Raw genomic sequence first — 72,089 nt, forward strand, 5'->3', positions numbered from 1 at the left:
TAGCTCAAGTTTTTTGTTATTTGAAACCAACTGACTTGGTCTTAAATGTGATATCTAAACACAGATTAAGGACAATGGAGCAAGAGGATTAGCATTTCACCTGATGTCTGAGCCTAAAATGACATGCATGTTGACCACAACTAGTGCACGCAAGAGATGGACCTGCAGCGAGCGAGTATGTGCTTATTAGATGTATCATATCTTATCCTGTGCTTATTTCTGCTACATTCTGCTATCTGATCAATACATTGCATAATACATGTTTGAATAGTTCATTGTTGTAACTATGTTCGCAATATTACTAGAATGCAGTTGTAATCAAGCAGTCATCATTAGAAGATAGGCGCCAAAAAAGGATGTAGCGAGCATGTGCAACATTATGATCTAAGTCTGTGCTTAGTACAAGTTCCATACATTGTCTTGTGCTTATTTATGCAACTTGTTATTATCTTATATCTACATTGCATAATACATGTTTGAATAGGTCATTATTGTAACTATGTTTGCAATATTACTAGAATGCAGTTGTAATGAAGTAGTCCTTAGTAGAAGATAGAGGGAAAAAAGGTTCCATAGTGAGCCTATGCAACGATATAATGTAAGTCTGTGCTTAGTACTTGTGACTATCTCATATCGACAATGCTTAATACATGTTTGCATAGTTCATCGTTTAACTCTTTTTGCATTATTATCATAATGCAGTTGTAATGAAGCAATCTTCATCAGAAGAGAGGCTCACAAAAAGTTCTGACCTTTCTTCTAATGCATCCTCCCATAGCCGTCAACCTAGACCATTCCTTTCATCAAATAGTAAATATCTCAAGGCTGTACTGTATGAAAGACATGATGTTGCTGCTCTAAGATCTGTAGCTGATATGTTGAAAAATAGTACACAAGATTCAATCAACGCGATTGCCAAATATCAGTGTGTTATTGATGATGCTAATAAAAGCCCTCCATGACTATATGTAATTTTTTTTATTTGGGCACATAAATTGCCTTGTAATTTTCCTAATTATTTTATTTGTGTATGTAATTGTGTATATCATTGATATCATATTTTATGCCCATGAAATTTACTGGGCCTTCTCATAAGCCTAACTTGGCCGGCCCAGAATGCAAGTTGATTAGTCAAATGACCAGGGCCCTACTACTTAGTGGGCCGGCACACTTACTTTAGTGTGGGACCCACTTTTATTTTGGGCCGTCCCACTTACTTATTGGGCCAGCCCACTTGCTTTAAGGTGGACCCCACTTACTAACTGGGCCGGCCCGATAACAGGAAAGTGGGCCCCACGTGCTTATTGGGCTAGCCCATTTGCTTTAAGGTGGACCCCACTTACTAACTGGGTCGGCCCGATAACAAGAAAGAGGGGCTCACTTTTATTTTGGGTCGGCCCAGTGGCTTATTAGGCCAGCCCAGTTGCTTTAAGGTGGACCCCACTTACTAACTGGGCCGGCCTGATAACAGGAAAGTGGGCCCCACATGCTTATTGGGCCGGCCCGTTTGTCTGTTGGCGGGTCAAACAAAAACATTTGGCCCGACCCACATTCTTATTGGGCTGGCACGGTTTGCCTATTGACCGGTTAAACAAAGACATTCGGCCCCCACATGAAAATTGGGCCGGCCCATTTATCGTGTTGACCGGTCAAATAAAGACATTCAGCCCGGCCCACTTGTTCAGTGGACTGGCCCTGGCATCCTGTTGACCGGTCAAACAAAGACATTCGGCCCAGCCCACGTGCTTAGTGGGCCGACCCATTTAAATTTTGACCAGTCAACCTTAGATGTTAGGGCCGACCCACGTACCTAATAGACCAGCCCAATTATATATTTGACCGATCAAACTAAGTCAGCTGGCCCGGCCCGCAAACTAAATGGGCCGACCCGCTTAAGGCGTGGCAGGCCTTGTGTGGGCCTACCATCTACCACGGGGTTTCAGCCGGTTAACAGCGTTAATTGACAGTTAATCGCGTCTGCCACGTGGCAGTTTGCATGACGTCACCAGTCAACGGCCTCTCGAAAACACTTCTGCAACGGTCCAATTTTCCGTGGCTGAAGGGCGCCCAAACGCGACGCACCGAAAAATCTGTGGTAGGCCTTTGCCTGACACAGTTTGGACCACAGAACCCAAATCGTCGGCTTAGGTCCATAGGCAACGAAAAAGGGGCCATACCTGACGAAAATTTGACGTTGAGTATCAGAACTTTTCTTGTAGTGCACGAGGTCCAAACGGGACCAGGTGGCGCGCCCTACCTTACTAGGCATGCCACCAGGCCCGTTTTGGCCTCGAGTGTCGCTTGCTCCCCCTTTTTACAGATGACTCCGTCTCACCAGAAAACCTAAGCCATATGTTTCCGAGATTTATTGAGGTGGAGGCGGAGGCAAAAGTCCCCAATCTCCTACTCCGGGAGAGGGCAGATCATGCCGCACCGGAGCCTCCGATGAAGGGGAAATTGACGCCATCGTCATCACCACTCCTCGGCGTAGGGGAGGCTTCTCCATCAACATCTTCATCAGCACCATCATCACCACCATCGATCGCCATCTCCGAGATCGACTTCATTCCCCCTCATAGTTTGTGTTTGATTGAACTCTGGATATTGTTTTAAGGGTGATTTGCATGATTGTGATTAGAGTATTGTCTTTATTTGGTAGAGAGATTATAATTTCAGATTATGTTGTAATTCATATGTCTCTGATCCACACCATGTTTGGCACTTGTGAGTAGTTCCTGAGGGCATAGGATGATCTGGCTATGATTATATATGATGAACAATGAGTATTTGGTCTAGTTTTTATCTTTTATGTTGTTCTATGATGGTTTTATGCGAACGTTGATTGCATATTAATTCACCTATATGGGCTCATAGGTCTGCAATTTAATGTAATGATGAGGGTTGGAAGGGACGGCCGAGCAGAAACTGCCAATACTTTGAGTTGCATTAGTGGGGTTTATGTCGGGACCAGCGAACTAATTGCTATGGTGGGACATTTATGTCTTAATAATTCCTATTCTTGCTCATGAAAATGTCTCTAGGACCCATCATAAAGGGTGTACTTTCTCATATCTTGGGCCGCACCTAGTTTAGGCTCCGCTCCTAAGGGATTGAAACTTGACAAGATATCGACTATGTTGTGTAGATATCTAAATGCTAGTAAACCCGTGCCGCTCTCGGAAACACTTGTCACATATAAATTCACACACACTTGAGCTTGTCCTCTTTCTGCATAGAGGATTGGGCTTTATCTCATTGAGAGCATTTACTTATTGCTATTTACTTGTAATACTTTATTTTATTACAAAATATACACTCAAAACACCAAAACTACTGCATACTTTTTATTGTTTACTTGTCAAATCCGCTAACCAATACCTTCAGCTCCTCGTGGGTTCGACAACATTTCTTATTGAAAAGTACTACAATTGAGCTCCTGCACTTGGGAGCCATCAAACACATACATATATAATATAGAGACAAATAATCTTTATTTCAGCTCATAATATTGCTAGGGTTCATCCATATCCGCACAAGACATCATATGAATAAACATGGATGAATTAATCAAGTGATAACGTAGGGATCCATTTGGATTACAACGTGATGGATGGAGGAATCAATGACGAGCTCGTAGATGTTGATGACGTTGATGGAGATTGATGTCTTTGCCTCCTTGTCCCAAGCCTTCTTCTCCTCTTTCTTGGATGGTGGGAGGTGTTGGTGGAGATGGAGATCTGATGATGGAGTGGTGGCGGCGGCAGTGCTCCTCCCTAGAGGATTGTGATGTGTCTTAGTTCCCTCTTGGATCATCCCTCTCTAATATTGGCCCGCGAGGCGGTTCTAGAGAGACCTAGGGTGAATATGCCCTTTGGCCCTTCACAAAGGCAGTTATCACTACTAGGAAAAGGCCTATAGCCGCAAGGGTTACCGTCGGTGCGCTCCATTTTAGGTACGCCGGTGCTATTTACCACCGGCACGCCACTATATAGGGGCGCCGGTGCTGCTCCTCTTACTGCCAGCGCACAACCATATTGGTGCGTCGGGGGTGATGGTCGGCCAGGTTCGAGGCAGGGAAACATGGCAGCTCCTTTTACCGCCCGCGCACCACCATATTGGTGCGATGGGGGTAATTTGATTACCACCGGCGCACCAATATGGTGGTGCGCCGGTGGTAGGGAGGAGCTGACATTTTTCCTCCACAATCCTCCTCTTCCCCTTCCCCATTTTCCCCTCTTCTCCTCTCCTCCTCTTCCTCTCTTACTCTTCCTCTTCCTACTCTTCTCTTCCTCTTATCCTCTTCCTGACATGATGCTACGCCTCGAGCTTCGCCAACCACAACGCCTCGTCCTTGGCCTCGAGCTCCACTGACCAAGAGGCACCGCCGCCTCCTCCTCCCCCCTAGACCTCGAGCTCCTCCTCAGCCTCAAGCTCCAACGACCACGCCGCCTCGAGCTCCTCCTCGGCATAGAGCTCTGACGACCACGCTGCCGAAACGCCACCTCGAGCTCCTCCTCGGCCTCAAGATCCAGATTTGTTCAAAAAAATACTGGGACTCGATTTGTTTCCTATTTTGAACGTAGGGGGCTGCTTGTAAAAGCGTCCCGCAAGGCTTTTTTTGTTTCCTGGAATAACTTGCTGCCTACGCACTAGGCAGGTGCGTCGGGGATAACTCGTGTTATCGCCGGCGCACCAGCTGGTGCGCCGGTGGTAAGCCATTACCACCGGCAGGCGCTGGTGCACCAGCAGTAGCCATTTTTGGTGCGCCGACAATAAGGCTTTCCCTAGTACTATATGTTTGACATTCTTGAGTCAACGAAGGTCGGTACAGCGGCGCGGTACGACAGTTCCCACCGTACCGCTGCTCATTATGACTTTTGAACCCTTTACTATTTTGGGCGACATTTCCTCATACAAACTCCGATTAAAGTGATCTTGGACTCTTTGGATTCCTATGGATGAGAGCTAAAACACAATTGCCTTGGATCTTTATTTTTTGTTGATGGAAAACATATCACCTTTTGACTCTCAATATGGCTAAGTCAAGTGCGTGTAACTCTTCCATATTGCATCCACTTGGCTCCTTTCACCTTGCTTTGTTCATAAATCTTCAGTATATCTATGAACACATCAAAGACAAGGAAAAATAATAAAATCCTAATAGAAACTATAAAACTAATACTTGTACAACACTCATCTAAAAATGAGTGGAAACAAGTAATCATGTATAAAAGGCATAATAATAACTATATGGAGCATGAGACGAGTGGCTTTATAAACATAGAATATGCTTTTTTTTAATGTATAAAATTTCACTCATCAACATCCCGAAACATAAACCTTGGTCTTCCTCGAGCAAGAAGATAGTTGATAACTTCATGCTATCATCTAGTTTACCATTGCAAATCAATGTGTCGTATCCTTATTTTTTCTGCAAGCTCAAAGCAACATAGAACGTATTCATACAAGGCAATACAAGCTCACTTATGTGATTTTCAAACCAATAAAGATTCATCAAAACTTCTATGCTCATGTCAAAATTAAATATAGCTAGCAAGCAAAATTGTTTTTTTTTTTGCGCTTTTTGTATTTTTTGTATCCTTACATTTGTAAGATAAAAGATGAACAAGATGTCAAACACAAATAGGAATAAAACTTTTCAATGCTACCCAATCATGCCATCTAGTCAAGGCTCTCAAGTGCAAACTTTAGTTATTGAGCTTTCACAAAATCTATATTTTAGTAATGGGGATATTTTAAAAGAAAAAATATCTTTACATTTTTAATAGGTATATTTAGAGCTTCGCACATCCCCTTGGAATTCAAGACAATGACGTATGGACAAGCAAGAGCAATCATAATTACTACCTCTATCTATAAACATGTCTTATATTTGTTAAAATTTAAATGAATGTAAAACACTATTTTGTGTATAGGTGTCTAAATTTAAACAAATGCAAGACAATGACGTATGGGCAGAAGAGTATTACATGAGGAAAATGCAACATGGTTACAAATGTTAAGTTGACAGAAACATAACCAGATGAGATAATTCCAACATAGTTATATCAGCGCTATCACCCTCAATTTTCTAAACTGGGCGTACGATGTGACCATTTTTTTACAAAATATCGCCAAATGCCACAAAAGCCGGCATATAAATTAGCAACGTATGGCTACATCAGCGATTCCTATACAAAAGAAGTGTTTTTCTACTTCCTTAACTTAATGATTAGTAGTAGAAGGTTTCTTCATCAACTGCGAGGTACTTCCAGCTTCACGCTCGTTACTCAATGCGTCACATTCTCCTTTTCGCCATCAGAGGAGCTTAAGGAGGATGTCAATTGACTGTCAGGTACAGGAGCAACTTCCTGCTTCAAGCTCACCACTTCAGGAATTTCTTGCTCTGTCTCATCATCAGATGAAGAGCTACTTGAATCTGGAGCAACTTCCTGCTTCAAGCTCACCACTTCAGGAATTTCTTGCTCTGTCTCATCATCAGATGAAGAGCTACTTGAATCTGGAGCAACTTCCTGCTTCAAGCTCACCACTTCAGGAATTTCTTGCTCTGTCTCATCATCAGATGAAGAGCTACTTGAATCTGGAGCAACTTCCTGCTTCAAGCTCACCACTTCAGGAATTTCTTGCTCTGTCTCATCATCAGATGAAGAGCTACTTGAATCTGGAGCAACTTCCTGCTTCAAGCTCACCACTTCAGGAATTTCTTGTTCTGTCTCATCATCAGATGAAGAGCTACTTGAATCTGGGGAAACTTCCGGAGCATACATGTCATCGCTGTCTCCAATATCAAGCTCATCAGAGTATTTCACAGCCAACCGTTGCCTTCTCCCACGGCCAAGTAGTTCAACTTTGGGAGTAGCAGGCTTGAAAACTTTGAGATCCTCAACCTTGGGGGAGAGAGGTCCATCCTCCTCGCCGCCATGAGCAAAGCTCACAATGCTCCCAAGATAACCATTGTCATCTGAAGAGCACTTCTCCCCAATAGAAGGATCTAACTTGAGGAGATTCTCAATGGCCTCGTCATCATAATGGATTGATGTAGCATTGATCTTCTTCTTTTCCAGAATTGTCTTGGCTCCGTGTAGTAGGACAGACTTCAGCTCCTCTGCACTTGGCTTTTTGGAAGAGTTCATTAACATATTCTCAATGGCCAGCTTCTGCTTAGACTTTTGCAGTATCTTCTCTTCAACAGAGCATTTTGTGATTAGTTGGTAGACAACCACAGGTCGGGTCTGGCCAATCCGGTGAGCCCTTGACTGTGCTTGCAAGTCCATGAATGGGTTGAAATCAGGATCTGAACACATGGATGCAAGAATCAGTACCTAAAGGATTTAAGGGAAATGAGCAGCACACACATCAACAGAAAAGATATTTTAAAACCACTCACCATAGATAATTACTCGATCTGCACCAGGCTGCCATAATAAGCAATAGTATTAGTCCAGTGGCATAAAAGTAAAACATAAACGAATCTGCAAGGATTAGGATTAGGATTCATACCAGGTCAATGCCTAGACCACCAGCACGAGTAGACATCAAGAAGATAAATGTTTCACTTTCAACGTTGTTGTATTCTTTTATGCCCTCCTGCCTTGCAGAGAGTGATGTCTGTCCATCAATGCTGTGTACCAAAACAACTATTGAGTGAAAAAAATAAAAAGAATTACAGCTGTACTCACTGGAATGAGCTAAGAAATTATCAAGAGCATCATTGTAAGATAAGATCAATGGAGTCATCTATGCATCAGAAAAGCAAGACAAATGCAGGGCTGCTTAATGAACCATACCGTGCATATTTGTAGCCCAGGGAAAAAAGAAAGTCTTCGAGAATATCAAGCATCTTGGTCATCTGGGAGAAAATCAGTACACGGTTCCCCCTTTCTTTCAGTTTCGGAAGAAGCTGCAGATCAACAATAGTAAATTCTTAAGTCCAACAGCAAAGTGGGACAGAGAAAGAGAAGAAGTTATGAAACAAATTTAGAGTGCAGTCCCCAGATAGGATGTAATAGTAGGTGAAGGTACCTTGTGTAAGAGTTGAAGTTTCCCAGATGCAGAAACAAGTGATAGGAAAACATCTTCTCCTGCATGCTGGTGAACTTCCAGTCCTGGAAATAGATACTGGAAAGGGGGGAACAAATTAGCTTGAAGAGCAAGACTAATTTTTAGCATTGATTAGTTTGCATGAAAACATACTACAGAATGAAGCAATCAAATGGATAAGAAGTACTGCACAAAATACTGAAGTTAATTTTGGCTTGTCTTTAGTATTGACTATGCCATGCTGTCATCAGCAAACACAATTCATTGCCAAAATGTTTATTAACGTAAAATATCCAAATGCACTGAATTATGTATGGTTACAACTTACAAGGAGAAAGAGGTCTAGCTCAAGTGAACAAAATGTAGCAGAGTTCATGAACTAAAATGGAAGCAGAGGGTACCGGGTGATTGCAGCATTTTCTCAATTCCATAAGTACATTGTTCAAAGAAAGCTTTCTGCCTGCGAAAGTATAAACAAGCTCTGTCAGCCCAATGCAAAATATGAGTTGGTTAGCATAAGTACATAAGGACAATTATATAGACTTGGTATATCTCATTTTGGATATTGCATAGTGTTGTACTTTGTGCCTTCTGCACATTTTCTAATACAAACTGGCATGCATGTAGATGCGTGTCCAAGAGAAAAAATAGCACAAACCAGCTCAACCAAGAGAAAATGATTTGGATGAAGACAAGGTGGTAAAATGTATGGTAACGATAAATGCAAGAGAATGAATCTTGAACTGACCAGACTGAATAGCACTGTTCAGCTTCGAGTAGTTCTTCTCTAAAATATTAATGTAAAGGTCTCTTTGAGAGTCTGCAAGTGCACATGGAACTTCTATCCACTTCTTTATCGGCATAGAATCTTTTAGCACATCTGATTTCATCCTCCTCAACATCCTAGCAAATCAAACATGGAAGAAATAAGAGCAACATCCAAGTTATAAAGCAAATGAAGTAGATAGCGGTAATCACCTAGGCTTTAAAATTTCATGAATGCGAGCAACTTTTTCATCTATTGTCAAGTCCAGTCCAGATTCAATTGGTAAGAACAACCCATCGGCCTTTGCATCGGAGAACTCATCTGGATCAATATAATGAAGCAACGAAAACAATTCCAGGATATTGTTTTGCAACGGTGTTCCCTGTACAGTGAAGAGAAAAAGGGAGATTATTACAAAAAGAATTTGCACTTCCGTAAGAAATACTCCCTCCATTCACTAATATAAGATGTTTTAGGTTTTAGTGGATTCATCTATTTTGGTATGTATCTAGTCTACTCTTGCTCATTTTAAAATATCTAAAACGTCTTATATTTGTGAGCAGAGGGAGTGTATGCTACCAACCCATAGGTCACTTCCATAGTGAAAGCTACCATAAGGAGAAAATCTGTAAACCTCATTCTGATGAAATAACATTTTGGACAGAGATATCTTTCAAAGAAAATAAATTGATAATACCATTCTAGTATGGTTCCAAATCAACTGTATCACACATCCCATGAATGAACCTTTATGATAAACAATTTTTATAATGAGTTAAGCATAATTTTAAAGGATTTCGGCTATATATAGTTTTCAAAAGTATAACTTTGCAGTACATAAATGGAATGTCCAGAATCAGTACTGATCGTCTCCAAATCTACCTTGTTCAAAACCATTAATAACAACATATGCAACATTAATAACAACGCAAATGGAACAAAGAATTATCTTCTCAAAATCAGGAGGAATATGCCTAGGGTATGGAAGACTTACCGTAAGTAGAAGCCGGAACTCTGAGCTATATCGTTTTAGGACTGATGCAAGGTTGCAATCAACCTTCTTCAGTCTGTGTGCCTCGTCAACTGAAAGGAGATGAAGAGAAGTGTTAACTTGCACGCTAATAAAGGAGATGTTCAGAATCAGATATCTCCAATACAGCCATATCTCAGAAAAACTTACTGACAATCGTTGACCACTTAATTTTTTGTAGGACTGCTTTATCGAGTTGGACAAACTCGTAACTTGTGACAAGAGCGTCAAATAAAGTCCTCCCTTGAGAAGAGTACATTTCATGATCTTGAATACACTTCCTGGAGTCCTTATCTCCTTGGTAAACAACAATATTTAGATCACTTGCCCAGCGACCAAATTCCTAGCACAGAGCATGCATCCAGAAATTACATATTGTCCAGCTAACATAATAAAAAAATTGATACAGCAGGAAGATTTTATTCAATGAAGGCAAGAACTAAGGACAATTTTTTTAGTTCCCTTACTACAACATCCAGACTAATACAACAGAAGATCATGAGAAGTTATACAAACCTTTTTCCATTGGAGTAGGATGCTTTTGGGAGCTAGGACCAACGCAGGTGATGTTGTGAAACTTCCCTTGACAATATGGCTGAGAAAGGAAACAACTTGGACAGTCTTGCCAAGACCCATTTCATCTGGCAGTGGAAAAAGAAACAAGAGTTCTCATTGTTGTCTTTACACGATATAAATAAGAAGCTGCTACCATCTTTGTATAGATTACCAGTGCATGCATCACATAATTCAAAGGTAACACCCTACATCAGTGAGGAGTACCGTTTAAAGTATCCTTTAAAGCATGCATTTACTATTTCGGTACGAAAAAAATTATCAGCTTGATCACTAAAGTTGTAACAAATAGTCAATGAACACACAAAATTCCAACCTATCAATGAATCAAGTTAATGCTTTTTATTTTCTCAAAAGTAAAATTGTAGAAGATACTCCTGTTACAATACTAAGTGTTCTGAGATAACGTTCTCAAATGATAGAAAAAAATACAAGTGCATGAATTGTGTCTTTAGAGTTCATCAACATACCAGCAAGAATAACACTCCTCCTAATTTTGAAATTGTCAAATATCCATTGTAATCCTTGAAGCTGATAGTCATATAAAGCACCACTGTGTACATTTTCGGGTATCATTTCATCAGTGTACATTTGGCTGATACAATCAGCTATTTTTAATGTATTTCGATGCCTTTCGACAAGCATAGAAATAGCTGATTGCACGCCTTCGGTCGAATATGGCTCCCATGTAGCATCACAGTAATCAAGGCCTTTCCATTTCACAAGGAACTCATATCCCTCAAAGTCTTCATTATCTTCAAAACTAGCCAAGATGTCACATAAACCATGAGGATCAAACTTCCGACGACATGCAATGGCACGATCTACTTCAAACCATTCTGGTTTCCTTTCATCATCCGAGAAGACCTCCTTAGGCAAGCTGTTGCATAAGTTTGCAAGATCATTAACAACAGTAATCAAAAAGAGTCATACCAATTAAGAACACATCACATAAACTGAAAACAAAATGGCAATTATAAATTCATTATTGTTCATTTTCCCATTGGTGTATGCAAATATCATAGGAGTCTTATATATTAAAACTGCAAAAGAAAGACTGCTGAAAAGGGTGAGCATGTCACTCTATTCATAGGAGTTTCCTAAAGCATCTAATAAACACTTCAGATTGCCTAAAATAGTTTATATCACATCAACAAAGAAAATTTTACCAACACGGAAAAATGGTTTTACAAAAACCTACTTCAGATGTGACAACAAAATATAAATGAATAAAAACAGAGGGCGTACCTATTCTTCCTGATGTAGCTTTGTGCCCGTAGACGATCATGAACAAGAAGCCAGTCAAGTGGAACCTAGAGCATGTAAATTCAACTTCTCGGTAAAATAATTACAATCTTACATTGATAATGGTAAACACGTATTAAATCTTTTGCAAAATGCAGCAGAGCACCATTTAACAAAGGCAATCTCTACACAGCTATAGGCATGCATGAACTTATGGTAGGAAAGTCTAATAAACGGTGTCAAAATTGGCCCAGAAGTGTGATATTTCATTCAAGAGTGCAAGTTCCGCTTTTAGTCAAACTAGCTCAGGGTGTTGTTAGTGCAGGAAGCTATGAAGAATGTCCATAAATAAAACTCCCTCATTAACCTACCTAATTTCTAAAATACAAATATCATCTGTAGAGCTTGTGGCAATAGAGGGAAACTGCAATGCCAAGGCAGGCTAGCTTAAACAAGAGTGGGAAGGAGGAAAACATACCCAGCAGTCATGATGATGAGAAAGTAAATGCCATTTCACGAGGAACTGATACTGGAAATCTGACTCCTGAAGAATCACCCGTCTACAACCTACAAACCTTTGGATCTTTCTTGACGGATTTACTTCTGTCCTCTGAGCCAAAGAAGTTTGATTGCTATTGCACAGAGGACATTCCAAGGTGCCTCCACTGTTTTGCATAGGAGGATCGAGACAGAAACTATGGAAGCTATGAGAACAGCTAGAATTCTGACATTCGATTAGAAAAGAGCTGCCAGTTCCACTCTGCACGCAAATTAACCAAATAAGATAGTGCATAACTGCATATGCATAAGAGGCCATGAAAAACAAAAAGCCCGAGAAAACCTTACAAATTTCTCGCAAAATAATATACCTTACATATTGAGCACATTGGTCCATCAGAAGTGTTTTTGCAAGGGTTTACAGTATTGCGCAATAACTCATCATCTGATAGAAACAATATATGTACAACACAAAGGTCATGTTAGAAAATCAACCTCGAAACAAGGACCCAGGTATCCAACAGGTCATTAAAAGACAGTAGGCATGACTGAATCTGGACACTATCACAACAAGTACAACGAATGACGTATAGCTGCAACATCATCGACTGATAAGATGTCATTCAAGAACATTATTTCATGCATCATACATGCATATGCATGATACATACAGAATTGTTCTACAGGGGTTTTAGAATTTTCTATGCATAACATTGACACAGTAAACCATTGACCATGTGGGTGATTATTAAACTGAAGTTTCTCAACCAATGGGTTACTTATTACCTGATCCTGAAGATGAAGACACTGACAACATACACGAAGAAGCTTCAGTATAGCTCTCCTAAAAATGAACAGGAAACATTTATCACTTCATGAAAAGAAGGAATTAATGAACCATTTCTTTTTGAGAATTTATTTACATCTGAAATATGATCAGCCTTCCGTTTCTCTTGTAGGCGCTTTGACATTCTGCATGGAATTGCCTTCCTATGATCTGTGGTGATTTCAGAACACAGTTCAATTATGCGAACTCATTTGCATAGCATATCATCACCCAATTAGCACAAGATAAATATAAATTAGGGGGCTTAAGAGGTGTTCTGCTTAATCCACATACGGGAGGATTAACAAAATATGTATCTACTAATGAGGAGACATCTAATCAAATGATATTTGGAGCTTAAGAGAAGGTTGGAAGTTTGACATGGTATAAACACAAACCATGAAAGTGTGCAATGAAACAAAAAAAAAAATTCAGCACAGCTGTAAATATTATCTTAACAACATCTTTAGTTATTTGATCTAGTCATTTTAACAAAAATAAAAAAAGGCTGCTCAATTAACCTCAGAAAATGCATATGACAAGGTTATTAAGCAAGCATGGTGCACATAGAAGAGAATCATGGTATAAATGTGTAGATAAAAATATTCACTTCAAAGGATGCCCACTTACTATCAATAGTGTCACTATCAGCATCGTCGTCAGATTCGTGATTTCTGGTTCCCACCCTTTCCTGGAGGCGCTTTGATCTTCGTTGAGGGGGTAGATGATCATCATCTACACAATGCAAATTCTGAATTATTTCATGCTGATAAAAATTTAAATTAGAATTTTATATATTAGTAAAGAGTAAACACACAATAAATTGAACACCACAAGCATACCATCAGAGCTACCCCGCCAGGTGTCTTTATCTTCAGAAACTTCAACATTGTAATATTCAGACAGAAGTTTCTTTCTTAGTCGTTTTGGCCTTCTTTGCTGGACCAACTTCTGGGACTCTGAAACACCATTCAGAATTTACAAAGCAAGACATCTAATCAAATGATATTGAGAACTTAGAAGGTTGGAAGTCTGACATGGTATAAAAACAAACCATGAAATGCAGTGTGCAATGAAACAAAAAAACTCAGTGCAGCCGTAAATATTATTTTAACCACATATATAGTTATTTTATCTAGTCGTTTTAACAAAAATAAAAATAAAAGGCTTCCAAAAGGCTGCTCAAATAACCTCAGAAAATGCATATGACAAGTTTATTAAGCAAACATGGTGCGCATAGAAGAGAACCATGGCATAAATGTGTAGATAAAAATATTCACTTCAAAGGATGCCCACTTACTACCAATAGTGTCACTATCAGCTTCATCATCAGATTCATAATTTCTAGTTCCCACCCTATCCCGAAGGCGCTTCGATCTTCGTTGAGGGGGTAGATGGTCATCATCTACACAATGCAAATTCTGAATTATTTTCAATCATGCTGATAAAGTTATACTATTAGAATTTTATATGTTAGGAAAGATTAAACACACAATAAATTGAACACCACAAGCATACCATCAGGGCTACTCCGCCAGGTGTCTTTATTGTCAGTAACTTCACCACTGTAATATTCAGACAGAAGTTTCTTTCTTAGTCGTTTTGGCCTTCTTTGCTGGACCAACTTCCGGGACTCTGAAACACCATTCAGAATTTACAAAGCAAGACATGCACAAGAGCTTTACTCTAATGCTAACATCTTCAAGTAACAACAAATGTGAAACAGCTCGCTCTTACCATCTTCCCTGCTCACAGATACATCTTCACTTTCAGTGCCAATCAAATCATCCTTTCCAGTTAGTTTTCTCTGCAGGCGTTTGGACCTTCTGCTAGGAGGCAACATCTTGCCATCTGCTATAAAGACAAGTTCAAACTAATACTGTGGGTCCAAATTATTAAACAAGTCATAAATTTGTGTAACAATACTACATCTCTTATCTTAACAAAACAGGTTTAGAGAAAAGAAAGACTAGATGGTCACTCTAAGAGGCTAGAAAGTTGACATAGTAATTGGGGTAAAACATCTAGACTCGGATGTGGATGTGTACAAATAATAATACTGCAGAAGAGCAGATTAGTCATTGATCAATCATAGATAACAACTGTCCAGTTGCATAACAAACTTAACTCATTCACAAACGAAAAATGTATGCATTTTACTTTCTAGCCACAAACTTCGTGCACACAATTTGACTGATTACACACAGCACATCGAATATGGCACTTATTGTCATTGGAAATCAGATGGTCCCCTCCGCAGGCTCAATCCTACACTAAACCACAACATTTAGGCATCCTCTACTATATGGCAGCTATTCAATTTTCATCATCGGTTATATAAATTCTCTAGCATCTAGAAAAAAGTATCCAAACAAATGAGCATTATGGCATCAAACACCACAGCCAGTTAACAATGCAAGAAATGAGAAAGTTCAGAGCAGTCAGCAATCCTCCATCACACACACCTTCGTCCTCGCTCAGGCTGACATCAGGAACCTCCGCAGTTGCAGAAACGCTCGCCGCTGTTCGCGTCCTGAGACGCCCCAGGTTCCTTGTTGAAACTACCGTGCAGCCATCCACATGAACAGACAGGGAATTAGTTCAAGTGTAAAATGTGAATTCGTTTTCACATCTGACGGATGCATGCTGAAGACACCGAGGTTTCGAGCTCACCAACAGGTGAATCACACAGGCGCCCTTCGGAGGTATCTGCGGCACATCTCCCCGCACTGTTCTGCGGCTTCGCTTGACGAGTTGACTTCGCATCATCTGTGAAATAAATAAACTGCAAGGTCAGATTACTGTTTATACATTGCCTCGGACAAAATGGAGAAATATCCGTCGGCACGCGAAAATACAGGATGATTCGTTTCCGATCTCGTTTACACCGATCTGCGCACTGCGCGCTCGTTAAACAGCATCAATCGCTGTATGGCAGACGCAAGGGACGCAGTCGTTTCCACCAGCCCTGGCCGAAAAATCCAGAGTCGATCGGTGCGCACTCGTGGCAGATGCTGGTCATTTCCAGCCCCTGCCGAAGAAACTACCAAATCTGCCGGCGCGCACATATGGCAAATGCCTATAATTTCTAGCCCCGCGCGCTCGAACAAAATACCTCCGAAACTCGCAAAATCATCCAACCAACGTCTGCGCGACTGAAACAGCTCGCGAATCCAGCTAAACGCGCAGCGAAACTAATCGCCGAAACCCTCATCCATAGCGCAACCAGATGGCGAACGAAATCGACCAAGGAAACGCGCCTAAAAGCACCACCCAAACACTTGACTCACCGTCGCCGAGGTCGACCACGGCGCGCTCGTCCCGCGGCCGAGCGGCGGCGCCTCCCCGCCGTCCTCGCCCCCTCCCGCCTCTCCGCGCCATCGATGGAACCCGCGGCCGCGCGCTCGCGTGGGTGGGTGGGGCTAGGCGCGCGCTAGGGTTTTTCCCGACCTTCCCGGCAGCGAGGTGGGGAATGAATGGGGGTCTCACTTTCACACGGGAGGCGTGGGTTTTATGAGGAGCTCGCGCTCGCGGCTGGTTGGGTGGGGTGGAGGACGGGCGGGCGGGAACTTCCATGGGCGCTGTTTGCTCGGTGGGACTGGTCTACGCGGGCAGGAGACTGGCGTGTGGGTCCCGGGCCGAGGGATCTGCTCTGGCTTCCTGTGGGGCTGGTCCATGGGTGCTGGAGCTGGGCGGGAAGAGGAGGCGGCGCGGCGACGTCCGAGCGGGGCGGGGAGAGATCGGGAGATTTCGTATCTTTGGGGCGCGTGTTTGCTTGCGAGTAGCCTTTTTTTTTGGGAGCTCCTCCATGCCTGGAGAAGTGACAATTGTATGGGCTGTACGTGCTTTGGGCCCATATGTGCAATGTGACGATGCAATGCAAACCATTGATGTGTCCAAGTAAGTTGAGGCTTGATGAGTGGCACACCATTGACATGATGACTAATCTTACTGCCGAAAGGAGATAATTAGTAATTAAGTACATAGTAGGTTTTAATGTGATCATTCATGTATGCACTAAATATTCTGAGTACTAGTAAAAAAGAGAGTAACATAATACGACAACTTTATTAGAGTATTATATAGTATCATAATAAATGACTGGTTTTGTCTATATATAGATCTATCTACACACATTTTATACATCCAAACCTAGAAAATTTTGAGTCACTTGTTTTGGTAAGGACGGAGTACTTTATGAAGAATCTAATACAATAAACTTCATACCTTAGATATCAAGAAAATCGTACATATTTGATCATAGTTTATAAATTTTTACTTTGACTAAATCCAGTACGCCAAGTAGTTGCAAATGGAAACATGACTAGTCATTTTTTGCAAAAAAAAAAAAAAAGAAACAACGTCGACATTTACTACATGTTTAAAAGGAGTGATTTTGTGTTTTACTTGTATGTATCATAAATAAATGCATGCCTAGGAGTGGTCTACGACGACTCTGGGCTTCATCCACCCATTTGAAACAAAAGAAACAAGCTAATGAATGGAACGAGTACTAGATAGACCTAGCGCGCTTTGTTGTGCCCTTTTTTGATGTTGTCGTTCAAAATTACTTTTTAGGTGCAATATGCATATTGGTGGTCACGTGCTATAGGATTTTTCAGGTTCGAAATAGAGATCTCCCCATCACGAGGAACACCACGAAGTAGCTGGGTCTAGACCATTGTCCAGCTTCATGGATTTAATTTGTTGCCGAAGAGGTGGCCAAGCTCCGAAGTTGTACCCAGAGTGTAGAATCAGATTTGGGAGGCGGACTTGATGGTTTGGAGAGGACGGATGGTTGCAACACATGCCCTCATAACCTAAAAATTTATCAGGAGTTCACGACAAATACAACTGAAAGATAATTATAGTACTACATAGCAAATGTTGGGGATTTAGTTCAATTTTGAACTAAAACCCAGCAGTTATTTACTAATTTGAACTAAAAATTCCTACACTTATTATGGATCAAATGAAATACAATATTTTAAGCTTTTATATAAACTATTGATAGTTCATTGACGTCGTGCAAGTGACTCATTAGTGGCTCTGCTTCTTTCTCAAACTGCTATTTCATTTTGCTCCGGTCGGGCTCTCTGAAAGCAGGTTTGAAAAGTACGTTCATCTATCAAAATATATCAATGGTTGACAAATGCTAATATAAATTCCATCCAGTAAAAAAATTGTATAGTGTGAAAACGCTACTAGAGTATATGAGCTCATAAACACTATCATAGTTTGAGCTCACAACTAACAAGTTTACAAAAGAAGGTTCTATTTATAGGTTGGTAACATGACAAAGCCATATGATTATACGGGTTCTTCGGTCATGTTTTCTCGTTTTAAAAGATTGTATGAACCATTTCAAGTTCATAGAAACTTGCAAGTGTTACATAAAAACATAAGGAGGGCTAATCAAGTCGATTTACCAATTCTTCATTGGTTAGTAATCCACATAAAAACATGTCGCAGCTTTTCTAATTAGCATTAAGAGTAATGCAATAAAATCTATCTGCTCTTGCATAAAAAGTATAAAAAAAGCAAGTTCCCATTTATAAAGGGTACACCACTATTACAAAATCAATTAGTATTGATCATATCCCAACAAAAAATGAGCATGTCCTTAAGCAAAACAACAAGGGAAAAAATTGTTATTCATTTGCTACCAGCAAAAGATGCATCAAATCTGGAATACTACTGGCAAAATCAAAGAAGAGCGAAGATATCACCTGCGCATGTTCCCTCGCTACGAAAAACAGTGACAGGTCCGGATTAGTGCTTGATGTATAGTACAAAATCATCCATACTAGATGGCGACGACTTCATAAGCTACAAGAGGCCTTCGTGCTTGGTGCATGTATATCTATCAGGACAACCGACAACACACGCCGACCAAAGAGCACCTCGCACCCTTGGTGTTGACATGTATGAGGGGAAAACGCCTTTAGAGGGCTTGCATTAGTTGAACGCAATAGAGGCACATCTTCTAAGATGATCTCAGTTCTGAAAAACAAATCGAATTTAAATTTCTTTAATTTGGTTAGAAAAAACGGTATCAAGTATACATGGATTCGCAATGATATCACTAAAGGGTGCTTCAAACCACCACTACTTCCAATATATCTGAAACAAATTGTAGAAAAAATAGGAAAAAATAAAATTATAGGTTGTTGTATAAATAACTAATGTACAAGTACTTCAGTGAAATGCAATATGTGGCTGCAGTATGAGCTCAAAGTGGTTTTAACGCATAACTTAATTAGCTCACACATGCTATTCTAAAATAACTAAGAATACTTCACATGTTAATCTGAATCAACTAAGAACAGTTCACATGCTACTCTAAAACAACCAAGAGTATTTCACATTTTCCTCTGCTCTTGAAGAAACTATCAATAGATTAATAATAGATTACAATAAGGACAAATTAGGCCTGATTTCCCAAAAAAACTCGGTTCTAAAAACACCTTAGAAGGATTGCAAAAACAACAAGTAATGCTAAAACTATACCACGTTGTTTCCTGGACAACAAGTATATATTTCTTCCTACCACATCCACGAAGCACGGGGAAGAAACCAACAAAAGCTAAAACTACAGATGACATGTAGGCTCAATCGACATATTCGGGTCAACCACGCTATGTAAACAATATATTCAGATGACTCGTCAACAAACCAAATATGGGAGTGGCATCAAAACACATTCAACCAATGAAATCCTCGCCTTGCATCTGGAAATGGATGCAACGTGGGCTCTAAAACTAGATAGTATCACTATCATAAAATGAAACATTCTCGATACAAACTTTACCAAGCTTAACCACAACAAAAGCTTACGTTTAAATCTTTAAATGAACATAAATTTAAGTACATCATTGAGACCAGTGCATACAAATGCACATAGTATATGCAAAGTGTTTTTATCCGGCTTCAGACATTAATCAAAAAATTTAGCTATATTAGAACTCGTATAAGCCCAAAGGCCAAGCGATAAATATATATGGAGAACAAGAAACAAATATAGCTAAGCAAAGTATTTTGGGACACGCAGAAACGTATTATTTAATGAGTTCACACGAAAGTTGGTTATAACTTGCTTGCTCAAATGCACGACAATCATATAACACCAACATAAAAAAAATTCTACATAATCATATAATCATGTAACGCAATCGTATGAGTCTAGGAAGGACCCAAATCCGTTCTCCATGCCCTCTGCTTAGCCCTCTAGCGCTTGCCGTAAGAAATTGTGTACTTATATTTAAAGAGGACTCTTTTTTGGATGGCGCTAACCTCCATAGATGGGGTCTCCACAATCTCTGTGCACAGCAATCGAGCCATCGGAGTAGAAGTAAGGTTACGATGATCCTGCAGCATATTCCAAATGACAAAAGTGTGAGGCACGAAGTCGCTCACAATCCACTGTGTCCCACTTCGGACAGTACCCGTGCACCCTAGATGGACAACTGTCATCGATGCATACTGATGTCAAAATTTACGAGTTGAAATGTTTGTTCTGAAAACCCTCTATGTTGACATTTTCCGCTGAGTGATTGCTTCACGCAAATGTTTGTTGTCGGAGTATGTCGCCCCATTTGAGATGTTGTTCAGGTGATACTCCCATGGAGAATTTTGGCGGTCGTTCATAGTAATTGATGCTGAGAAGTCCCGATTCCATGAAGAAGGGATGGGACCTCTTCCTTAGTCTCTTCTTCGTTTGAATCATCGGATTTGTCGGAATCAAGATCATTCGCCAATCCATCCTAGTATTCTTCCTCCATCATGTTATGCATGTGCCATTCGATCTTCATCATCGTCATCAGCTTCGCCACTACCATCATGTCCTCATGTTGCATGACTACTATATCCCAATTCGAAACTGCTGCCTCCAGGATCACATGTTTGACTGCTCTGCCCTGGATGGAACTCACCCTAGCCTTGGTGGGAAGTGACCTCCTTCACCGGGAAGCATTAAGGAGATGGGGTGAGTTACCCTGTGCTCGCACGCTTCTAACCAGATGCCAGCATATTTTTACACTAGAGCTGCTCCACAAAGAATGCACACCGATCGTGTATGTTTCAATATTAAGCCCAAAATTTACTGTCAGCCACTCATTCAACTGAAAAACACGCCATGTTTTTCTAGTGGGCAAATTCAACTCAACATGTTGAAACACACTCGAATCATCTTCCACCAGAGTTGTTTAGAGTTCAGACAATGCCATGACCGTAGTAAACAACAAATTTCACTAAATCACACATATCTCCAAAAATCCAGATTTTTCAAAAAAGACCACCTAAATAAATAAAACTATAAACCGCGACCAACTAAATAAATATTTACTACCAGGCCAACTAAATAAATTTTTTCTACTGGGCAAACTAAATAATTATTTACTACCGGACCAACTAAACAAATAAGTAACTAAACTAACGGCGTCTCACCATTCCAGCTACCCCGCATAAACTAAGTCCACTAACATATAATTAGCGAGGGATTAGGGTTTAACCTTGCGAAGCAACTCCGTCTAGCAGTGAAGATTCACCAAACTAGTACTAGCATCATCAGCACCACAAGTGATGACCCACAAGTATAGGGGGTGTATCGTAGTACTTTTGATAAATAAGAGTGTCGAACCCAACGAGGAGCAGAAGGTGTTGACAAGCAGTTTCGATGAAGGATTCACTGTAAATGCTCACAGACAAGTTTTCAGGAGGTTTTGATATAGCAGATACATAAAATACAAGTAAGTAAAATGCGAGAATAGTAATTGCAGCAAGTGGCCCAATCCTTTTTAGCACAAAGGACAAGCCGGTTTGTTTACTTATGATGACCAAATGTTCTTGAGGACACACGGGAATTTAGTCTAGTGCTTTCGCTTCATATAGTTGATTAATCTTCATTGTTTTGATAAGTGTTGTGTGGGTGAACCTATGCTAATGCACCGCCCTTCCTAGGACTAATACATACTTGTGATTAAACCCCTTGCAAGCATCCGCAAATACAAGAAAGTAATTAAGATAAATCTAACCACAGCATTAAACTCTGAGATCCTGCTATCCCTCATGCATCAATATACCAACGGGGGTTCAGGTTGCTGTCACTCCGGCAACCCCACAATTAGCAAACGAATACAAGATGCATTCCCCTAGGCCCATAAAGGCCCACATGACACCACTAGAATAATAACACCACAACTTAAATATCAAACCATTAAATATTACTCAACATAGTTCACTACTAACATTTAGACTTCACCCATGTCCTCAAGAACTAAACGAACTACTCACAAGACATCATATGGAACATGATCAGAGGTAATATGATGATGGATAACAATCTAAACATAAACCTTGATTCAACGGTTTCACTCAATAGCATCAATAACAAGGAGTAATCAACACCGGGAGAGTTTCCCCTATGAAATACTCAAGATTCAACCCTAGATGTTAAAGCGGAGACGAGGTGCAGCGGTGGAGATGATGGTGTCGGTAGTGGAGATGATGATGATCCCAATGAAGTCCAGCTCGATGACGGTGACGATGGCGACGATTTCCCCCCTCCGGGAGAGAATTTCCCCGGCAGATTTCTGCCTGCCGGAGAGCTCTTTTCTCTCTGGTGTTTTCTGCCTCGAGGAGGCGGCGATGACTATCCTCGATGTTCCCCCGCACCTTAGGGTTTCTGGGAGATGAAGTACGCGAAAGGGCGATGGCCGAGGGGGTCGTGGGCCCCCTCCCCACGTGGCGGCGCGCCGGCATTGGTGGCTGCGCCGGCCCATGGGGAGGGCCCATGGCGGCCCTCCTCGGCCTTCCCTTTTGGCTGGCTCCGTCATCTGGAAAAATAGGAGCTTCGGTATATTTTCCGTCAATTGTTGATCTTTAGAAATATTGTATCCTGACGGTGCTTTTTCCAGTAGAATTCTGACTCCGGTGGGTAATTCTCCAATAATCATGAAACATGCAAAATAGGTGAAATAACATAAGTATCATCTCTAAATATGAAATATATCATTGAATAACAGTAAATTATGATATAAAATAGTGATGCAAAATGGACGTATCAACAAGCAGCAGCACCACCGCCACCAAAACCACCAGAACGACTCCACAAACTAATCCATCAACAAATCAAAGTTTGTACCGCTTTCTTATTGTTCTAGCTACTATAGTTGTTGGAGAATACCAAGAAATAGACAACAAATAGCTTGAATGTGAGGGAAATGAGAGTGCAAGAGAAAAACGAAACAGAACTGAGGAGAAGAGAAAGAAGGAGCCAGCGCCAGGCCGATTTAACGTGTGTGAAGAGGCTTCTCGGCGAGGGCTTGCCCGACACCCTCGCCTCGGGATTCTTCGGCCCGACACGACCCGTCTCCTCAACTTTTCGATGAAGCGTTCCTCAACCAGCAGCTTTCGAGAAAGCCGCGCCCGACCAACTCTATCCGCGTGCCAAGGCGCTAGGAATCCGACTTCTGGGAGAAGCCTAGCTCGACAAGTCTCTATCGGAAAAGCCTAGCGTAAAGTAGTGCTATTTCTGATAAATTTCAAAAACAACTATTATTCATGAAATTTTAAAAATATGATTCAAAAATTGCGAGATGGATTTTTTTTGCTTCGACGTGTTCGAAACTTGTGATTTCTCATACATTCTAAAGGAAAGGGCCTAATATACGTGCACGTTTCGAAAATACGTTGCCATTGAAATTCAGGCCTCTGCTGCGTCGCTTGTTGTACGGACTCTTGCGCCGTGGCCATTGACCCACTGGCCACTGTGTGCCGTCTGATCTAGCGTGCGCCGTCCAGATCGAGGCGGCCGAGAGGCCTCAGCCACTTTTGCGACAGCACCCCCGTTTCGCTGCAGATTCTCCAATCAAACCTTGGCATCCGCCCAAGCTCGCTTCCCCCGTCAGGTCAGCCGCGCCGCTCGTCTCCGGCCACCGCAAGCCCCACCGGCTCCATCTCCGACCAGAGGCGGAGGGACTGCAGGTAAACCCCCTCCTTCATGCGTTCCTCCCTGGCTCATCCATTAATTCGAAGGTTCTGAAATCCTGTGCTCTGTGACTCTAGGGTTCGTCTCCTCTCTACCTCGTGCTCCGGTACGCCCCGAGCCGATGGAGATTAGGGCGCCGCCGACGGGCCTCAGGCTCGTGACGCCTCCTTCCTCCGCCAGCTTCCGCCCGGCCGCCCTCAGGACCTCCTTCGTCACTGGCAGAGGTGCGTTTCTGGAGCTCGTATCCTGCTTCCCCTTGTTTCCTATGCTTTGTCGGAGAGATTGCGGCGATGTAGTCGTAGCTGTGGATTTGGTAAAGCTAGCGAGTGCACCTCTGTAACCACATGGATTTTTGCCATCGGTTTAAGGAGCTTCAGGCTCCCATTTTTCATTCATCGTGAAAACTGATAAACTAAACGTTGGTCTGGATTGGAAAGTCAGGTCATGCCCAGCAGAACACGCTCAGGCAGGTGTTAACATAGATATGAAAATTGAAAGGTTGAGAAGCAGAGAGTTTGGGAGACTTTTACCACTGTCTCCTTACTGCTTCTGCAGAGACCATATCTAGTATTCTAGTGGAACCTGTTTTGAAACGAACGTGGACTGGCATCAGATAACACGTTCATCATGTTCATGGCTGACTATGAATTCATTGCAATACTATTTTTTCTTTGTCTAAACCACGAACAATGGTTTGTGCTATCAGAGCATGACAGACTGTTTACGTTTTATCATTCTGTTATTCTTCCTGATGTACATTCTAAGACGGTCACTTATGCTGGTAACATCGTCAATGGTTTTGCAGTATAGAGCGTAGTGAAGCGCATACTGTAGTTATATGGTGATAGCTGATAGGCCAATGACCATGTTGATGACCTCTGATTTGTCACCTCATCTGCAGTTTCACTTCGAGCCGTGCAAGTGCGCCAATCAAATGTTAACAGATTTAAGTGCAATGCCATTCGGAGCAACCTATTTGATAGACTAACTAGGGTTGTCAGGGTGAGTAATGCCGTTTCAATCATTGCTTCACTATGCAGTTGTAGAATTATGTGTTTATTTAACTAAGAGCCTGTGGCTTTCTTGTTTGCATAGTCGTATGCCAATGCAATTTTGAGTTCATTTGAAGACCCTGAGAAGATCCTAGACCAGGCAGTTTTGGAGATGAACGATGATTTAACGAAGATGCGGCAAGCAACTGCACAGGTTTGTGTTTATCGTTAAATCATATTCTTTTATCATAACTGTTTCTTCTCTCCAAAAGTACTTGATTAGTTGCCTCTTTTATAGCGTGCAAATTCATCGTTGTTAATTGGTAATACTTTATGGTGTTGATGCTAGTTGTGATTAGCTACCTCTTGTATTACCAGATTCTTGTTTGTTTGGATCGCTATGTATAATAAGTAAATGGAAATACGAGCCTATTGTACATATATATTCCATTGCATTCTACATGCTAACTTAGATTTTGGTTTTGGAAGGTCTTGGCATCTCAGAAGCGGCTGGAGAACAAGTACAAAGCTGCAGAACAAGCTGATGCTGATTGGTAATCTTATGGTTAACTGTAATCTTACATTGACCCCAGCGATCTGTTTGGTTTACACTCAGTGTCATTTTTGTTAAAAGTGTAGGTATCGGCGAGCTCAACTTGCTCTGCAAAAGGGTGATGAGGATCTTGCTCGTGAAGCTCTTAAACGGCGTAAATCATATGCTGTAGGTATCATGTAGATCTAGTGTTGTGGATAAAATGTCTGCCCATTCACACTGTTTAACTACAGTGTTAACTGCAACTTTGCTATTAGATTCTCTAATGGATTACACATTTGTGTCTTCTTATTTCTTCGATTGGCAATAATATGCGTGTGATATATGTGTCTTACATAGTTACATGTAACTTATGTTAATTCAATACTCTAATTGAGTATGTAAAACTTCTGTCACAACTTCGGTATATGTTTGTGTGCTTAGGATAATGCGAGCTCCTTGAGGGCCCAGCTTGATCAGCAGAAGAGTGTCGTTGAAAATCTTGTTTCAAATACAAGGGTGAGCTTATTACTTTCAAGTGTTGGAATGCCTTTTTCCCTTATCTGCATTATACTTGTCAATGCAAATTTATATTTTTCTCTGTGACCATGTGCATCACAGGGTGAACGCACCTATCCATAGAATTCTGGCTATTTTTTCAGCTTCATTAACATGTATATTTGTCATTCTGTAGCTTCTTGAGAGCAAAATAGCAGAGGCCAAGCAGAAAAAGGATACACTGAAAGCCCGTGCTCAATCAGCCAAGTATGCATAACCCTTTTGTTGGTTATGTTCAGGTGATTATTGCTTTTATTGTCTGTATAATGTGATAACGTACCTTACTTTTCTTCAGGACCGCAACAAAAGTGAGTGAAATGCTGGGGAATGTAAATACAAGTAGTGCCCTGTCAGCTTTTGAGAAGATGGAGGAAAAAGGTACTTCCTCATTACAGATTCTCTCCTACTAGTGTTATTCATTTTGTTAGGTGAAGTACCTTCATATGTTGCACAATTAGTATGACACTGATATGTCCGTAGGGCAGTGGCATGCTCTATTTCAAAAGCATATAACTTTCCTTTTGTTGTGAGGACAACATTTATAGATTCAACCTTGCTGTAAAGTAATGTAAGTAACCCTGCTATGGTTTAAGTTAAAGCGTGCGCAATTTACAGCTATAAGCTGTTGTAGTTTAAGCAATCAAAAGATGCTAGAGTACTTGATCAGTTACCTTAATGACCCAGTAGAGGCTTGAACCTCAAAACTGTCTTGAATTATGAGTGGCTATTTTTCAAAATGAAGCAGATAGCAACTATATCTAGGCGGTGGTGTTTTTCTTTCCTTCCATAATTTGTTAAAGTTGCTGGCCTTGTAATATCAGTCTGCATCTGGATATGTGTTCTGTTGTTACCAAACATTTGAAAGAGTCACATATCTAATATTTAAGCAGTGAATAGTTTGGCCACGTGCGAAAAACACCTGTAGCTCCTGAGCTCCAGTGATCTCGTTTTTTTGAATGAAAAGTTCATTTTTAGGTCTAGAAATTCTGAAAAAAACATAAAGTACATATACATGTCTAGTATGTATGATCAAATTTGCATCGAAATATCTTTCCATATGTGATCTGCACAAATAAAACAAATGTTGGAAGAAAAATCGAGTTCTTTTGAGCCATGATTTTGTGTTTTTTGTGTAGCCTACAATACGATGTATTATCTAGCAAAATTCTGCAGATATCTATACTACTGTATTAAATTGGAGTTGGTGGTTTTCGTCCATCCTAGTTTCGTCGTTCATTTTTTTTCCAATTTTACCCCTGTGTTGCTAGGCTAAGTAAGGAAATATTACATCTTTTGCCACCGTTAAATGATACTACCGGTTCAGTGTTCCCCCAGTGTTTCCATAGAAATAGAAAATATCCCCAATCATTGCCATCCCCGAGCCCTCCATTGACTCAAACCTACCAGCGGTGCGCTGCTGCTGCCCTTCCAGTCTCAGTCCCTGCCACCAACAATCCCCGTGGACGTTTCCCGCGAGCTGACTCCATCCTGCCGTACACCTTCTCCTGATCACAGGCCTCCTCGGTTCCCTAGACGGCAGCGGTAGTCGGCAGGCATCCGACGCCTGCCTCGGTGTCCACGCGTGGGAGGCACTCCCTTTATCCCGTAGCCAGCGATGTGCAACAGCCATCAGGCCAGAAGCAGGCCGGCAGCACTGCAGCAGGCGCAGACAACTCCAATCTGGTAGCAGCTTTCTGCGGTGGTTTGCATCATGCCTTGGGTGAAGGAGCTGAAGGAGGTGGGTTAAATTATCCGGCGGGTTGATACTGTACTGCAACCCGATGGATTCCCCTAGCGTTTTCTTCTGGTAATCTCTACATGTATTCTGAAATCACTTTCTCCTGAGATTACATCTTCTGAAATTTTGCTGGGTGTGTGTGTGGTCAAGCAGAACCTTTCCATTTATTTATTTTTGGTAAAACATGTATTGTACATGAAAGAAAATAGTCTGTGGTCTCACAATGCCAGAGCTACCGTGAGAGAAATACAGGCACCTCAATCAAGTTTGTCAACAACAACAACAACAACAAAGCCTTTATTCCCGAACAAGTTGGGGTAGGCTAGATGTGAAACCCATAAGATCTCGTAACCAACTCATGGTTCTGGCACATGGATAGCAAGCTTCCACGCGGCTCTTTCTATGGCTAGTTCTTTGGTGATACTCCAGTCCTTCAGATCTCTCTTTACGGACTCCTTCCATGTCAAGTTTGGTCTACCCCGTCCTCTCTTGACATTATCATCATACTTTAGCTGTCTACTATGCACCGGAGCTTCTGGAGGCTTGCGCTGAATATGCCCAAACCATCTTAGACGATGTTGGACAAGCTTCTCTTCAATCGGTGCTACCCCAACTCTATCTCGTATATCATCATTCCAGACTCGGTCCTTCCTCGTGTGGCCACACATCCATCTCAACATGCGCATCTCCGCCACACCTAACTGTTGAACATGCCGCCTTTTAGTCGGCCAACACTCAGCGCCATACAACATTGCCGGTCAAACCGCCGTCCTATAGAACTTGCCTTTTAGCTTTTGTGGCACTCTCTTATCACAAAGAATGCCAGAAGCTTGGCGCCACTTCATCCATCCGGTTTTGATCCGGTGGTTCACATCTTCATCAATATCCCCATCCTTGTGTAGGATTGACCCCAAGTATCGAAAGGTGTCCTTGTGAGGCACCACCTGCCCATCCAGGCTAACCTCCTACTCCTCGTGCCTAGTAGTACTAAAACCGCACATCATGTACTCAGTTTTAGTCTACTAAGTCTAAAACCTTTCAATTTCAAGGTTTGTCTCCATAGTTCTAACTTCCTATTGACCCCGTTCGACTATCATCGATTAGGACCACATCATCCGCAAAGAGCATACACCATGGGATATCTCCTTGTATATCCCTTGTGACCTCATCCATCACCAAATCAAATAGATAAGAGCTCAAAGTTGACCCTTGGTGTAGTCCTATTTTAATCGGGAAGTCATCGGTATCGCCATCTCTTGTTCGAACACTTGTCACAACATTATCGTACATGTCCTTGACGAGGGTAATGTACTTTGCTGGGACTTTGTGTTTCTCCAAGGCCCACCACATGACGTGTCGCGGTATCTTATCGTAGGCCTTCTCCAAGTCTATGAACACCATATGCAGGTCCTTCTTTTGCTCCTTGTATCTCTCCATGAGTTGTCGTACCAAGAAGATGGCTTCCATGGTCGACCTCCCAGGCATGAAACCAAACTGATTTTTGGTCACGCTTGTCATTCGTCTTAAACAGTGCTCAATGACTGTCTCCCATAGCTTCATTGTATGGCTCATAAGCTTAATTCCACGGTAGTTAGTACAACTCTGAACATCCCCTTTGTTCTTGAAGATTGGTACTAATATACTGCGTCTCCATTCTTCTGGCATCTTGTTTGTCCGAAAAATGGAGTTGAAGAGCTTAGTTAGCCATACTATTGCGATTCGTACTTATGACCATGCGGATTTAAACATATGAAAAGCTGTTCATTTGATTTAAGATGGTGCTGTAGAAATGCATGGGCCATTGTGCTAGTGTAGATAGCATGTGTATGTATCCACGTAGACATGTAGTAGCTTGTTTTTGGATTTCTTTGAAACTTCAACACACCATTTTCGTTTTTTTTTACCGAGCTCACTGGAGTCAGGAGCCAAAAAACACCTCTCTTGGGCACTTGCACAAAGGCTGATAACTTCAAACGGAACCTCCCACCTCTGTTGTTATCAGTATGAAATTGATATGTTATGTTTCCATCTTGCTTGTCCAGTGAAGATTATGTGTCTTCTGTTGGTGAGAAATGGCATGTGCTACTAGCCTTTGTTGCTGGCTGTGTTCATGAGCGGCCTGTTATATCTGGTGTCAAATTATTTAAACACTTTATTCTTACAAATAGCTTATGCTTTGTGCTGTCAGTTATGACGATGGAATCCCAAGCTGAGGCACTTGGTCAGTTAGGAGCTGATGATCTAGAAGGAAAGGTAAAACTGTACAGTGCATACTAATTTCTAATGATACTCATCATTGTGGTAATGTGATCTGACCAGCAGTACTTATTTGTGCACAGTTTGCAATGCTCGAGACTACATCAGTTGACGACGATCTTGCACAAATGAGAAAGGAACTGTCCGGGAGCTCTATGGTATGTTCAACTTAGAAACCCTGCCTATTCCGATCATTTTCCTTCTCATGTTGGGACGTGCACCAAGATGGTACTTTGGCATGCACATATTGGATTCGAGAAGTTAAGCTGAATATGCAAAAATGCATCACACTGTCCATCCAACTTTAAATACAAAAGTGAAAAATGTCTTTTCTTATTCCGTGATTTCCATATACATGGCTCTAATTTCATGTCACTTACAGAAAGGCGAGCTTCCTCCAGGTAGAACCATGGCCAGCAAACCAGGTAGCCCTTTCCGAGACAGAGAGATTGAGAATGAGTTAAATGAGCTGCGGAAGAAGGCCAAAGAGTACTAGATTTCACAGGCCATGGCCGTGTGCCAGGCTTGGCCGTATTTTTACATATAGGATGGGCCATTGCATCAATAGACTTACTCTGATGCAACTATTACATTGAGACTTACCCCAGAAGTATAGCCTTTCAGATTTGTTCGATGTGCATTTGAACCTCCGGTGCACCTTCTTTTGTGGGGTAAAGGTCGGGTGAGAAGTTGTCCCTGCATTTTTGCTGCGAATGGATTGTACAGTTAACTAGTATTACCATAATGTAAATCATTACACCTAGCCCGAGTTTACCGTTTGTGAGTGCCAAAATGTTTGAAGATGGCCGAGGTATCTCGCATTGCTTATTGTCGAGGGATACTCAGGGAGTCAGGGTGTGTCTGTTCTCTGTAACTACAATTTGTGGACCAGACTCTTCCAGAAGGAAGAGTAACTTATCCAACGAGAATGGGCCGTGGCTCTGAATCTGCACGCAACGTTTTGATACTGGTTTCTGCGCAGCTATGGTGTATGCTACGTCCATTATCTGTTCTCCTGAAAATGTGAAAAGGAGCCTGAAGTGTACCACAACGTCAAATTTCAAGTTGCAGCTTGGTATTGGCCCTGACACAGAATAGCAGGTTGCCGAGGCAACAAACCAAGAACCAGCTTAAGATGAAGAATAGAAGTTGGCTTCATCTGCTGATGTCGCGATCAGACTGCCCAATGGTGACCTAAAGACAGGGCGAAACGGCGGAGCATGATGTATGATAATCCGCTGTAGATCTCAAACAAAAAAAGACACGCCGCTGTCACCGATGTTGCGCCGACGGTACATGATCCGGCGCATACTGTATGATCCATTGCGATGACGCCACACAAGCATTTTTTTTTTTTGAAATGGAGGCAAAAAGCTTTGCCTCATCTATTAATTAAGTAGAAAGTGCATCGTTTTTAGGAGAAAACTGCGCGAAAACCATACAACAAGACATAATGGGGCCAAGCCCACACTCGCCACGCCACAAGGACAAACTCACTCAAACCCACCGCTGATACAAGCAGACTCAAACCCACCGCTGATACAAGCAGACGACACACTCGCCAAGAACAGCTTGCCATCCAACCAAGCCGGAGAGAAGACGCCGTGCCTACTATGGGAGGAGCAGACACGGGATCCTCCAACATAGCTGAAGAAGACGAAACTCTCAGAGAACTGCGCCAAAACGACCTTGTCGCCCTCGCGACACAAAGTCGATGTCCTCAACACTGTCAAGATGACGAACATTCGGAGCCGCCGCTCCGACATACCGCTGCTCCGTCGCGCCCTGCGCGTCCACCAAGACCACCACCTTCCGAGGCCGCCGCCCCGACGTACCACCGCTCGCTCTCGAGCTGCAACGCTGCACGAACCGTCCACCCGCAACCCAAGCTGCACAGGGCAAACGGCCGCAGACCACGGACATCACACAAACTCATCCGGGGCCGCCGTCCCGACATAACGTCCGACCGTCCCTACCAGGACGCGTCCGACCGAGCCGACCACCCTGCCGCCCACACGGCCAGTGTCGCCACCCAAGCCGTGGCAAGCCACATCCCCGCACCATAGAGATGTTGCTGCACCGCCTTCCGGGGCCGCCGCCCCGGCTCACAGCCACCTACCCGAGGCCGCCGCCTCGGCATCCTCCAAAGCAGACGACAAGGCAACGCAGCCCGGCAACCAAGCCACCCTCAGTGAAGCAACAAGCCGGTGACATTTGTGGCAACAACTTGCGCTGGATATTTAGAATCTGAATCCTGAATTCCCAGCGCCGATATGATAGCCTGTCGTTTCAGGGAACGTTTTATTTTCCAGTAGGCTTGTTATCTTTGTCATAGCCACATCTCGCAAAAGAGGCAAGTAGAGATGCATATGCAATGGACCGATCACAGACACACAGCCACGTGACAGCATCAAGGTCATCTGCAATGGTCACGGACTGGCCAGATGTGGTCAAACTCTTACTGTATTTTTTTTCTATCCTTGGCGTGTCCCTAAAATATACAAAATAAAAAAGCATATACTGGACTATATACTCACGTTGTCACCAAAAATAAATTGGTACATCTACACGCTCACCAGCTAGCTAGACAGTACTAACTAACCGGTTAACTAGAAAACCAATACATGTATCCATCAATAAAAAAATATCCAAACACTAAAGAGCATCTAGATACATACTAGTATAATATAGCGAACTTCAAGTTCCATATGGGCCAAGGGATATTTTTTCTCGGCTGGAATTTACGAAATCTCATTCTACCGGACAAAATTACTGGAATTTACAAAAACAAACCAAATTTTAAGATTTGTGTCAAATATTCAACAAATTTATAAATTCATTAAAAAAATCTTGGGCAGTATTTTGGCTGTTATTTTTGAAAACTATAAATACCGTTGCTCACAGAGAGAAAATTCTACATGATAAAATTACTGGAATTTACAAAGAGAATTCAAATTTGGATATTTGTGTCAAATTTTCGACAAATCTATAAATTCGTTTGAAAATATTGAGCAATATTTTGGCCTGAATTTTCAAAAACCGTAAATACATTGTCCACCGAGAGAAAATTCTACCGGACGAAATTGCGGAATTTGCAAAGAAAAAATAAATTTGGAGACGTGTGTCAATTTTTTTGACAAATTTATAAATTTGTTTGAAAATTCTCGAGCAATATTTTGGCCAGTATTTCGACGTAAATACCGTTGCTCGCCGAGAGAAAATTCTACCGAACTGAATTACTAGAATTTACAAAAAAAATCAAAATTTGCAGATTTGTGTCAATTTTTCGACAAATTTATATTTTTTTTGAAAAATCTTGAGCAGTATTTTGGCTGGTCTTTTCGAAAACTGTAAATGCCGTTGCCCACCAGTAAATTTTCTCCACCGAGAAAAAAAACCTTGATAATGACACGTGACGTAGGTCGTCGGTACTCATACCCCTGCCTCTCTGCACATATAAAGTTTTGGAAGGCATAGTACATGTTCAACTTACGCCCACAACGGCGGCATATTGTGGCACACAAGAAAGAATAAAGGAATCTATTTTTGCAAAAGAAAAAGAATAAATGAACCTATTGCGACGAGAGACATCTCGTGAAGATCAGGTACTATTAAGTTTTGAAAGACACTATTCTAGGACACATCCTTTTCCATAGAGCATGTACGTGCATACAAAATGCCAAATCGAAATGACCCTAGAGTAGCTATAGTCTCAAACTGGTCCAGGCCTCCAGGCTCCAGCTCCAGGGTGATGATCAATCCGGCGGTCACATCGATCAGCACATGATAATTGTGCAACGTAACCTCATCATTTCAGAATAAATTGTGCAACAGAATCAATCAAAGGCTGTACGCCCACAGCCGCAACATTGATGGACACAAGAGAAGAAACACAGCACGAGGGGTCCGGCCCTCCCTCACGGAGTCACGGACACGGGGGCGTATGAGATTTTGGAAGACATAGTACTATGTGCATAGTGCAGTATATTGTTGCACCCTAGAAATGAAAGAAGAACCTATTACGACGAGAGGCATCTCGTACGTGGAGATGATGCATAAAGCTCTGACATACATTGCTCCCAGCGACACATCCAAAGTTTGTCTTGATCGGCTCTTGGAGCTACGCATGTCGATCATGTGAAGGAGGATAGTCATAGGCTAGGCATGTCATGTCGGACCATTGGCCTGGCCAGTTGGGCACACCCTGACCCTGCGGCCGCTACTCCATGCACTCACACCACTAACTTGCCCTCCTAGAAACACTCGATCATGTGAAGGAGGATAGCATATGCACGCACATAGCCTGAGCAACTCTACGCTAGCATGCACAAAGACCTATTCTAATGCTACTACTCCTTCTATTCCTACTCAATGCTTGCCACACACCCCATGCATGTACTACTAGATATCCAAACTACATGCAAATACTCTATGGTGCATACGCCTAGCCAGTAGCCACTGACTTAAAACTACGTACCAACTTGACAAGATTACATATCTAACACCGTAGAGTAAATTCCAGTTTTTACCTCTTAGTTTGAATTTTTTGACACTGTATTACCCCATTTAACAAAAAAATTGCCAATTTTCACCTTCTGTAAGATTTTTCAAATGATTTTTTATGTGGGCCAGTCGGCACTCTTCCTTGAGTTTTTTTCCCGCGATCAAAGAAAGCCTCAACCTGTACGGAGTACATAATCACCATTTTGCTGGAGTAGGTAATCACCATTTTGCTGGAAATAATGACGACACCAGTGTGTGTCTGAGTTGAGCTAGATTATATCACTGAGTAACATGCGCCTTGACTTTGCCGTGTAACTATATAATCACGTGTACAACTCATGTAATATAATCTTAATGCCTCGCAAGAAACACGAAGAAGCACACATGGTTCCGTGTATGTGGCTAATCAATTCTCAGCATCACCTGTGCATTGCTTGCTATCTACGAGATATTAATACAACCAACAGCTTGTCATCGGCCAAATACTCCACTCTAACATTCAGAAAAGGAATTCACCTAGTTTGGCTCTCAGATAGCCAGCGATCACCTCGATGAGTTCCCATGCCGTCATCGATTGCTGCCTCAAAGTAGTGTGTATGTATGTCTAACAACCTTGCTGACTTGGGCGCGGGAACTGAGCGATGTTGCATGCCATCGGCCAAACGCTTCACTCAAAAATTTAGAAAAGGAACTCCTTTGATTGGCTCTCTGATTTTTAAAAAGGGTAAAAACTGACAAAACTTTTGTTAAATGGGGTAATATGGATGAAAAAAAAATTAAATGGGGTAATTGGTGTAAAAATGTGAAACTAAGGGGTAAAAACTGGAATTTACTCAACACTGTAAAACCTCGTGCCAGCAAGAAGCAGGCCCCCTTGTGCTGGATAATTGTAAGATCATCGTGTCGAGCTATTTTGTTTCAGCAGGCTCCCAGGGAACATTATATCGTCTTCCGGCCGTAGGCGCTAGCTATCTTTGTCATAGTCACATCTCGCAAAGAGGCAAATGTAGACGCATACGCAAATGGATTGGTCAAAGATTCACAGGCACGTGAAAGCATCAAGGTCATTTGCAACGAATATATATCATTACGGCTGTCTTTCAACGAATAACTGCAGGCTGCAGCTTTATCTCCGTTTTTTGTTCTCAGTAAATTGACATGCACAGTTCCTCCTCAAGCTGAGCATTGTCACGTGTAAGCAGTGAGCCGCAGATAGCAAAATGGCACATATGATCCTTTGCCAGCTCCCCTCTTCCTGAAATCGTCATCGAGTCATCACATCCGTGCACCGAGCAGTTTTGCCACACAGCCGCGTACGTATTCACCTGCCAGCAGACAAGGAGTGAGGTCAGGGAAACAACGGCAGGAATGAAAGGAACCGGCACGAGGAGGACTGTTGAGCTCACGCCAAGCTCCATCGGCCGGCCAGCTCTATCAGACAAGATTACAGACAGCACTATGTAGTACTATAGTAACAGTATGTAAAATGATCTTCAAAAAAACAGAAACGCTTTCTTAGTAGTATGATTTACTACTACTACGGTACTACTAAATTTGTCCCATATTGTAAGACGTTTTGGGTAGGAAAACAGTACGGGACAGAGGTAGTACCAGTGTACCACACACACACTACTGTACCAATTCAGTTCAAGCTGTTCAGTGTTAAGCTTCATGCACTAGCCACTTGAACCAAAAGTCCGAACTGATGGAAATGGCTAGGCAATCCACATATACACTTCACAACATTCAGGACATCAGGCGGCACAAATGATAGGCATGCTTATATGACTTGATCTTGATTCTTGGTTCGCTTAAGGAGGAGTCTGGCTGGCTGATAGATGGCACGGTCAGGCAAAAACTCTTGTTTTTCTTGTCCTCCTCATGTGTATGTGTCCGTAGGATAGAAAATATAGGGGGGAAACCCCCTATACCGGTGTACATACTCACGGTTGTCACTGGTCCAATTCTCGTTGACCGAGAATTAACTTACTTCTCAGTTAGATAGTGTTATCAAAATTTAGTTGCAAGACTACCACGAATCACAAAACAATTCAAATGATTTGAATTTTTTTATTTGCATCATCACTTGCACTTGAGAAAATCTTAACTGCAACCCCAATTGCAACTGAAGAAACTCAATTGTAATTTAACTTGCAACTTATATATGCCATCGGTCAATACCATTGCCAGCTCCATTCTCCCCCTCGCCCACACAAACCTCAACAACCATGGGCAAATGCTAGCCATTCTGGAAGACGAAGAACAATCACGAGGCCGTTTCATCGCGGGGAGGCCGGAAGAAGGAGAGGGACTACATTTATGTTTGAGTTGACGGAACCCACCGGCTACGCGAGGAGGAGCGCCTGGTGTCCTGGCCAAACATCAACTTGCCCGCGGTTGTCTACTTAACATCTGTGTGTCTCATAAAGGCGGAATATTCATTCAGTGGGAGGCGACGTTCCCGTCGACAGCGAGGCGCCTGTGGTGATTTCGTCAATTTCAAGATCCAATCCGCCGGCTCGGTCTTCCGGAGGTGCTCATAGGGGTAGGGTGTGCGTGTGTGCGTTCATAGGGGGTGAGTGTATGCGCGCGTGTGTGAACGCCTACGTTTGTACTGTGTTTCTCAAAAAAAAAAAAAACTAGCGTCGAATGTCGATGGCTCTTGTGCCATGCCAGGGCCGAGCGCAATGCGATTAGATCTGCCATCGCCGGTTCATCCTCTTGTACGCGCTAGATAGTTCCAATTGGAACTCTTTCAATAGGTGGAACTTCGACCCGCGGCGACAACGGAGTACCTGGCGGCGCGACCAGGGACGGATCTGCTTAGGCTAGCATCTGGGTAAAAGGAAAATATTTTACTGCACCCGTGAGCTAAATGAGGGGCAGTACATTAGGTTGGGCAGAAAAATGTGCATCAGGGATGCAAAAAATTCAACTAGCAAAGGCTGCAAACTTGGCCACATGTTTCAGCTTGCACGTAAAGAATGCATGCCGTTTAGGTCAAAGAAACCGTGGCGGAGCTACAAACAAATGGATAGGCGGGCCATTCTAACTGTTGATTTTTATAAGTAAATGAACATACGGAGTTCGTCATCAATTCAAGCACAGAGCAGTTTGCCACCCACGTCGCTGTCCACTCCACTGTCGCGTATGAGTACTACGTAAACGCTGGTGTGTATTCACCGCCAGCAGACAAGTGATGAGCTGGAAACAACACGCCAAACTAGTATATATGTAGTATCACGTGTTCCGTAATGTATGTGTACGTTTCGGTAAGTTAAAACAGTTTACCAAAATATACAAGCAGTACAGTACAATCGCGGAAACCGGAGGGAATGGTATATACTCCGTACTACTCCTACCTGATCTTCAAAAATGTCGAAACACTTTCTTATGATTTAGGACACGGTACTGTACCAATTCAGGACACGGCACGGCACAAATGGTACCCATGTTTATTGCTTGATCTACTCCCTCCGTTTTCTGATACTTCCCCCATCCATAAAAGAATATTAAAGGTTTATATAAGTTTGGATGTTTGTATATATACTAAAAAGTGTCCAGATTTATTGACAGAGGTAGTAAAATTGATTCTAATTTACTACTTTACCCATCTATAAGTAGACATCTTAGATTTATCAAAGTTTAGATATATCTATGTACATCTAAATTTAAATAAATCTATTGGCATGAACAATAGTTGATAATACCAAAACTTGATGTACAATGGGTTATTTTTAGTATTACCTCTTGTAATAAGATATCTTCAAATATATGATGAGAAAGATTGTTGCTGAGGGATCATCTCTTAGCTAAGAGAAGTTTTTTTTGTTGTATTTTTCTCTCCTCCACATCAACCATTGTATTAGGTGGCATTACTAAAATATAATCATTGTACATGTCTAAAACATTTATTTATGAACAAAAATAGTATTACCCTCATCCTACAAGGATTGTCACAGATTTATCAAAATTTAAATATTCAAAGTACTGTTGTAATTAATAGGAAACGAAGGGAGTGGATTCTTGGGTCGCTCAAAGCCTGATGGATGGCACGGCACGCCAAGGCAAAAACTCCTCGCTAGCTAGTCCTCCTCGCTGTGGCACGATCGATCAAAGCTCGGTCGACGCTAATATAATGCATGTATGATACGGCCGACTCCAACGACTCTACGCACATACAGGGTCTGTAATGTACTCCCGGCTCTGTGGTACTATGTATATCTTCAGGACCTTCGAGGTATACGTAGATGTACGTGCCTACAAGTAGTACATAACTACATATGCGCTGGTCTGTTCTGAAACCGTATCCCGCTTCAGTCCGCCGGATCGAGACGTGTGACTCCTGAGTCGCAACTCTGATTGCGACGTCGGGTCGATCGGATCGGCGCGCGTGCATGGGTCTGACTCTGACTATGCATGTTTGACCACGCCAGGCCAGGACTTGTTTCCGGTGGTTATTTACACGATCGAGTCGGCCGGATAAGGACATGCGACGAAGTGCAGCGCTAAGTGTACAAGGTAGCCGCTACCCCTACCTGTTATTTGGATAGATAGATTGGTTTGTAGTGATCAATATAGGGTGGACGAACTGACCAGGATTTAGCGATTCTGGAACAACACGTATTCGCTAGTACTACCTCCGATTTAAGGAATAAGGCGCCTTCGTTTTACGTGTTTTTCGTTTGACTAAGTATTAATTTAAATATATAAAGATTGTTTCTATAAAATTAACATCATTAGAAAGTGTTTTTCAATACGAATCCAACGATACTAATTACATATAATATAACCAAGATTTTGTTGCTTGATTTTTATGGTCAAAGTTCGTCTTGGAATACGCGTGCGCCTTATTCCTTGGGTCGGAGGTAGTATAGTAGTATCGCCGCAGCGTCAACGTTGGATGTTATGGCGTTGAGTTTTTTTTTTTTTGAGAACTCGCATGAGATATGCGTGTCATTTCATTGAGATAGAAGGTTAGAATACAACTGACGACGCGGGCAAAACCCTGCCCACCAACGACCACCTAAGATGGTTGAGCCCTTATACAACACCTCTAACATACCCACCCTACCAGCACACCATAATCGCCAATCCTGAAGCGCCGCCTCGAGGACCTGACCAACGGTGGAAGCCGTGCCCTCAAAAACCCTAGCATTCCGCTCAACCCAGAGGCATCTCAAGAGAAGCATGACGGCTGAGTTGAGGACTCTAGCATCCTTGCGAGGCAGACGATCGGCCGAGTCAGGCCACCAGAAGGAGAGCTCACTATCCGTGCCTGGCAACGGGATAGCCACCCGAGAGCGCCGAGCAAAACCATCCCAAACAGCCTAGGCAAAGGAGCACTGCAGGGCTAGATGATTTGCCGTCTCGGCCTGGACTGAACACAACGGACAGAGGACGTGCGACGGGAGGCCACGCTGTAGGCTCCTGTCAGCCGTCCAGCATCGTCCCCTGAGCGACAGCCATGCGTTGAGATTAGAACGCATGTTGGGCGAAAGGTGCAGTTGGAAGACACTTGAAGAATATATCAGCAAAGTGAGCACTCGTTGGAACATGCATGGAGAACATGAACCTCACTATGAACGAAATGTATGTCAATCTCTATATGCTCAATGCGACGGTGACGAATATGATTGGATTTAGGAGGAATTTTAACCTAGATGGGATTTCATATCCTCCTCAATACACAACAAACATGCTCAATACCCCTCAAACCCAACAAGACCTTGCTGCATTTTTGCTGCCAGTCTCTCCCAGAAGAAGAGTGACATATCCACTAGAACGGGTGGCGGTTTTAAATCTGCACGCAACATTCTGGTCCTGGTTTATGCTTAGCTATGGTGTATGATGTGCCCATCATATTTTTTCCTTAAAATGTGAAAAGCACTACTAGAAAAGGTCTAGCCACAATAGCACTACTAGTGTCACACCATGATAGTGGTGTAGCAGTGGCACACCGGAAGCATGTGCGCCACCATTAGGCCCTTTACTAGTGGCACACCATAGGTTCCATGCGCCACCACTAGTTCTACATCGTCTATCAACTGTCTAACAGTGACATAGACACAATGTTACAAATGCAATCAGGGTGACGATGACCGCCCATTCATGACCATGACAAAAGATGGCGGCTTCATCCACGCTCCGGCCTCTGAGTTGAGTCGAAAGTCTTGATGCTTGCCTAGCTATGTAGTTCTGAACTATCGACGAGCTTGTGTCGTAAACTTAATCCACTAATGAACTTGCATGTCTCTTTAATTTCGATAGTCGCTGAACTTATATGTAATTGATGCTATTTACTAGTCGTGCTATGTTGTAAAATTTATCCCTACATGGACTTATATGTCCCTATATGTTGCTTTTAATTTTTGCGGCCCTACTTGATGTTCGTTTTTAGAATGCCGATGATTACACTTGGCATATTATATATGAATTGCTACTGACGTTTTATTTGTCTAGTGCATAGAGATGTCGTCGTATGGTGTGTACGACGACGGGGAGGAATGGCGGAGACAGGTTCATCGTTTCAGCGGTAACAGTTACAAAGAGTACACCACTAGGGCGAAGGCGGAAGGTAGATACGCGCTATCTAGCAGGAGAGGGGAGGGAGCGGAGGAGGAACCGGATGAAGACCAGTTTCATCGCGATGATGCTCATCGTGGCTGCATCTCTCTTCTATGTGATGGTAGTTTAGATGATCTACTTTATAATGTGACGACAAATTCGCTACTCGGTCTCGATATCTTAAACTTTTCTAATATTTGAACTTTGTTCGCTATTTCAAATTTAGAGACTAATGTGATGAACTATGATCACTGAGATTGTCTTATTACCAATACGATTAATTTTATCTATTTATACTGTATATGCTATGATGTATTCTGTAACATCTAATAATACCAGAAAAAACTAATTATTCAAATTAATAGTAGTGGCACACCTTCCTCTATTACCAGTGGCACAACCAAAATCCTATCAGTGGTGCACCAGGAATCAGTACCAGTGGCGCACCCTAAAGCATATCAGTGACGCACCAGGAGAGATACCAGTAGCACACCTATAGAACTATCAGTAACGCACCTCAAAGGCATACCAGTGACGCACCATGTGGTGCGCTACCAGTGGCGCACTAACACTTAGGGGTGGCATGTTAATAGTGACACACCATGGTGCGTCACTGATATGCATATATGGCGCGCCATTGATGACATTTTTTCTAGTAGTGAAGGAACCTTTTAGCTTGGTATTGCCCCTTATATTTCTACAATTGGAATATAGAATAGCTAGTCGAAGAGGCAACGAACAAAGAAGTATTACTTCCGTTTGATAATATAAGTAGTTTTAGTAGGATAGAGATTTGGTGCACATGGGCACCAGTGATCCTTTTTTTAAATAAAAATCATATTTTTGAGTTTTAAAAATTCTGAAAATAAATCTGTATATAGTCAATGTTGTATTCCACAAACGTGTAAAATATCAACTTCAAATACTTTATAGTCTGATCTACACAAAAATGACAAAAATGTTGATCTGAGTAGTCATTTTCAAATCTCCGAAACATATCAGATTTTATCTTTTTTTGTCTAGCACAAAATAAAACGAATATGTGGTGACCCTGCATGCCACTGCATGTTGTAGTATGCCAGTCGTTGACATCACATGTGCGAAGTACCAATCCGCAAATATTACATCCCTCAGAGTAGTACAACAGAAACATAGCTGGTCTTTATTTTACTCACTTAAGATTACAAGCCATATATGTACATCACATTGGAGCTCCTCCTGGGTCCATAGAGGATAACTCAAAGGTTCTAGGTGAACCCTATTTAACTTATACAATATAGGTCTAAGCAGGCTTAATACCATTTCTACTCGAGCAGCTAAATACTATAGAGTTCGTGTTGCTCGACTACTACTACTACTCGTGTTACTCACGCGTGGTCTTCTTCCGGAACCTCCCCAGTTCCGTTCACGATATGGTAATCTACCCCCTCTACTCCTCCAGAGAGGTCTGGTTCTTCATAGCAGATCCCATCTGCTCCTTCTGGTCCTTCATTGGCCTCCTCCAGGTGGTTCAGACAATCTAAGCATGAGATTATAAGAGGTATGAGTACGAGCGTACTCAACAAGTTCATTATAGGAAAGAGTTGCTTTATGCACTAACTACGGCATTAGACCAGAAAGTCAAATGCCAATGCAGGTTTTTATAAGCATTTCTTCAAAAGGTTACTTTTATTCAGAAGAGCTATGTCCGCCAGCCTTCACCAGGTGTCTAGAACTTCATGGAGTTCCTTTGCGGCCGCGTTCGCAGTTCCAAAACCCGGAACAGGGAGTGACATGTCACGATTCATTACACTCTGCAGAGGTGTGTTGGTTTACCCATAAGAGATCTTAACCTTGGTGCCAACCGGGCAGCTTTCCCGTCCACACTTCCGTGGTGTGAGGCCCGGTATAAGGTCCTAGCCAATCATTGCGTTTCTCCGCAACCCCGCACACCCACCCTTTGTTGCAGTTCCGACCTTGGGTCCTCGCCGGTCAGCATATCCATTGGATATCATCCGACCTCGACTAATATCCCCGCCGGTCAACATACCCCATTCTTGGGTACCATCCGACCTCGATACCTTCGTCGGCCTTCTGCAACCCATCATAGACCACATTAGCGTGGGGAATTAGAATGGGATCCTTACCCTCAAGTTGCTCTCGCAAGACACAACTGCTGCGGTAAGCGCATCCGTTGATGTACGCGAGGAAGAAACACAGCTGACTACTCCGTCCCACTCCAGATCTTATGGTTAACACGGGTCTTACGTCACAAGAATCACTGGACAACATTTGTTGCTAATCCTAGATGGATATAAACCCATTGCAATGGAACCTCCACCATACTCATACCATGGTTCCATTGCCCACCACATAGTCATATTCATAGTTATGAAAATAGTATTTTTGCTTTTTATGCAAGAGTGATAAGTATAGTACTTTGCTAATAATTTGGTAAAAATACTCAAAATGACATGAGCAAGCGATGAACTTGCCTGGTGACTGCAAGGTAGTGCAGTTGGATTGTTTGGACTGACCCTGGTCCTCTGTGTCTGAAAGATAGCATCATTGTCCGATAAGGGCAATGGTTAAAGATTCAAATATGCATGCTTTTGTTTTTTAGGGTTGTTCCCCCTTCCCGATGCTTAGTTATTTACTTTCAGAGGTGGCAAATTAGCACAATTTATAAATACTCCTTAAGAGTTATTAAATTAATTCTTAGTGATTTTTATTAAGGAGTTTATTCAAAGAAAAATATTTATTTTCTTTGATTCCAAATTTCTTAGAGTAATTATGAATTTTATTTCTCCTTTTAATTATTAAAAAGTCGAGAACTTCTTTATTCAATCTTATTGGTAATATTTCATCATATTCATTTGTAACATTTATTCAATTTATGATGAGAGTATTTATTTTGAATAGCTCTCACAATTTGAAGTGGTTTATATATTTTTATTTATTTTTTAGAGTTATTCTAGGGTTTTTAGATTTATTTTTTATTTTTAATAAAAACCCTATGGTCAAAAGACCATTTTACCCCTCCTGGGCCCACTGGTTAGACCGACCGAGCGGTTAGGTCGGACCAGCTCGTTGGGCTCGGCCCAACCGGCTCACTCGCTCACGTCGCCCTCACCGTGACCTAACCCTAATCCCCTCTCTCGCTCTCGCGACTCTGTGTCGCCGTCGCCATCGCCGGCGTCTCCCGGCCGTCTCCGGTGGTCCCTGGCGGCGTGGTTGGTCGCAGTCGAACCGCCCCGCGATGCCGCTCATTTCTGTCCGCCTCGATCTAAAAGATCGCGTCGCCTCCGCTCGTCCTCGACCCCCTACTGCGACTAGGGTTACGGTGTCCGCGGCGATGCTCGTCGCGCTGATGCTCCTAGGCGCCGTGGTGGTGCTCAGGGCTTGCTGGTGGTGCGCCGGAGCGGTGGTGCTCGGCGTAGCCATGGCTTGGTCTTGGCCTGGCGCCGCCATGACCAGGCGTGTTCCGCTGTGCCGCCATGACACGCCTACAGCGCCATGCTCCAGGTACGCCTCCTGCTCCTCTCTTCTCTCTTCTCCTCTTATTCTCCATGCTCTGGTCACTGGCCATGCCTCGCCTCTCTGAAGATGTTGGCCATGCCGTGCTGCTCCCTTGCTGTGTCTGCTGCTACTGCTGCTGTTCTTGCTCTATTGCTTGGTCTACTACTGTGCTATTGGCTGCTGCTATGCTCTAATGCATGATCTACTGCTATGCTGTTGGTTGCTGCTATGCTCTACATGCTATGAACTGCTGATGTTGTTCCTACTGTGCCACCGGACATGCTATGGTTGATTAATTGCTTGCTTGGCTGGCCCTGGCTATTACTGTTGCTCAAATTATGTATGTATGCCTCTGTACTTGCATCCTTAGCCTACTGCTGCTTGCAGTACTTGCATTTGCAAGTGCCAATTATGCCTGTGTGATATTGTTGTGAGGCTCTGTCTAATCCTAGGGCTTGCTTGCTTGTTCAGTTGCACAAATTCATCTATTCTTGATGATGTGCTTCTGGATACAATTATAAAATTGGTTATTCAATTTCTGTTAATTCAATTGTTGCTTATCTATGGTGGTTCAGTAACTCCTACGAGTTACTGATGCTCTAGCTTGATCTTGCAAGCTCTGATGATCATATGATCATTAGTTGCTTGATAAATGCTCACTGTGATACCTCTCTGTGCTTACTGATAGATATCCTTGCACTTGTATAGCATTTCACTATGTACTGGTGATTGCTGATGCTTGGTAAAGCATGTGCTTATGCTTACAGTGATCTATTTGATGCTTAGCAAGTGTTTCTGTTACTTGTCATTTGATTACTTCATTTATCTATGCAATTTATCATGTATCAGTGGATAAATGAGATGAACTGCTGTGCAGTGATGACTCTTGTGATGTGTGTGTTTGAGCTAGAGGGATGCCAACTGCTGTTGGGGACCCTAGCTCCATTTTGAACCCTCCTGGGTAATGATAAGTGTGTAAGGCTTGCTATTTGGATGATTTTGTGTGGTTGAGTTGGCCTTAGCAGCATTTGGCTGCTGTTTTGGTATCTCCCACTACTGTTGGCTTGCTGTGATGGGATAAGTGCTTGCTGGGTGATCAATTTTCATTGCCAGCAGCTTTTGGTGTTGAAAAATACTGGCAGATTCATTTATTACTGCCTTTCTCTGATGGTTTCAAAGGGCTAGTGTAGTCTGGTAGATGTGGGTTAAGTATCTGGGATGGTTTCCTTCCTATTTCCATTTGGAAGATGCTACCACTTGTATGGTTGGCATAACCATGGTCATATGTTTGATTCATCTCTGGATTTTGCCATTTTCACCAGATTCACTTGGTCTATGAACAAATGATGATCAAACAGGGTTTTCTACCCTTGTATGTTTGTGTGTAGCATGTCTGTGCAATATTATGGACAAAACCATCTGATTTGTCCATGATTCAATGGTATACCTCACTCCAGCTCCTAGATTGTGTTGATGTAGAGGATTGCTTCTGTCTGTTGGTTTGGTGCTTGCCCTGCTCCTCCTAGCTGGCTTGTGCTGGTGCTACTCCATCTGTTGGTTCAACAGTTTCTTCTTCTTTGTGGAAAAAGAACTGGAACTATACTGTTTTGTGTTCTTGGTGTTCTTGTGTGTTCTTGCTGTCCTAGCTAGCTGTGGCTGGCTGGTCGATGAATGGCTAGGGTTTGTGCTGAAAAAGGTTTTATATGGGCCTGTGCTGGCCTCCTTGGTCGATAGCAAGACCTGGTGCCATTTTGGTGACTCCTCAAGCTGTGTGTGCTGGTGAGCATGCACACCTCCTTGTGAGCTTCTTGTGTGGTTCCCTGTTGGAACTTGTGCAATTGGTGGATCAGCTCCGGCTGGTTTGATCTTATCCTGCCTATTACCATTGTTTCTAATCTTCCAAGTGGCATTGCCACTTGGCACAATGTGCATCTCTATTTTCATTTTGACTAAACAGGGATCAAGAGATGATCAAGAAGTGCTTCATCTACTGGTTGATCAAGAAGATCAAGAACATAGATAGGTTTAGCTTAGTTATTTCAGCAATACATTGTAATTTTCCTTTTCTTTTCTTTTATCATTTCTGAAATGATTATGTAATGATTATTATATTTGGATATTGTAAAGACAATGTATCTTGTGTGTGATGATCAATAAAGCTCATTGTTTCTCTAATGAGCTTATTGTAATATATTTCTATTCTTTTATTATTTGTATTATCCAAATATAATATTATTTTTGAATTATTAATTGTCTTTATATTCTATGTGTTGTTTGAGTTTGAAATTCACTTCAAACTCATTTCAAATTCAACCACTCAACTCTAAGTGTTAAATTCAAATGTTTCCCCCTCATTTCAAAACCCTAGTTCAAAAGAGATCATGTCCAAATTTGTCGCACTCTCGAAACCCTAATCTTGTCTGGTGTCGAGAGAGAAACTTGTTCCCTCTTAGGTTTTGTGCAATTAAGCGCGAAATTTCCCCTAGTTTTGCGATGCAATGCACATCCCTTTTCTAATTCTACCCCGCAATCGTCTGGAATCCTGGGATATTATATGGTAGTGGAGAATGACATTGAATTAGAAATGAAAACTTGTTGGTATCAACAAACTGAGTTTAAAAAGCTGATGTTTAGACAAATAATGCTCCACAAGAGCGATATGAATGCTTTAGAAGCAACACTAGATGATTTGAGTCATGCAACTAAGCACTTAAGTAAACATCTTGACATGGTTCAAGTACAATGTGACCAAATAGCTAAAGCTCACGCTTTGATTTTAAGTCAAAAAGGTTTTAGTAAAGCTATCTCTACTAATGTTATCACAAGACGAGGTACAGAAACACAGGAACCTGCAGGCATAGCTTGGTATCAAGAAGAGCAGGCTCGCAAGGCTAAAGAACTAGAAAGAATGAGCCATGAAGAGACCGACATCGTTGATCCGCAAGATGATGTTGATTATGAAGAACAAAGGAAAAAAAGAAAGAAGCCTCGAGAGGAGAAGGTACTAAAAATCAAGACGAGGTATATGATTCTGACGCAGAGACAGTAGTCCCCAGAGAATAAGAGGTGGTAAGCCGAGAAAAAGAATAAGAAGAGATAATATTAGGAGAAGAAACTAGAAAAGCAGAAGGCTAAGAAGAAGCCAAAGGCTAAGGAACCGGAGCCGGCGCCAAAGGTAAAATCAAAGGTACCAACTAAAGATCTTCCTTATCCTGGTAGAATGAAGGTTGATCATAGTCAACACCTTTATGATGCATTTGCTGATGCTCTTGGTAAACTTCGTCTAGAACTTCCGTTAGCAGATGCTATATTAGTCCCTACATATACTAAATTTCTTCGAGATATTGTTAACAGAAAAAAGAAAGTAACTACAACTGTGGCTGTGATGACTAGTTATGGAGATAAACTCCCAGCTAAACTAGGTGATCCTGGCATACCTACCATTACTTGTGCAATAGGAAACACTAGAAATCATAATGCTCTTTGCGACCTAGGTGCAGGTGTTAGTGTTATGCCATATGACCTTTATAAGAAACTAGGCCTAGGGGATTATTCTCCAACATCTATTACTTTGCAAATGGCTGATAAAACAACTAAGAAGCATGTGGGGTTGATATAAGATGTTTTACTCGGGATAGATAAACATGTTATACCCACTGACTTAATAATCCTAGATATGCCTCATGATGATAAATTATCTATTATATTAGGGAGACCATTTTTGAGTATTGCAGGAGCTAATGTTGATTGCCATGGGGGAAAGATCATCTTCAATATTTATGATGATTAGATTACTCGGTACTTCCCTAAGAAACTAGAAGAGGAAAAATATGTGCCACCTGGTAAGCGCACTCAAGAGGTAAATGCTTTCGATAGTGGACAACCTGCGGTAGGTTCTACTTATCGAAAATATACTTAAACACGAATGAGTTTTTAATAAAATGCTCGATGGGAGTCAACCCATCTTTTCTTTATTCGCATTTAGTTTTCTTATAGTATATTTATTATTTCTTATAGGCATTAGGATTTTGCTAATAAACTCTACTTAGTTTTGATGATTTGTAGAAACTCTTGATGAAAACGACCCGAATGAGAAACCGGGAAGAAAAGAGAATGGAATTGCTGAAAACAGTGGCTTTGGCGGACGACGGTACGGCGGGGTATGACCGTACCACCTGCCCGTACCGCACAAGCAACATAATCGACGACTTATGTCAATTTTGCCATAAGTTTAATGGGCATCGGTACGGGGGCATCCGCCCGTACCAGTTCGGACGAGAAACTATGAACTTCGTTGACAACTTACTGTAAGTTTAACGGCCATCAGTACGGGGGCATCTGCCCGTACCGTCCGCCCGTACTGGATCTAGGTTTTTGATCGTACACGAACCGACGTATCCAACGGTGGCAACCACCGGTACGGGCGGGTTTGCCCCGTAACATCCGCCCGTACCGCATTGGTGGCAACTCAAAAACGTCGGGCTGGCCGGGGGAAACCCCCAAACCAGCCATTATTTCTCTCCTTTCTCTCTCTTTCTCTCAAAAACTCAAACCCTAATCCCCTAGAATCATCGATTCTTTTCCGATTTCGTTCGTTTGAGTTGGGGATTCTTCACATCGGTATGTTTCTCACCCGATCCTTGTGTTATTTGCAGCAATGACCGCTTAAATCTCTCATATTAAGTACCTAGATGAGTTCATAGCTTTTTGAAATTTTTGTTGATTCTACACGTTCGAATTCAAAGCTAATACATGTAATCGTTGTACAATACCATAGAAACCTAATGCCTATACTTTTGCTATGAATTTTTTTGCAGCACAATGAGCTTTTTCCAGAAGGGCTCGAGCGGTGGAGCGGATGGCTCTAGAAGCCAGCACGACCCGCGGAAGAAGGCGCAGAAGGGCAAGGAAGTGCTCGAGACCGACTTCGACAAGGAGTACAACCTGCCGTCTGGCCGTAGGGTACTCCCGACAAAGTGGGTCGACGGGGGTTTCCTCACCAGCAACGGCCTCGACAGTGACTTCACCGCAATGGTGAGGAACGCCGACATGGAGGTCTTCTCGGCACTCAACTGCGGCACGTACAAGCGTGCCACACTCGAGTTCCTCGCGACCTTCCATGCTGACCTCACCTCCCTTGGGCAACGTACCATTGTGAGTTTTTTTGTTAAACAATACACCGCAATGTCTTACTTTCGAGGAGTTTTGCGGTTGCTTCGGGTTCTCCACCACTGGGGAACTCGATATTACTGATGAAGTTGTCCAGGAGGCAGGGGAAGCCTGGCAGCATATTTTTGTGTACAGGAACCAAGACTATATGCGGAAGAAGTCCGCCACCATCCAGAACCCGACCATCCGCTACTTCACCACCTTCTTGGCAAACTCTCTCTTCGCCAAGGGAGATACTTGGGCCATGGCTAGCCCCGAGATGAGCGTCATCTGCTGCGCGCTCTACCCCGACATGGTGCACAAGATGAACCTCGGTGCCCTCCTTATCCAGCACTTCCGCCGCCAGAGGGTGGCAAGCTCAGGTGATATCCGTTGTGGCGGGTTAGTCACCCAAATTGCTTACGTTCGCCGTTTCCAGATGCCTGTAGGCAACCAAGTCATGGGAAGTAAGTATTTGGATGCTAACCATATGGCTAGCACCAAGTTTCTTGGAGTTTACATGGAGAACCCCCGTCTTCGTGCTTATTAGTTTTATTTTGAGGTTGTCGGTGAAATAGTCCAGAAGTTGTTACTTCCTCTGGTGCTTTTGGTTTTCCAGGGAGGAACACTTGGGTACTTTCACCGGAGGAGTTCCATGCTTTGAGGGTAGTGGCTGGATGAGCGCCTGCCCCAGGAGGAGACACTGCTTGGGAGCAGCATAATGATCAAGCTGGAGACGATGACTGGAAGTGGGGAGGCCAGGGATGGAATGACTTCGGTCAAGACCATCAGTACCAACAGTACCAGCAGCCGTCGCAGCAGCCCTACATGTAGCAACAACTGGGATACGACTACGTCCCGCGGGAGGAGTACGACACCTTGGTGGGTCGCGTCGGCGACGTGGAGAGCACGTTGCAAGACGTGAACTCCAATGTGATGTCTCTCACCCAGAGTTTCAGTGAGTTCTCCACTCACTTCCAGACCTACTACCCGCCACCGCACAGTGGTGGTGGTGGGCAATGATCCAAGTTAAGCTAAACACCTAAGCTTGGGGAGGTTAAGTCCTCCACCTTTGCATTCATATTTTAGTTTGTTCTTTTCATTTGTTTTCTTCTTTAGTTATTTGCATGTTTAATTCTTGTTTTGCATCGATAACCAAAAACACACAAAAAATAGTTAATATTTCTTGTTATTCGTGTGTTTACTTTCTGTTCCTTATTCGAAAACGCCAATAAAATTAGTTAACTTTTCTCGTTCTTATTTGTGTGAATCTCTCTTCATATTTTCTTTGAAATCTATTTGAGTTATTCACTTCCAGTGACTTTGTGATGGGAATGAAAGGGAGGAAGACTTGGGGATAAGACAAGCAAGTGATATGAGGTATTATTTCTTATCTTCACTCTTGTTGTAATTCCATTCGTGAGCATATCATTATTTGCTTGGTTGCACTCTAGTCTCGCTCCCCACTTAGCTCGTCGTCATATAAATTTCATTCCAATGCTAGTGTCACTATTTTGGTTTTGCTTCACAATCATTGAACGAGGTATGAAAAACAACTACAATTGGATTAAACTCCAATCTTTTTATAACAAGAACAAGCATCTCTTGATGACTTTGGTGCCATGTGTTTGTCTTAAGGTTTTAGTCTTGGTAGTGTTCAACCACATGTCTAGATGAAATGATTAGATATCACTCATGATAGGAATTGTTCGATTGAATTGAAACTTAATAGTGGCTGAGCTACATAACAAACTTTAATGTTGTGAGTCAATGTGAGATATTGCTTTAAGCGTGTCACCACTTGAATCAATGCTTGATATAGCTTTACGCGTGTCATCATGCTGTTGTACACACCCATGAGACACTAGCACCTCCACCAACCCCATGGTTGTCACAACTTTACCAAAAGGTCACTCATGGCCCTTACTTGGAAGCTTTCATCGGAATCCAATTTATCACTTCAAGGTCTTGTTATGAGTTCGTTACTATTAAGCTGATTTTCTTGAAAGGCAATGAGGGGATTGGGTGTTGGATAGTCATGATTCTTGATGTGGAGGTCAATGATTTGCTCTAAGATTAATTCTCTTTTGACTTATACATGTGCACCCTTAACTTGATCAAAGCATTCGTTGCTTAAAAACCAGATTTTACTCTCAATAAGAAGAGAGGCACCGAAACAATGCATTGGAGATCCTAGTCAAGCTCTTGACACTTTCTGATGAACTACATGTGGCTAGGATGCAATATTAGGTGCAACCATTTGAATATCTTATGATCATGTTTGAAGTTGCAAGGTTTTTAAAGATGGATTTATTATTGCTTGGAACTTGTGAGCTCTTCTATCTAAGGTTTATTTCTCGCTATTATTCTTTTATCACTTTGTCACTAGAGGGCGAGTAACAGCTAAGCTTGGGGATGTTGATAGCTCCAAATCTCGATGCATTTTACTATCGATTTTCCACAACCTATCTATTGGTTTCATTGGTTTTTCATTGCATTTTGTGTTTCAACTAATGATAATATCGTGATCCAAGCGAAACCTTGTTTTCAACTATGTATTCCAGGAAACCATCATATCTGGAGGATCCAAGGACATTTAATGGCTAATTGCACCGAAATAAAGATATTTTGTTTTGACGCCAAATCGATCCCGGCGACGCTGGGGCTTTAGCGGGCATCGGTACGGGTGGGGCTTGCCCGTACCGTCCGCCCGTACGGACCGGCACCGCCTTCGCCTTATCAAACCGAACCTTTTCTGCGAAGGCGAGGGGACGAGAAACAGAACATGATACGTCGCAAACGTATCTATAATTTTTGATGCTCCATGATTGTTTTACACCAATTGCTATATGTTTTGTTTACACTTCGTGGCACTTTTATGCATTTTCCGGAACTAACCAATTGACAAGATGCCACAGTGTCAGTTCCCTGTTTTCTGTTGTTTTGTATTTCAGAAAAGTTGTACAGGAAATATTCTCAGAATTGGACGAAACAAAAGCCAAATTTCCTATTTTTCCCAGAGTGAAGACAGAGTCCAGAGGAGAGACGAAGAGGGGCCACAGGGTGGCCAGACCATGCCTAAGCGTGCCCTGGCCCTGGCCCGCGCCTAGGGCTGGTCTGGGGCCACCAGGCCTCCACCGACCTCGCTCTTCCGCCTATATAAAGCTCCTGACGCAAAAACCCTAAAAGAATCGGCCTCCTACGCTCCTTGTTGGGATACAATATAAAAACCGGAAATAATACTTCCACAAAAATATGCCTGAATGACCCTATTGTTATTGCAGGCAACCAGTTCTTTTAAGACATACAAGAGATGGTTTAATGTTTGGTGGTTATATACTTCAAACGAATAACTTTTAAAGAACATATTTATTTGTGAAGAATAATTATTTCAAATAAGAGCTAGTTTCTTCTATGTTTTACTATGTTTCTATGTTTATCTCAAAGTAGTTATTAGATGGAACATATAAAGAAGATAAGTTAATATCCACCTAATATTTGCCATTACCTAAGAAAGCATGAGCATGCAAGGTAAGTAAACTATATTGGCATAACCATGCATGGTTGCTCTAATAGTTGATAACACTTTTATTACACCAAGGATGGTGATTAAGGTGATAACATGCAAGTGATAAGCTAGGGTTCACATTTATTTGGTACTACTTGATCACATAAGGGTTATAAAAAATGAAGACATCAGATTAAAAATTATATTTTCATCTTGGGTTTATAAGTAGAATAAGAACATGCATTTCATGTGTTTGGTAATGATTCTAAATAGTTGTTTAAGATAAGACAATTACTCTTAATAATTTTATAGGGTTTTAAAATTATATTGCTAAGGGATATTAAATTAGGGTTTCACATATGATTAATTTAGGGTTCACATATTTCATGCAACTTTCAAGAAATAATTGTAGATTAAAAACAAAAGTCAGAAAGAACCCTTAAATATAAGTGGATAATGACTTTAACATTTATCTAAATTTATTTATTTTTAGAAAATAATAATTATGATAATATCTTTCTAGGTTTTAAGTATTAATAATTGTGATTTAATGATAATATTATAAAATAAACTACTTCTAATGTTTACTTGAGTTTTAATACCATTCTAATATTTTAGAAATATTACTAATTATCATTTATTTTCTCCTGGAATTTAGAAATAAAGAATAGGCATAAGGTTTCTTAAACATTGGCTTATTGAAATCCTTAGGGTAGACATTATTCCTCTCATGAGACATGCTTTTGCTTAAAATGGGATTTGGGTTAGATGACACTTGTTAATTTGGTCACTTGGTTCATGGGATTGACTTTAACTCTAAGAATGACCAATTGATCATAATCCTTGGATTTGAATGTAGGGCATTATACTAAGTTTTACTTATGATCGCCAAATGATCAGAAGTTCGAGATGAAATTATGGCCTAGGATTCCAAGTGTATAAACTAATTAAATATATAATTGTTTTCTCTCCCACTCCAAGGAGATATTGGTTATTCCCAAGATGTGGTTAGTGTGATTTGGTTTCAAACTAACAATGTATTGATGCTCTACACACTTGTTGATTCACGAAAAATGTTAAGGATAGAATAAAGGTTGCTTATTACACTTCTTATTACCTGTGAGGGATGATATCTGCTTATCACATTAGGGTTTCATAATCAACCTATTCACTTATATACCTCAAAGCATAATAATCTGCTTTACATTATCTACTCATTTCTCATTAGTTTCTCTCCCTTATTTATTCTTATTAGGATCATTTGTGATTCTTGGAGATTTGTCATTAAAGATCTTTATTTACTACTATATACATTCCTTTGTTTCTCAAGTTAATATTGATGGCTCATAGTTCTTTAGGGTATTACTTACTTCTTGCATACTTGCTTTTAGAGTTCTATGATCAACACCCACTTCTGAGGATCATGGTTTTGGCTTACCAAAGATGTCACAAATGAAATAAGGCTCTTACCTCCAATATCATGTGCTTGCTCAAGTAACCTAAGTGTAACACTTAACTTTTTCTATGTTACATAGACAGGGCTAAGGTTGGAGTTTTGATAGGCTCACAATGTCTCTTTAGTCATATTGGCTTATGATCCACTGGGCTAGTTAAAGGCAATGGTAAACCTAGGTACAGCTTGTACTATCATATTCTCTTAGCATATCATTTGCCTAAGAGAACTTGGTATTACTTATTTATACATCAATGTTAGTCATTAGGAATCTTGCAAGGAATTGTTCTTGTCTCATGGTGGCATATGTATCTATTAAGGTCAAGATATTTGTTCTGGTCCATTTAAGATTGAGTTAATCTTTGTCACTTCTAGATGACTTGGATTATATCCTAGGGCTCTAACTTAAGAGTTGCTAATCTATTGAATAGGTATAGATCTCTCCATTATAATGTTTGGTGAAAATGAATTGGGGTAGAGAAGAATATAATAAGTGAACACTTGATACAAGACTAATATTGATTTCCTTGTCATGATTCAAGAAATTTAGTTTAAGACATACCACGCATGAGGGTCATTAGGGGTGTAAATGGATCGGATCGGATTTTGCTCATACCATATCCTTTACCATATATTTTTCTCGGATTTGGAGTGTAGCGAATATTGATTGGTTTTGAATGCGGATATACCATACTACGGATTCAAATGAGAAATGGGGCGGATTCGGATCGGAAAGAAAAGTAGTCGGATATATGCTCTCATCGGTAGATAGTTAAGTTCTTGTGAATTTTGAGAAAGATTTAAACTTTTAGTCTTGTGTAGTTAACAAAAAAATAGACATAATGCAGTAAAACTCAAACATTGATGAAAATTTAGATTAACATGCTTACCAGATGAATTTGGTAACTCACTAACTACTATCCTTGCAAGATTGGCATTGGATTTTGAATGAAAAATCGGATTATCCGATTTAAAATTTTGGATTATCCTAATTAAATTTCAGATATTCCGTATATGAAATCTATTTGCTATACCATATCTTATACCGTATCCGGAGCACCACTGCGAAATCGGATATCCTTATCCGCCGGATTCTTTAAAATTGGATATGGATACCATAAAACAGATTCGCCGCCGGTTTTGTTGCAAAAATTATCCTATCCATTTACACCCATAAGGGTCATTATAAAAACATATACTCCCTCCGTTCCTTTATATAAGCCATATAGTTTTTCGAGAAAAAGTCCAGAATATAAGGTCTATTGCATTGCACCACTTGTATTGAAAATATTTTTAGAAATTTGATTATGTTTTCTTATCTTATGCAAAGTTTTCTATTAGCTCGTGTTAATTGCCTAGGGTTAATCCCGCCCAAACATGGTGTAATTTTTCCAAAAATTGCATTCTTTAATTTCCATGCCAGAAACTATGTGGCTTATATTTAGGAACGGAGGGAGTATTTTATAAAGACATGGAGAATATATGGATGAGGTTTTAGTCATTCTGTGTCTTCTGATTTGAGTTGTTCCTAAATATGTATCTATGATTTGTTATTTTTAATTCTAGTTTCATTTGATCAAACCCCTAGATCAAATCATCTTTACCCAAAACAAGATTTTAGCAGAGGCCATCTTATAAGTTTATAGTGCTCAACTTGATGATCTACTTCAATACCATCAACTGAAGTGAATCTTCAATCACTGTGACAAATTTTATTTGAAAGCTCAAAAATTCTCCAGATTTTCTATGCATTAATGCCATGCACACATCTATTTCCTATCTATTTAAGTCTATAATCCTAAGATATTGCAGACTCTCCCCTTTAAACTAAACTTTATCCTCGAAGGTCGAAATCTCTCACCTTTTAGAATGTTGAACTGACTTGTCCAGATCACGACCTTTCTCAAACTCAGTAGTGATTTCAAATAAATATAATTTGGTATATCTCTTGTCCAGACTCTTCCTGAACCCCATGTTGTTTAACAATGAACAGTATTACATTCATCAATCCTATGATTTCTTCAACACTATAATTCTTTTGGTCATTCACTTCAATGATTTACTAAGGCAGTATTTTATTCTATTTTATGGTATTACTTGTTGTCAAAGTAATATTTTTCATATTTGTCCATCGACCTTCTATTTTGGAACCAACTTGGTTCTGGAAAAGTTGTTCCACATAGGACCTTGTTTTCCTTTACTACCAAAACTATTGTGAGGGTACTTAATTAGTAAGTATTTTAGAGCATGTACGGTCCTGTAGGTTTATTCCCTAAGAGTGGACTATACTCACACCCAATCATGGATTCTTCTTTATTTATTTAGCTCGCTTTGGATACTTGTATGTTCCATGAATGGAATACTTCGGGTATCTCTCTATTAGTATTAAATTGTTCTAACTCCTTTGATCTCTGATACGTCTCAAACCTATCTATAATTTTTGATGCTCCATGCTTGTTTTACACCAATTCATATATGTTTTGCTTACACTTCGTTGCACTTCTACATGATTTCTGGCACTAACCTATTAACAAGATGCCACAGTGTCAGTTCCCTGTTTTCTGCTGTTTTTATATTTCAGAAAAGTTATACAGGAAATATTCTCGGAATTGGACGAAACAAAAGCCGAAGTCAATATTTTACCGAAACAAAGATGAAGTCCAGAGGGGGGTCGAGGAAGTGCCACAAGGCGGCTAGACCTACCCTTGGCGCGGCCTGGCCTAGGCCCGCGCCAAGGGGTGGTGTGGGCCCCCAGGCACCCCCACCGACCTAAATCCTCTGCCTATTTATACATCTTCTCGGGAAAATCCTGGATACCCGAGCCTCCATCCACGAAAAGTTCCGTCGTGGCCGCCATCGCAGAACCCATCTCGGGGGGTTTTGAAGCTCTTCCCGGCACCCTGCCAGAGGGTGAAATCATCGCCGGAGGCATCTACATCGCCATACCCGCCTCCGAAGTGATGCGTGATACGTCTCAAACGTATCTATAATTTTTGATGCTCCATGCTTGTTTTACACCAATTCATATATGTTTTGCTTAAACTTCGTTGCACTTTTACGTGATTTCCGGCACTAACCTATTAACAAGATGCCACAGTGCCAGTTCCCTATTTTTTGCTGTTTTTGTATTTCAGAAAAGTTGTACAGGAAATATTCTCGGAATTGGACAAAACAAAAGCCGAAGTCAATATTTTACCGAAACGAAAACGAAGTCCGAAGGGGGGTCGAAGAGGCGCAGCAGGGCGCCCAAACCACCCCTAGGCGTGGCCTGGACCTTGCCCGCGCCTAGGGTAGGTGTGGGGCCACTAGGCACCCCACCGACCTAAATCTTCCGCCTACATAAAGCCTTCGACGAGAGAACCCTGAATATACAAGCCTCCGTCCATGAAAAGTTCCATCGCCACTGTCATAGTCCAGACGAGTTTCGGGGGTCAGAAGTTCCTGTTCCGGCACCCTGCTGGGACGGGGATTTACCCCCGGAGCCATCTCCATCGACTCCACCGCCTCCACTTCGACTCCATGATGGTTCGTGAGTAGTTCCCCCCTGGACTACGGGTTCTCGGCTGTAGCTAGTTGGTACTCTCTCTCCCATGTACTTCAATACAATAATCTCATGAGCTGCCTTACATGATTGAGATCCATATGATGTAATCGGTGTTGTGTTTGTTGGGATCAGACAAATTGTGGAATTGTGATCAGATTGTTCATCATATTATCATACTACTGTTATTTAAGATCTTGCATGCTCTCCGGTACTTGTAGTTACCTTGATCAAGTAGTTGCGTGTATCTCCAAGAGGGAGTATTTATGCTCGATAGTAGGTTCATGCCTCTAGTTTTCTGGGAGAGTGACATTAACTTCTAAGATTGTAGATGTGCTGTTGCTACTAGGGAGAAAACAACAATGTTTTATCCGAGGGTAATTCTATTGTTTACTTTACACACATTGCTTAATGTGATAGTCTATTGCTTGCAACTTAATACTGGAAGGGGTTCGGATGATAACCTGAAGGTGGATTATTAGTCATAGACGCAGTTGGATTACGGTCTATGTATTATGTTGTAATGCCCAATTAAATACTACAGTAACCTTTATCTTATCATAGCATGCATTGTCATGCCCTCACAATTATCAATTGCCCAACTGTAATTTGTTCACCCAACACATGTTATTTGGAGAGTTACCACTAGTGTAGATAGCTGGGAACCCCGGTCCTTCTGTCATCATCATTGCTCTACAGTCAATTACGCACTGGAATATTTTCCGGTGCCACCTCCTCTGTGCTACTGCTGCTGTGTTACTATTACCATTGCTCTCATATTACTGCTGATTTCACATCACACATGTTACTAGTGCTTTTCCAGGTGCAGCTGAATTGACAACTCCGCTATTAAGGCTTATAAGTATTCTTTACCTCCCCTTGTGTCGAATCAATAAATTTGGGTTTTACTTCCCTCGAAGACTGTTGCGATCCCCTATACTTGTGGGTCATCAAGACTATTTTCTGCCGCCGTTGTCGGGGAGGAATCAAGACAGTCCATCAAGCCCCGTCAACCGCCATCAAGACTATTTCTGGCGCCATTGCCGGGGAGGCATAGCTTTACTCATAAGTTCACCTGGGGAGTACACTTTACATGTCTCTCTGTTTTTATTTTATTTTATTTTCTCTTATCTAGTTTATTTTTGCTTAGTTTATTTATGTTTAGTTGTGTTTTGTTTAGTTTACTTTTGTCTAGTTTATTGTTGTCCTGTTTTATTTTTCTTATATACCCGAAAATCCATAAAATTTTGAAATAACGAAAAAGGGTAAAGTCATGAGAGTCGTGTTAAAAAAGTTGGATCTAATTGCTAAAATTTTGCTTAAACGCCATGATATAAATTGTTGCTTTGAACAGGATACTAAACATCTTAAATTCCAATGTGGCTTTAGTAAAGAAGTTTTAATTGTGAACTATCATTGGAATAACTATATTCATCTAGGATTTGAAGAAGTAGAACAATTTGTTTTGTTTATGGGAGCCTCTGAAATAGAATCCTTCATGTCTGAAAATTATGAAACCTGTGTTGCTTGTAAAGACATAAAGAATATGTATCTTCTATCCTTGATTATTGCATAGAAAATTTCAGCAATAATAGTTATATCATTGATTATAAAGAGAGACTCAGTCATGCACAAGAATGTATCCACAATTTGCAGGAACCTGTGGAAGAAGAAATTGCTGAAGAAGAAATTGCTGAACTTGAAAGCTCATTAAATGAAAAAGAGGAGGAGAGTGATGAACAAAAGGAGGAAGAATGGATTAGCTACCCATGCCAACCTTCTAATGAGAGTAACTCTTTATCCCTTACACTATTTGATTGTCCCCCATGCTTACCAAAGGAGGATGAATGTTATGTTTCTGTGGATTCTCTTGAAATATCTACTATGAGTAAAACTTGTGATAATAATTATGCCCCTATTATCTATGATAATCCATGCTATTTTGATAAATCTTATGATAATCCTCTATATGTGCCTAATTTCGAAATGCATGGTACTAAAGAGTTTTGCTTAGAAAATGTTTATGATAAAGCTCTAGATGATGGTCCTATATTGGTTGATAAAAATATGTGCTTGTAGATCATGAAAAGCATGCTTTATGTGATAGTTATATTGTTGAGTTTATTCATGAAGCTACTAAAAATTATTATGAGAGAGGAGAATATGGTTGTAGGAGTTTTCATGGTACTAAAACACCTCTCTATATGCTTAAAGTTTTGAAGTTACTCTTGTTTTGTCTTCCTATGCTTGTCACTTTGTTCTTTGTGAATTTATTTGTGTACAAGATTCCTATGCATAGGAAGTGGGTTAGACTTAAATGTGTTTCATACTTGCTCCTTGATGCTCTCTTTTGCTTCAATTCATATTTCTTATGTGAGCATCTTCTCAAATTACTAAGCCTAGCTAAAAGGCATTAAAGAAAAACGCTTATGGGAGACAACCCATTGTTTTATTTCTGTATTTTTTATTTTATGTCGAGTCTTGGAAGTTGTTACCTCTGTAATAACCTCTCCTTATCATTTTTATTTCGTTTTTGTGCCAAGAATAGCCTCTAATAGGAAGAAAGTAAGATTTGGGGAAGTTGCTGTCCTGAAAATAGATTCTGTGCTGTCACCATAAAAATTCGTATAAATACCCAGAACAGAATTTTGAGCTGCCATTTTTATTGCGTATGCCCCAGGTTATTATCTAACTTTCGTTAGTTAATCACGTTTCGATATGAGTAACATAGGATTTTCGGAAAAATTGATATTTACCTGCTGTTCTATTTTGACAGATTTCTATCACCATTTGCATTTGCCGCTTGATCTCTTTCTTATTTTTTGAGTTCTTTTGAGAGAAGGAGCTTTTCAAAGAAATTGCTACAGTAGCTAAATTTTTTAATGGATGTTTGATTTATGTTAGAACTTAACCAAGTGGATTCGTTATTTTGATTACACTAATGCTGCTAATAAGAATTGTGTGAAGATTTGTATGAAGAAAGTTTTCAAGTGTAGGGAGAGAAGAATGATGTAATGAGATGAAGGATGGATAAAAACTCAAGCTTGGGGATGCCCATGTAACCCCAAGAAACATCCAAGAGGTACAAGCATCAAAGCTTGGGGATGCCCAAGGCATCCCCTTTTTCATCAACAAAAATATCAGGTCATCTCTCAATACGCTATATTTTTATTGCTTCATATGCTATGTGTTGTTCTTGGAGTGTCTTTGTTTGCGTTTTTAGTTTTATTTTGTTTTGTTTGCTGTAGCATATGGTTGGACCCCAACATATTTGTTTTGGAGAGAGACACGCTCCGTTTTTATTGCATAGAACACTCTATTTTTCACTTTTATTATTCTGCGGGTGTTCTAGTTTTCTGGTACTACGTTTAGCTCTTGATTTTTGATTCTTATTTTGTTCAGAGCTCGTTAGTATTCTTTATTTATGTATGATTATCTCTATGGTCCATATTGATTTTCATCTCTGAGAGCTATTTCAAATAAGTTGATTGGTGTTGGAGACGTGTAAAATGTTTCATGCCTATAGTGATGCAAAAGGAAGCTTGTCTAGACTGTGGCATAGACTTTGGCATGTCATGTTGGATGTTATTCTTATTATACGCTTAGTGGTTATTGTTGTAGCATGACTTGTCTCAAATATCTAAGAGTGCTTAATGCGTCATTGAAATAATCATGTGTTGTTTCCATCATACAAAAGCATAGTATTGTGGTATTCTCCTTTAATGCTATTATTGGGTCGACTTGGCACATGCTTACACCATGTTATGACTACAAACCAGTCACCTAAAGCCTCTATGATCATTTAGTTTTTGACTTGTAATATCACTTTATGCTTTGATTAATAATGTTTTGTCTCTATGCATGATTATGGCCATTATTGCTCTCTTAGTTGGTCGCTCCCAGTCTTTTGCTAGCCTTCGCTTGTACTGAGTATGAGCTCTACTCATGCATCCAACTACCGAAAACAAAAGTTTGCCAATTGTGTCCACCATACCTACCTATATGTGGTATTTCACCGCCACTACAAAGTAAATTGCTTGTGTGCTACCTTTAAAACCTTCAAAATAATTACATGTTTTGTGTTTTGTTTTAGCTCATGAGGAAGTATTGAATGGTTTATTGTCTTTTCATGACTTCACACCTTGACTAAGCATGAATAATGTGCTAAAGTCCCTTAATATTGCAAAAAGAGCAAGGCAACTAGGTGCCCATCCGAAACAAAATATAAAATAAACAAATAAATGCTCCGCACATTATGTACTGGAGAGATCCTAAATAATGGTGTGCAATGGAGAACTACATGGGAGTCGCTCTTGAGGTCACTATATGAAAGGATGATAGATTGTTTGATGCCATTCATTGACATAGACATGCATACCTCTCAAAATACATTTTCAATACTCCTATTGCATTTCAAAATAAAAAGCTCTGGCGCATGAGTAATATTGCTTCCCTCTACGCAGGGCCTTTCTTTTACTTTTATGTTGAGTCTTCACCTTCTTGCTTTATGCACCACTAAGAGAGCATAGTTGTCATTCTGAGTATAATGTGCATAGTCCCAAAATTTATTATTGATTGATTCATGATTATGACTATTGCTTGTTCTCAAATTATTTGTATCTAGTCACCCTCTAAACTTTAAAGGTGTCCTGGCATTTATGTTTTGCTACTCCATAAAGGACAAGCTGAATACCACTTTGCTATGTTTTTGCTATGCCCATAAACAAACAGTTGCTTTCAGTGCATTATTATTCATGATCTTTTGGTTGAGTTACTTCTCATGTTATAACATATAGTTGCTAAGCTCTATGGTTAGAATTATATTTATCATGCCTATGTTTAGAGTACATAGATCTCAGCTCACAATGCTTTTACAATAACTTGATCAAGATTGTGTTAGCCTCATGTCACCTCAAAAATTATTTTTGTTATCACTTACCTACTCGAGGACGAGCAGGAGTTAAGCTTGGGGATGCTTGATACATCTCAAACGTATCTATAATTTTTGATGCTCCATGCTTGTTTTACACCAATTCATATATGTTTTTCTTACACTTCGTTGCACTTTTACATGATTTCTGGCACTAACCTATTAACAAGATGCCACAGTGCCAGTTCCCTGTTTTCTACTGTTTTTGTATTTCAGAAAAGTTGTACAGGAAATATTCTCGGAATTGGACGAAACAAAAGCCGAAGTCAATATTTTACCAAAATGAAGACGAAGTCCGAAGGGGGGGTCAAAGAGGCGCAGCAGGGCGCCCAAACCACCCCTAGGCGCGGCCTGGACCTGGCCTGCGCCTAGGGTAGGTGTGGGTCCACCAGGCACCCCACCGACCTAAATCTTCCGCCTATATAAAGCCTTCAGTGAGAAAATCCTGAATATACAAGCCTCCATGCACGAAAAGTTCCGTCGCCGCCGTCATCGTCCAGACGAGTTTCGGGGGTCAGAAGTTCCTGTTCCGGCACCCTGTCGGGACAGGGATTGACCCCCAGAGCCATCTCCATCGACTCCACCGCCTCCACTTTGACTCCATGATGGTTCGTGAGTAGTTCCCCCCTAGACTACGGGTTCTCGGCTGTAGCTAGTTGGTACTCTCTCCCATGTACTTCAATACAATGATCTCATTATATATTCATGTCATATGTTATTTGTGATCTTGCATGCTCTCCGTTGCTAGTAGATACTCTGGTCAAGTAGATGCTTGTGACTCCAAGAGGGGGTATTTATGCTCGATAGTAGGTTCATGCCTCTAGTTTTCTAGAAGAGTGACAATAACTTCTAAGATTGTAGATGTGCTGTTGCTACTAGGGAGAAAACAACAATGTTTTATCCGAGGGTAATTCTATTGTTTACTTTACACACATTGCTTAATGCGATAGTCTGTTGCTTGCAACTTAATACTGGAAGGAGTTCGGATGATAACCTGAAGGTGGATTATTAGTCATAGACGCAGTTGGATTACGGTCTATGTATTATGTTGTAATGCCCAATTAAATACTACAGTAACCTTTATCTTATCATAGCATGCATTGTCATGCCCTCACAATTATCAATTGCCCAACTGTAATTTGTTCACCCAACACATGTTATTTTGGAGAGTTACCACTAGTGTAGATAGCTGGGAACCTCGGTCCTTATGTCATCATCATTGCTCTACAGTCAACTACGCACTGGAATATTTTCCGGTGCCATCTCCTCTGTGCTACTGCTGCTATGTTACTATTACAATTGCTCTCATATTACTGCTGCTTTCACATCACCCCTGTTACTAGTGTTTTTCCAGGTGCAGCTGAATTGACAAATCCGCTGTTAAGGCTTATAAGTATTCTTTACCTCCCCTTGTGTCGAATCAATAAATTTGGGTTTTACTTCCCTTGAAGACTTTTGCGATCCCCTATACTTGGGTCATCAATGCGTGAGTAGTTCATCCCTGGACTATGGGTCCATAGCAGTAGCTAGATGGTTGTCTTCTCCACTTTGTGCTTCATGTATAGATCTTGTGAGCTGCCCTACATGATCAAGATCATCTTTATGTAATCCTACATGTTGTGTTTGCTCGGATCCGATGAATATTGTATACTATGTTGAGATTGATTATATATTCATGTCATATGTTATTTGTGATCTTGCATGCTCTCCGTTGCTAGTAGAAACTCTAGCCAAGTGGACACTTGTGACTCCAAAAGGGGGTATTTATGCTCGATAGTAGGTTCATGCCTCTAGTTTTCTGGGAGAGTGACAATAACTTCTAAGATTGTAGATGTGTTGTTGCTACTAGGGAGAAAACAACAATGTTTTATCCAAGGGTAATTCTATTGTTTACTTTACACACATTGCTTAATGCGATAATCTGTTGCTTGCAACTTAATACTGAAAGGGGTTTAGACGATAACCTGAAGGTGGATTATTAGTCATAGACGCAGTTGGATTACGGTCTATGTATTATGTTGTAATGCCCAATCAAATCTCATAGTAATCATCTTGTCATGTATGGTCGATATTCTATCAATTGCCCAGCTGTAATGTGTTCACCAAACATGCTATTTATCTTTATGGAGAGACACCTCTAGTGAACTGTGGACCCCGGTCCTGTTTCCTTTACACTAATACAATCATCATGTTCTGTTTACTTACTGCAATTCTTGTTCTCTTTAATTACTGCAAACATCTCTTTCCACTCGATACGTCTAATCCTTTGTGTTCAGCAAACCAGTGAGATTGACAACCTCACTGCAAGTTGGGGCAAAGTACTTTGGTTGTGTTGTGTGCAGGTTCCACGTTGTTGCTGACGCCGGTAGTGCGCCCTGCCACTAGTCAGTTAGCAACACCTTCAGAAGTCACGCCTTTCGCCTACTGGTCGATTAAACCTTGGTTTCGTACTAAGGGAAAACTTGCTGTTGTGCTCATCACACCTTCCTCTTGGGGTTTTCCAACCGCTTCCACAACAACGCTCAGCAAGATTGTCTGACGCCATCATTGGAGCACCATCAAGATTTTCTGGCGCCGTTGCCGGGGAGAAAGAGGATTTCTGCAAGGGGAGTCTCTCATCTCCAATCTCTTTACTTTGTTATAGTTTTGCTTAGTTTATTCCATGCTCACTTTCCACGTTGATGTTTTTTTTCACTAGCTAGGCTTAATGGAAAACAACAAAAAAATTAGAGAGCTTTATAGTATTTATCTTGAGTTAGGACATGAAGTGTTCGAAGAGAAAATTAAAAAACCTATGGAACTTTATTTGCATGCTAATGGCAATGATATTAGTACGAATTCTTTGAACACCATTATTGCTAATGCTATGGAAAATTCTAAGCTTGGGGAAGCTAGTTTTCATGAAAAATGATCTTTTTACTTCCCCCGCTTTAGAGGACAAAAATTGCTATGATGATTACAATGATGAATATGATATTTTCAGTCCACCTACTATTGAGGAGAAAATTAATTATGATTACAATATGTATCCTATATCTGATGATTATGGTGATGAGAATAATAATGATAGCTATTTTATTGAATTTGCTCCCACTACAATTAATAAGAATGACTATGCTTATGTGGAGAGTAATAATTACTTTATTCATGTGGCTCATGATAAGAATGTTTTATGTGATAGTTATATTGTTGAGTTTATTCATGATGCTACTGAAAGTTATTATGAGAGAGGAAAATATGGTTGTAGAAGTTTTCTTGTTACTAAAACACCTCTCTATATGCTGAAAGTTTTGAAGTTGCACTTGTTTTGCTTTCCTATGCTTGTTGCTTTGTGCCTCCATGACTTGTTTCTTTACAAGATTATTTTTCATAGGAAGTGGGTTAGAATTAAATTTGCTTTATATTTGCTTCTTGATGCTCTCTTTTACTTCAATTCATATCTCTTATGTGAGCATCTTCTCAAACTACTGTGCCTAGCTGAAAGGCGTTAAAGAAAAGCTCTTATGGGAGACAACCCATTGTTTATTTACTGTAATTTTTCTTTTTGTTGAGTCTTGGAAGTTATTACCTCTGTAATAACCTCTCCTTATCATTTTTATTTCATTTTTGTGCCAAGTATAGCCTCTAATAGGAAGAAAGTATGATTTGGGGAAGTTGCTGTCCTGAAAATAGATTCTGTGCTGTTACCATTAAAATTCATAAAAATAGCCCGAGAGGAATTTTCAGCTGTAATTGTTTATTCATATGCCCCAGGTTATTATCTAACTTTCATTAGCTGACCACTTTCGAGATGAGCAACAGAGGATTTTCAAACAAATCAATCTTTACCTGCTGTTCTGTGTTGACAGATTTCTGCACTATTTGCATTTGCCTCTTAAATCTCTTTCTTTTTGAGTTCTTTTGATCAAAGAGCTTTTTGAAAGGTTGCTACAGTATCTAATGATTTAATAGATGCTTGATATATGTTAGTACTGAACCCAAATGGATTTGTTTATTTTAACTGTACTAATGCTGCTAATAGAGAATTTTGTGAAGTTTTGTATGAACGAAGTTTTCAAGTGTAGGGAAAGAAGAATGATGTGATGAGATGAAGAATGGACAAAAGCTCAAGCTTGGGGATGCCCCTGCACCCCAAGACATATTCAAGAGGTACAAGCGTCAAAGCTTGGGGATGCCCAAGGCATCCCCTCTTCATCAACAAAGCAACATGTCATCTCTCTATGCGCTATATTTTTATTGCTTCATACGCTATGTGTTGTTTTTGGAGCATCTTTATTTTTGTTTTTAGTTTAGTTTAGTTTTGTTTGTTGTAGCATATGTTGGATCCCGGCACATTTGTTTTGGAGAAAGACCCACTCCGTTTTAATTGCTTAGAACGCTCTAGTTTTCGCTGTTATTGTTCTGCGAGTGTTCTAGTTTTCGGGTACTGCGTTTAGCTCTTGTTCTTTCACTTGAATTTTGTTCAGAGCTCATTAGTATTCTTTATTTATGTATGATTATATATCTGGACCATAATGTATTTCATCTCTGATAGTTATTTCAAATAAGTTGATTGGTGTTGGATACGAGTAAAATATTTCATGACTACAGTGATGCAAAAGGAAGCTTGTCTAGACTGTGGCATAGACTTTGGCATGTCATGTTGGATGTTATTCCTGTCATATGCTTAGTATTTATTGTTGTAGCATGACTTGTTTCAAATGGCTGAGAGTGCATAATGTGTCATTGAAAGAATCATGTGTTGTTTCTATCATAAAAGCATAATATTGTGGTATTCTCCTTTGATGCTTTATTGGGTTGACTTGGCGCATGCTTACACCATGTTATGACTGTAACCAGTCAACTAAATCCTCTATGATCATTTAGTTTTTGACTTGTAATATCACTTTATGCTTTGATTAATAATGTTTTGTCGCTATGCATGATTATGGCCATTATTGCTCTCTTAGTTGGTTGCTCCCAGTCTTTTGCTAGCCTTCGCCTGTGCTGAGTATGAACTCTACTCGTGCATCCAACCACCAATAACCAAAGTTTGCCAATTGTGTCCACCATATATACCTAATAGCATTATTGCTATTCCATGTAATTCATCATGTTTTTATTTATCTTCCAAATTAAATTTTGGCATGAGAAAATTAGTCAGTAAAGCTCTCACGAACTTGATGGCACATTTACTTTCTTGCACTTAATAAACTTGATCATTGTGCCTATCTTATGAAGTTTATATGTTTGGAAATTGCGAGTTGGGAGTTAGTAGAATCATGCTTTCATGGGGAACACTTTCGACATTGCAGTTATATTTAGTTGATGCCATGTTATTCTGTTTATGGATGCCTAGCGGTGCGAAATAAAATGGAAACTTATAAGTCCATGGAGTTTGTATATGAGTTAGAGAAACGCCTGGTCCGCTAATCTAAGCCATGCAGCATTCATGGTGGAAATTTACAGCTAAGCCATAGTGAGCATTCTATGAAGCATTTTCAATAAAAAGCTATACCCATAGTAAATAAAAGATTGCTGAGATGCTCACTGTCTGTTTGTCTTGTCATTTTGGCATGGGATTGCTCCTACAAGAGTACCTCCATATCATCAGGCAAGAGGTACCCCGTTGGCAGTTCTCAATGATACATGTATACTTACAATGACAAGAACTTTTTGTGGACCTAAGTTGAGTAAGCATGAGGTTTAGGTACTCACATTCAAAGGGCATGAGATTTTCAACTTGTGATTTGCAAGCATATATCTCATTTTTGACTCACATTAACCTTAACCATTCAAGATGCTTATGATAGGGGCAATGAGAGCTCAAAGCTAATAAGTACCATACTTTTTGGAAGGTTTATGAAACTTGTTTATCTTTCTTACTCTGCAAAGAGTCTCTCTTTTACTTTTATGTTGAGTCTTCATCTTCTACTTTATGCACCGATTAAGAGAGCATAGTTGTCATTCTTAGTGCAATGCGCATAGTCCCAAAATTATTATTGATTGATTCATGATTGTGACTATTGCTTGCTCTCAAATTACTTGTATCTAGTCACCCTCTGAACTTTGAAGGTGTCCTAGCATTTATGTTTTGCTATTCCATAAAGGACATGTTGAGTACCACTTTGTTATGTTTACTCTATGCTCATAAACAAACAGTTGCTTTCAATGCACTATTATTCATGATCCTTTGTTTGAGTTACTCTTCATGTTATAACATAGTTGCTAAGTTATATTGAATTATATCTATCATGCCTATGTTTAGAGTACTTTGATCCCAGCTCACAATGCTTTACATGCTTGATCAAGATTGTGTTGGCTTCATGTCACCTCAAAAATTATTTTGTTATCACACTACAAGAAAAGTTCTGATACTCAACGTCAAATTTTCGTCACATATGGCCCCTTTTTCGTCGCTTATGGGCCTAAGCCGACGATATGGGTTCTGTGGTCCAAACTGTGTCAGGCAAAGGCCTACCACGGATTTTTCGGTGCGTCGCGTTTGGGCGCCCTTCGGCCACGGAAAATCGGACCGTTGCAGAAGTGTTTTTGGGAGGCCGTTGACTGCTGCCGTCATGCAAACTACCACGTGGTAGACGCCGTTAACTGTCAGTTAACGCAGTTAACCGACTGAAACCCCGTGGTAGATGGTAGGCCCACACAAGGCCTGCCACGCCTTAAGCGGGCCAGCCCATTTCGTTTGCGGGTCGGGCCAGCTGACTTAGTTTGAGCGGTCAACTATATAACTGGGCTGGTCTATTAGGTACGTGGGCCGGGCCTAACCTCTAAGGTTGACTGGTCAAAATTTAAATGGGCCAGCCCACTAAGCACGTGGGTCGGGCCGAATGCCTTCGTTTGACCAGTCAACAGGATGGCTAGGCCAGTCCACTGAACAAGTGGGCCGGGCCGAATGCCTTCATTTGACCGGTCAACACGATAAATGGGCCGGCGCAATAGTCATGTGGGCTGGGCCGAATGTCTTTGTTTGACTGGTCAACAGGCAAACCGGGCCGACCCAATAAGAATGTGGGCCGGGCCAAATGTTTTTGTTTGACCGATCAACAGACAAACAGGCCGGCCCAATAAGCGTGTGGGGTCCACCTTAAAGCAAGGGGGCTGGCCCAGTAAGTTAGTGGGCCGGCCCAAAATAAAAGTGGGGCCCACAATCCTGTTATCGGGCCGACCCAGTTAGTAAGTGGGGTCCACCTTAAAGCAAGTGGGCTGGCCCAATAAGCACGTGGGGCCCACTTTCCTGTTATCGGAACGGCCTAGTTAGTAAGTGGGGTCCACCTTAAAGCAAGTGGGCTGGCCCAATAAGTAAGTGGGCCAGCCCGTTTAGTTGGTGGATCGGCTCGTTAGCTCACTACATAATATATATGGGCCTAGGAAAGCCCGATAGTCTTGTTGGGCCGAGGGGCGTGAAGCCCATTTTTTCTTGTTGGGCCGGCCCATCTGCGAATTGCTATGTTAACATGCCGCCATGTTAGGCGCTTTAGGATTTTGCGGGCCGACCCATATGTGATTTCGCTTAATTGGGCCGTTGCCGGAATGGGAATTTGTGATTTAGATTGAGCCAACAACGGCCGGTTACATACTGAGAATATTTACGCAGCACATGATTTCAGTCGGATAGCCTCACTTACCACAAGCACCATAGAAAGAATGCACAAAAAACAATAGAAACTAACTAAATATTACATCAGCTGCAAGGCTTTGAAAAAATATTACATCAGCTGCAAGCCTTTGAAAAAATATTACAGAACCCAGAGAGATTGAATGGTAATTAAACCTAGCAATACAATGAAGGGATTCGGCAATCTTTTATGTTGTCCGTGCACCACCTATATCTGAAACAAAGACATTACAAGTTAAGAAAACAACAATGGAAAGGCAAAGACACTACAATGTTGTTTGCCAAAGAATTTGGAACTCACCATTTCCTCGTTATAACAAGATCATTGTAATGCGCACAGATAGTCTACTGGTATGGGGCTAATATAGACTACCAATAAGTAAATAAAGAGTGCATGCCGCATAGCAACATCCAGAATATTTTAACGTGGACAGATGGCAAATAATAAGTTGTGAGCTTCCTTTTGATGTGTATAATCTATACCAACATAAAAAATGTGATGTTCTAATCATTAAGCAGCTGAAATAGTGCAACATAAACAAGCAATCGAATTATTTTGTGGCTTATATAACCGAGCACGTCAGAATAAAACAACAGACTTACTACTGTCAAGTACCATGCAGCTCACCATGTTGATACACTCGTTGAAGATGTCCGATGTTGCCCTTATTTATAAACGGAGTTTTTTGTTACTCTGCATCAAGACACGATCAGTCATGCACATACGAGTTCCAGCATGATAAACAGTATGTATGTACTCCCTTCATCCCAGTGGTATTCATGCATTAAACACCGAAAAAAAGTGAGCGATGGGCTACATAATTACACTATATATGTGGCTGGAATCTCTCAAGAATGTGTGTTCATGCATATATACACACACGCAGGCCTATAGCATTACGAAAGGTACACGTTCTTGAACCAGAGCAGCAATTAGTGGCTTGGCTTATGACAAACTAGATAGATACAATAGTTGTATCATTTGCAGTGCAACAAAAGCAGACCAACATGTTCAGTTACTTCCAAATTGACATGAACTACGACATAATAGAAGTCACTTACTTTTGTAACAAAGAATGAACCAGATAGTAGTTATAATGTCAACAACTATAGAGCAGGTAATGCAAACCAACATGCTCAATTACTTAAATTGGCCATGAACTAAATAATAGCAGCATTTTACTGTCATAGCTAGTAATAAACCGTAAAGGAATTATAATCTGAACTTTGTTGTGCAGGGAACACTAATCAACGGGTTGAGGGA

General features: G+C 41.1%; 2 protein-coding genes across 2 annotated transcripts; one reads left to right on the forward strand and one right to left on the reverse strand.

Moving 5' to 3' along the window:
• Positions 1–5,991: 5,991 nt before the first annotated feature.
• LOC127340205 (uncharacterized) lies at positions 5,992–15,763 on the reverse strand. The gene is made up of 24 exons (XM_051365979.2): positions 15,673–15,763; positions 15,465–15,560; positions 14,737–14,850; positions 14,518–14,634; positions 14,300–14,404; positions 13,842–13,958; positions 13,630–13,734; positions 13,097–13,170; positions 12,960–13,017; positions 12,545–12,618; positions 12,154–12,435; positions 11,679–11,743; positions 10,901–11,310; positions 10,374–10,498; positions 10,008–10,200; positions 9,822–9,910; positions 9,040–9,209; positions 8,810–8,964; positions 8,463–8,521; positions 8,044–8,139; positions 7,809–7,921; positions 7,522–7,642; positions 7,409–7,436; positions 5,992–7,315 (listed from the first exon to the last, which is right to left on the reverse strand). Exons 3-24 carry the CDS (start codon positions 14,840–14,842, stop codon positions 6,291–6,293), a joined length of 3,687 nt encoding a protein of 1,228 aa, XP_051221939.2. The 5' UTR covers positions 14,843–14,850; positions 15,465–15,560; positions 15,673–15,763; the 3' UTR covers positions 5,992–6,290.
• An 8,070-nt stretch (positions 15,764–23,833) lies between these two features.
• Positions 23,834–30,825, forward strand: LOC127345194 (membrane-associated protein VIPP1, chloroplastic). The gene is made up of 12 exons (XM_051371635.2): positions 23,834–23,982; positions 24,064–24,210; positions 24,888–24,988; positions 25,082–25,192; positions 25,468–25,532; positions 25,618–25,699; positions 25,955–26,029; positions 26,205–26,275; positions 26,364–26,446; positions 29,995–30,059; positions 30,146–30,220; positions 30,445–30,825. Exons 2-12 carry the CDS (start codon positions 24,108–24,110, stop codon positions 30,556–30,558), a joined length of 945 nt encoding a protein of 314 aa, XP_051227595.1. The 5' UTR covers positions 23,834–23,982; positions 24,064–24,107; the 3' UTR covers positions 30,559–30,825.
• Positions 30,826–72,089: the final 41,264 nt, after the last annotated feature.

Source organism: Lolium perenne, chromosome 3 (assembly GCF_019359855.2).
Source record: "Lolium perenne isolate Kyuss_39 chromosome 3, Kyuss_2.0, whole genome shotgun sequence".
Taxonomy (NCBI): domain Eukaryota; kingdom Viridiplantae; phylum Streptophyta; class Magnoliopsida; order Poales; family Poaceae; genus Lolium; species Lolium perenne.

Excerpts from the sequence above, each read along its gene's own strand:
- LOC127340205 (XM_051365979.2), bottom strand. The coding sequence starts at position 14,842 with ATGTTGCCTCCTAGCAGAAGGTCCAAACGCCTGCAGAGAAAACTAACT. Across the intron at positions 13,171-13,629 it reads TGATAGTGACACTATTGATA|ATCATAGGAAGGCAATTCCA; the intron begins GTAAGTGGGCAT and ends AAATCACCACAG. Across the intron at positions 10,499-10,900 it reads GAGGAGTGTTATTCTTGCTG|ATGAAATGGGTCTTGGCAAG; the intron begins GTATGTTGATGA and ends TTCCACTGCCAG.
- LOC127345194 (XM_051371635.2), top strand. The coding sequence starts at position 24,108 with ATGGAGATTAGGGCGCCGCCGACGGGCCTCAGGCTCGTGACGCCTCCT. Across the intron at positions 24,211-24,887 it reads CTCCTTCGTCACTGGCAGAG|TTTCACTTCGAGCCGTGCAA; the intron begins GTGCGTTTCTGG and ends CCTCATCTGCAG. Across the intron at positions 25,193-25,467 it reads TGCGGCAAGCAACTGCACAG|GTCTTGGCATCTCAGAAGCG; the intron begins GTTTGTGTTTAT and ends TGGTTTTGGAAG.